Source organism: Nicotiana attenuata, chromosome 3 (assembly GCF_001879085.1).
Source record: "Nicotiana attenuata strain UT chromosome 3, NIATTr2, whole genome shotgun sequence".
NCBI lineage: Eukaryota > Viridiplantae > Streptophyta > Magnoliopsida > Solanales > Solanaceae > Nicotiana > Nicotiana attenuata.
Genome location: NC_031991.1, coordinates 49,235,527 through 49,307,615, shown reverse-complemented (window position 1 = coordinate 49,307,615; position 72,089 = coordinate 49,235,527). Strand labels below are relative to the sequence as shown.

Sequence of the window (72,089 nt, the reverse complement as noted above, 5' to 3'; positions counted from 1 at the left end):
TGTTCTCGAGTCACATGGTCCAATGTCCATTCCTTGAAGCGGTACAGTGTCACTTGAAGTTTGTCTAAGTACCTCTGCATTCGATCGTCTCGGACCTCGAAGCTCCCGTTTACTTGATTTACCACCAAAAGGGAGTCACATTTTGCCTCGATGACTTCTGCTCCAAGGCCCTTGGCTAGTTCGAGACCTGCAATCATAGCCTCATACTCGGACTCATTGTTAGTTAATTTAGAAGTTTTGATAGATTGCCTAATGATACCGCCCGTAGGTGGTTTCAAGACGATACCGAGCCCGGACCCTTTCACATTCGAAGCACCATCTGTGAAAAGGGTCCAGACCCTCGATGACGTACCTATTTTTAGCAAGAGTTCCTTTTCTACTTCGGGTACGAGGGTAGGTGCGAAATCGGCCACGAATTCTGCCAAATTTGAGACTTCATAGCCGTTCGAGGCTGATATTCGATATGATACCCTCCAAGTTCGATGGCCCATTTGGCCAGTCTGCCCGATAATTCGGGGGGAAAAGAAATGATGGCTCCGATCTGAAGACCTCAAGATAGATCGGCCTAAGGCAGCTATCCGTCCGGTCAGTCGTTGTACGGTTTTCACATTGTTCACTACGGTGATTTCCTCGATGGCTTTGATTTTATCGGGGTTGATCTCGATACCCCTGTTTGACACCATGAAGCCCAAGAACTTGCCTGAGCCGACTCCAAAAGCGCATTTCTCGGGGTTGAGCTTCATGTTGTACTTTCTTAGGATATCGAACGTCATCTGCAAATGGGTCAAATGGTCCTCTGCACGCAGGGACTTAACTAGCATGTCATCAATATAAACTTCCATGGATTTGCCTATCTGATGTTCAAACATCTTATTAACTAGGCGTTAATATGTGGCTCCTGCATTTTTTAGCCCGAAGGGCATTACATTATATCAATACGTACCATACTTCGTGTTGTACCCGGAGTAGGCATCGAGAAAAGTAAGGATCTCGTGGCCGGCCGTAGCATCGATCAAACGATCGATGTTGGGCAATGGGAAGGAATCTTTAGGGCATGCTTTGTTCAAATCCTTGTAGTCTACACACATTCTAAGTTTATTCCCCTTTATAGGGACTACCACTACGTTAGCTAGCCATTCAGGATATTTTACTTCCCTAATGGATCCTATCTTTAGAATTTTGATTGCCTCTTCTTTGATGAATGCATGCTTTACCTCGGACTGAGGTCTCCTCTTTTGCTTTACTGATTTGAACCTGGGATCGACACTTAGTCGATGGGTAATTATCTCTGGTGGGATCCCTGTCATATCTAAGTGGGACCAGGCGAAGCAATCGATGTTATTGATAAGAAATTGAATAAGTTTTTTCTTGAGTTTGGGGGTTAACCCTCTGGAAGATGCTTAATCAATACGGCCTGCTCGAGTTCTTCGACCATGGACTTCGTCGCATCCGATTCCTCAGGGGCAATGAAGGCTCGGGGGGTGAGGAAATCTTCTTCTTCGTCCTTGATCACCTGTTCATCAATCACCTGTCCCTTGGGCTCAACCGAGGGTATGGTCTGTAATTGCTATTTGACCTCCTATTTGTCTTTTGACTTTTTGGTGCGGATGGTGTCGATACCGGTGTCAAGTCGTGTACTGCAAACATCTCCTTAGCCGCATGTTGTTCTCCATATACTGTTTTCACACCCTCCTTTGTTAGGAACTTCATGATTTGATGAAGGGTCGATGGTACCGCCCTCATGCTATGGATCCACGGCCTTTCAAGCAAAGTATTATACCTCATGTCACCTTTGATGACATGAAATTTGGTCTCCTGTATGGTTCCGGCCACGCTGACTGGGAGGATGATTTCCCCTTTCGCCGTTTCGCTAGCCATGTTGAAGCCGCTTAAGACTCGAGGTGCTGGTATGATCTGACCGAGCAACCCGAGCTGCTCCACGATCCTTAACCTGATTATATTTGCAGAGCTACCTGGATCCACGAGAACACGTTTAACTTGAACTTTATTTAAAAGGATAGAAATTACCAGAGCATACTTGTGAGGCTGAGATAAGGCATTGATGTCTTCTTCGCTGAAAGTGAGGATGTCCTCGGGCATGTAGTCCCGAGTCCGTTTCTCCCTTGTGATGGACACTTTGGTACGTTTGAATATCGGTCCCTACGGGACGTCGACTCCACCGATGATCATGTGAATGACATGTTGAGGTTCTTCAGGTTCATTCTTCCTGTTTGCATCTCTTTCTCGGAAATGGTTCTTGGCCCAATCGCTGAGAAATTCACGAAGATGCCCCTCGTTGAACAATCGGGCTACCTCTTCTCTGAGCTGCCTGCAATCCTCGGTCTTATGCCCATGAGTACCATGATACTTGCACATCAAGTTGGGGTTCTTCTGAGAAGGATCCGTCTGTATAGTCTTGGGCCATCTAGTATCTCTAAGTTTGCCAATGGCTAAGACGATACCCGAGGCATCGACGTTGAAGTTGTACTCCGATAGTCGGGGTGCTTCTGCTGATCCCGAGTGCCTATCAAACCCTGTTTTGCTCATGAGTCCCGGGGAACTTTGACCTCGATCTGCTTTTCGATCATTCCGAGGTATGTTACGCCTTGGAATGTTCCTTCGATCTTCAAAGTATGGCTGATATCTTTCCTTGTTCGACCTTGACTCCCTGTATGCGTTTCCTGGCTCCTTTGCTAGTAACCTGCTTGGGTAAACTGAGCCCGAGGGGGCTCCCAACTGATCGTCCTCGACCCTAATTTTTGATTGGTACCTGTAATGCACATCCGCCCAAGTCACGGCGGGATACTCGATCAAGTTCTGCTTCAGATGCTTCGAAGCCATCGAACTTCGTTCATTTAGCCCCTGTGTGAAGGCTTGTATAGCCCAGTCATCGGAGACTGGTGGTAACTACATTCGTTCTTACTGGAAGCAGGATACAAACTTCATCAGCAACTCGTTCTCCCTTTGTTTTATTTTGAATACATCAGACTTCCTCCGTTGCGACTTTTATGGCACCAGCATGTGCCTTCACAAATGAGTCTGCCAACATGGCAAACGAATAAATAGAATTCGGGGGTAAGTTATGGTACCAAATCATGGCACCCTTAGACAGAGTTTCCCCAAACTTTTTTAGCAAAACGGACTCAATCTCATCGTTTTCCAAATCATTTCCTTTGATGCCACAAGTATATGTGGTGATGTGCTCGTTGGGATCAACGGTCCTGTTGTATTTTGGGATGTCTGGCATCCGAAACTTCTTCGAGATGGGCTTCGGAGCCGCACTTTGGGGGAATGATTTTTGCACGAACTTCTTTGAGTCTAGTCCTTTCAAAATCGGAGGTGCTTCCGGTATTTGGTCGACCCTCGAGTTGTATGTTTTCACCTTTTTGTCGTTGTCCTCAATCCTTTTTTCTCCTAACTCGATCCTCTTCGTGAGTTCCTTGAGAATTTTCATGATGGTGGAGTCTGTTCCTGAGCCGTCGTTGCTTGATCTTTCCGGGGTTGGCTCAACACGATGAGCGGTTTCTGGTCCAGCCACGCTCGAAGTCTTTTGCTGACTTTGCAACTGAACGACAGCAACTTGTTGCGCTTGCAACATCTCAAAAATCACTTGTAGACTAACTTCTCTTTCTCCTTGAGCTTGTGTCCTTTGAGCGTCAGGTTGATCCCCTCCGCGCACACTTCCTTCGACATCAGTGTCCAAATCGACGTTCACGGCAATGTGTGAACCAACATCGACGGGGTTTGGCGCTGGTGCTACACCAGGGTTTAGCGGTGGCACACCGGTCCCTACAGCTGTGGCATTGTTTTCTCCATGAGATCTGAGATCGTCGTTTCCATGCACGGGTGCGTTTGCTGAGCTAGACATATCTTATCCTGAAATCAAAGGATCTTTGACAAGAAAAAGTGTGAAAAATATCGTGTGTTATCAGAAAACTAGCACTAAAATAATCACTATTATCTTTAGCCCCACGGTGGGCGCCAAACTGTTTACCTCGAAAATCGTGAGCAACAATTAAAGATTATTTGTGGTTTTAAAGATATGTGATTTATTATAATACTAGTGAATATACAAGTTATATTAAGTTAAAGTAGGAAAAATTGACGAACCAAACCAGTGCCAATAGAGTTACGGGGTCCTCAAGCTCGATTATCTCGGGGGCCTCGAGGTGAGTTAAGGGCAAAATAAAATATAAACAGTAAAGTAAAGACAATAAAGCTAAAGAACAATTGTGGAGCACGGTAAACGAGAAAAATAGAGTAGAATATTCTATTGCAGTGAGTCAGATGATATTTACAAAGATTGGGGCCCCTTTATATAGGAGGGGAAAACCCTCATATAGTACATTTCCAATTATGACAAAGAATTCTATTGGTACAGCTGTATAACAACCTAGTACGGACTTGTACCATTTCGTACAAATCTTATCCTATAACTTATACCCTGACCCACGTGTCCTTGAGAAATTCCCGCTCTTTCTTGAGTGTCATCAAAATTATACTGCCCTCGAGGTAGATCATGATGGGTCTTCGATTTGCTCCCTCGAGGTGTGCATTTTCCAGTCAGACCTGGTCTTTACTTCGTGCTACCCCGAACTTGAGCCCGGGGTTCCATTCAGACCTCGAAATTGAGCTCTCCGATTTTGGCCGTATACAATATTCAACATAAAAAAGGTTGCTTTAGAATATTTGGGAAAAGATAGAATTTAGTCTTTTATTTATAACGATGAACGGGACTACACTGATATGTTGTTATTTCAAGCGGTGAGCATTATGTTTCTGGTGGAAGTTTATCATTTCACAAGAATTTAATAAAAATACAAAACACGCACCTAAAATAAATCGGACCAACAATTGGGATATTCTAGGGAAGTAGAGTAATAAGTAAACATGGGTATCCCATTAATTGCGGATTTTAACAGTATTAGAAAGTGAATATAATTTCTTCTACCATTGCTGCCAAACAGTTTTCACAGCATTTTCGTGATACCGACTTTTTAGTATGTGGCACACTCCTTAAGAAAGTATAAATTCTTAAAGAAAAAAATGTATTATTAAATTATCTTTAATTAATTGTTACCTTGATACATTAGAATATGTAAATAAGAGTAAATTTTGAAAAAGTAAAATTAATTTCTTTTTGATTATGTAAAAAGATACTTATATTGAACCAAATTAAAAAGACCAAAAAATTACTTACTTTGGACCGAAGGGAATGATATATTTCATTACTTCTTTGACCGGACAATTTATTTGTTTCCTATTTTTAGCGTCCAAATCCTTTGAATCTGAAAAAGAAAAAGTCAGATGTCTCAACGGAAAAAATTAAAAAAAAATAAAAATAATCAAGAAGTCATTGTCCTGCTGAAGTCACAGCGATTGAAGTCGTCATGAATTATTTAACAAAATCTTTTATTCAAAGTCTAACGATTAAAGCAAGTCACAATTAACTGATTAACTCATTAACAGGGATTCAACAAATACATCTGCTGTTTAATACGAGTTTGATTTATGTTATGCTTAATATTTCATCTTCGACGTAGTTTCATTTTCTTAGCTGAGAAGAAAACATGAAAATTCATAAAACCTTAATGTACATAAATTCAAATGAATAAGACGTTATGTTGAATAAATAGTACTGGGGTATACTGTAGACTTTGACCAGCATAAGCAAACATATAATACTAGCCAAAATAAGACTTCTAATATTAAGCGTTTTTACTATAATAATAAGCTATATTCAATTTTATTATAGTGTAAATTTAAAATGGTTAGATGAAAACAAATTTTATTTATTGAAGGTAAATATTTTATTTATAAATCTCTGAAAGCTCTCTGCAGTTCTCACAAATCTTTACCAATTTTTTATTTCCTCTACATAATAAAATAAGTTACTAATACCTCTATGTATAATAGTACGAAACCTATTTCAACTAGAAACAGGAAAGCCTATTCATATATTAATTATGACTACAGATCCTATTTAGACATGAATTAAATAACTTTGCAAATACCAAATTCTAAGTAATTTAGGTATCCTACTACAACTTTGAATTAGTTTTCCAACATTCTCCCGTAATTCAAAGTTGTGTTGTGTGCTAGAACACTTCTCTCCAACTTTTGCTTTTGCTGAAGCACATGTCTCCATCCCTCGTTGATGTACTTTGCCACCAACACCCAATTTTTATTGAAGCGTTTGTCTTCAACTCCCGTTGATGCACTTTGTCATCAACAACCAATTTTGTTGAAATACATGTCTTCAACTCCCGTTGATGCACTTTGTCACCAACAACCAATTTTGTTGAAGCACCTGTCTCCAACTCACGTCGATGCATTTTGTCACCAACACTCAATTTTTTTGATAGACCTATTTTCATCTCTCCCGTTGATGCACTTTGTCACCAACACTCGATTTTGTTGAAGCACCTGTCTCCAACTCACGTTGATGCACTTTGTCACCAACCGTTGATGCACTTTTTCACCAACACTCAATTTTTTTTTTGTTGAAGCACTTGTCTCCAACTCACGTTGATGCACTTTGTCACCAACATCCGATTTTGTTGAAGCACCTGTCTCCAACTACCGTTGATGCACTTTGTCACCAACACACGATTTTTGTTTAAGCACAAAGTCAACTTCCAATTTTTTAAACCTCTCTCCAACTTTTAAAGAAAAGTTTCTTCATCTTGTGCCATATTTGTTTGCACATCTTTAAACTTATTTTTTTTCTTGAATCTGTCATGAAACTTTTCATCGAATAACCTAATTTTGTCGACAACTATCTATAATTTTGCCAGCATATTTTTTGGCCAGGCGGGCGGCACTCATTGGCTAGCGCCGCCCGCCGGCAGCGGAAGCTACTTGATTCTCTCCCAAGATCGTAGAAGCTCTGATACTAATTTGAAGGTAAATATTTTATTTATAAATCTCTGAAAGCTCTCTGCAGTTCTCACAAATCTTCACCAATCTTCAGTTGAATAACCACTAGCAACAAGTTTCGCTAGAATTTATTCAACTAATACATACAAATCACTTACTTAATTAAGTTTAATGTCAGGTCTTTAGTAATTAAGTTACGCTCATGTAAATCATGAAATTATTTAATATTGTAATAAATAATTAATCTTTTTTTAACTTATTAATTCCATTTTTTATGATTCTTATAAGCAAATAATTCCTTATAGTAATGGTCTCGTGAATTAATTAACAATGTTAAACTGCTACTAATGCAAAAAAAATAAAACAAAATCAACGATACTTTCAAAAGGTTGGCTTGCTACCCACGTAACAGGAAATTCTCAACGAACTTCCTATCAAATATCAATTGGAAAACCCATTGAATTTTTCCTGTATCTCCTTACCGGTCTAGATCTTTCTGAAAACTTAAAATCCATGTTCTTTTTCCCGTTTTAAGTGATAAGAGTTGGACAGATAATTAAATTATGGTTTCAGTTCAATTCAGAATGACTGATAGGAGTACATGTGAGGATGATTACTAATACGGTAATACCCGAAATCTCGAAGGGGTATTATCACTTTTAGCTCGTGCCAGAAATTATTTTTATTCCGTAGCGAAAAAAGTGAATAAAAATTTATACTATATAACATTCAGAATGTGTATATATATAAAAAAACGGAAAAGGGCCAAATATACTCATGTACTATCAGAAAAGGTTTAAATATAGAGAAATTTTCATAAAGCACTATCTTTTAGTAGTAATTAGCTATCTATAGATACCATTTGCTATATTACGGATTATAGATACCTTTTCTGTTGTTATAAGATGTATTTGATGTATTTAAGCTATTGTATGCATGAATACAGTAGCAAAAATAGGCGTGAATCAGGGAAGTCCAGCTAATCAGTTGTTGTATTCGAGTGTAGGGCTGCTTATCGGGCGGATTGGACGGTTATTTACTCTTAACGGTTTGGTTTATCGGTTATCGGCTTTTAAATATATTAATCCACTAGCCACCCGATAAGATATCGGGCGGATTGATATCTGTTTAGCTCTTATCGGGCGGTAATCGGGCGGTTTATTGGCCTAGCATACATATTTAAAAAAGCAGAACACTTCAGGGTATTGCTAGTTTCACTTCTCCCATCAGTCACCAAACTCTATTTTATGTTTAACCATGAGTTAACTATAGCTGATAAAAAGGATATTAGGAATATAACGAGATCATTTGAACAGTGAAAAAAGACATTCACAAACCAAGAGTTCCTAAATTTTGGAGTGTAGTCCTCCACAAATGAATCAGAAGTTGAAGATTGTGAAGCAACTGCACAGCCACTGCATAAAAGAATTGCAAGTAAGATAGTGATGACATTTTTAAGGGAGACAACATGGCAGCACCAACCTGAACTGCTGGCAGCAACAATCTGCCATTCAATCTTAGAGGAGTACAGGAAAGTCAAGGGTTTTTGTCATTTTTATATTTAATATATATAAGTATTCTTAACGGGTTAACGAATTATTCGTTTAAAAAATTGAATAATCCACCCCCAAACCGATAAGCCGTTAATAAATAAATTCAATCCGTTCCCCGTCCATAAGCCGTTAACTCGTTACCAGTAAGCCATTAAGCTTCGGTTCGGTTCGGTTTTCGGTTTCGGATCGGTTTTGAACACCCCTATTCGAGTGTATTCAACTATATTCATGGAGTGAAACATGGGATTACAGCTGGACAGATTATTGTATTCGACTGTATTCGACTGTATTCACGGTGTGAAATAGGGGATTACACTGTTTTTAAAACGGAAAGTGAATCCATTAACATAATAGACTCCTAATATAACTCAACAAACTCAATTATAATACACAAATTTTGTATTTTCAGTTATAAAAAAGATTTTCAACCGAAAAATACCCCAAAAACATAGCAATCTACAGTGAAATTATATAATACATCTGAATACATAAATTATATTAATGAAAAAAAACATATGAATACATTCATGGCATATAGCGAGACAGTGAATACAATGAAATACATAGAATACAACGGGATACATTGAAATACAATGAAAAAAAGACAGTGAATACAATGAAATACATGGAATACAACGAGATACATTGACTTACAATGAAAAAAAAGACAATGAATACAATGAAATACATGAAAATACATTGAAATATATTAACAGAAAATCAAGTTGCTCAGCCCCAAACTCCATCGTCTTTGCTCAAGAACAAACCCTAATTTCCGGCGATTCCGCCGTAGCAACGTTTGAAGGTACAACACTGTCCGCCGTTCCGTCGCCGCTGCTCCATCGGCCACCGTATCCAAGGCTTTATATTTTGTGAGTGGTCAGATTGAATTAATTCTCTTTCTTCTCTTTGCTATCTAAGGTTCTTCATAGTTCATGGCATTGGTTGTTTCTCTGTTTGGTTCAGCGACTAATTCCAGGTTCAGCGATTAACTCCCTTTCCCAAATCAGTTAGTTTTGGTTAGGGATTTGCTTTGCTTTTAAATCGCAATTCAATATTCGGTGCAAGATTTGATCGGAATGTGATGTTCGGCCAAAAATGCATATACTTACCCATTGTTATCTCATATTCTAGTACTTTTAATTGTCATTTGAGTGTTAATTATATTACATTATGCTTAATGTTATATTTTAATTGTGTAGGAATAAAGCGGTGTAAAGATTCAGAGATTTGGAGCAAAATTAAAAAAAATACGAAAGGAAAAAAAGAAAAAAATATATAAAAAGTGGGGGACAAAGGGGAGACACCCTTTGGTCTTTCCCCCCCCCCCCCCCCCCCAAGTGGAGACAACCAAGAAAGTTCAAAAGAAGCAAAGGAATGAAGGCAAAAAAAATACGTTCTGTTTCCAGCGCCAGGGCCGGCGCCTAGCGCTGGTCTGGACGCCGGGTGCGGAGATTTTTCCTATTTTGCCCCGGACAATGTTATTTCGACCCTACACGGTTCCAACTCGTATATAAGGAGTCCTAAACCTAATTTGGAGGAGATCTAACACACTTTGGAGGAGGATTCACGTGGGGGAACACACACCACGCTTGGAGGAGGCTTTTAACTAGTTTTTCTTCTCTTCTCTTCCGTGAATCTCATAGTTTATTAGTTCTAGAGTTTTGGGTGCTACATGAACGTTGTGGTTTGAAGTTTAAATTGTTCTTATTATTTTATCATATTGGTTTATTTATTCAATCTTGCGGTTAATTATTTGATTGCTTGATCACCAATTGAATACTATCTACAAATCTAGGATTGAACTCGGGAGAGGGAATTCTAGATTTCATATAAGATTGAGTAGAGCAAGATCTTAACTCTGAGGGGGGGCGGATTTGCGGTTAGGATAGGAATATACCTAATCACCTTGCTTGGTTATTATACGGGAATTATAAATGCGTTCTTGTTAATTCTAATTCCATAGGAATATATGTGTTAGGTTAGCTTGAATAGGCGAGTTGTACTTCGGGAGAAGGCTACGAGCAATATTAACCCTGTCAATCAATAAACTAGATAAATTAATTAGACAATTTACGTAGAAAACTCAACGGGATTGTTAGCTAACCCATAGCTCTAGAATATTCTCTCCCATTGAATTCGTGTCTAAGTTCGCCAATTTGTTTCCTTCGTTTCTTAGTTTACTACTCTAGATTATCTTTAGTTAAATATTCATACTTTGGAATTCACTTGAATAGATTAATTATTTGGTTTAATTTAGTTGATAGTTAATCACAAGTCCCTGTGGGTACGATATCTGGACTTACAATCCTATATTACTTGTCGACCACGTATACTTGCGTGTGCGTTTGGGAGCAACAAGTTTTTGGCGCCGTTGCCGGGGACTTAGAAATTAACTATTCTACTAGATTGGATTTTTACTTCTTGCCTATTCAAGTTTTTATTTTTTTATTTTTAACTTAGTTTAATATTTTATTATCTTTGTTGATATGGCATCTTGGAATGATAATTGGTCGAATATTGGTTATTCTTATTATGGTGATCCTTGTCCATATTGTGGAGGACCACACTTGTGGAAAAAGTGTGAATCTCAATCTTATGGGTGGAATATTTGTAATATGTGTGGTGGTCAAGGTGGCCATTGGGATGGTTGTCCTAATTCTTATTATCCTTCTCAGAACTCTTATTATGATGTTTCTAATAATATTTGTGAGTTTGATAAGGGTAATGAAGTGCAGGATATGAAACATGATGCATATATTAGGGATATTCTGAGGCAAGTAGCAGAGCAACATGATGAACTCAAAAAAGGTATGAAAAGACATAGTGCAACAATCATGAGAATGAAGGCCGAGGTGGAGGAAGTGGCTGAAGAGAGCGAGTTTCCACCAGACGAAAATTTAGAAGAAACAAATATAGTGAGCCAATCTTGGCTAGAGGAACAAGCTCAACTAATAAAATCTCATGAGTAACTTCGTGATGGTCTTTCAAATATGACAAAACAACTGATAGAAGGAAGAACTGATCTTAGACAAGAAATCGACCAATTTGGCAGCTCTATTCGCGACATGGATGCATAATTGAGTGCAAATGTTGATGCGTGTAACGTCCAACAATTTAGTGATGAGTTGTGTGAAGTTGAAAAAGATCTTCTAGGCCAAATTGAGGAGCTAAGACGAGAATACCAATTATTAAACCATGTTCTTGTTGATGATGCTGAGGTTGAGGAAGTATATATTATTGACGATGTCAAAAGTAATACAGTTTTGGAGTTGGGGCATGTTGGTCCTCATTCTAATCATTTTTCTACATTATGTTTGGATGGAGAAATGGGGATGGAGCCTTTAGAGAGTTGTATAGATGAAGAACAAGACCCATATATTCTGAAAATTGCCACACCAAGGAGGCAAAATGACATCCCGCACTTAAGGGCCAAGAAGTGCAAGATGCGATATTTATTGCTTGGTTCTTTTATTTTCACACCACCGCCCCAAGAACGTCACACAAAAATTGATACGAAACTGGGGGCGCAATTCATATTCTCAAAGTGAAAGGAAAAGTGGTGAAAGTGATGGCGTCGTGCCGCGACGTTAAATCAAGCGCTTGTTGGGAGGCAACCCAATTTTATTTTTTTATTTTTTTTACTTTTGCTTATTTTTCTATGGTGTTATTTTTTGTGGTGTTGTTTGTGTTTTGTAGGAGTACGAGTATGGAATCAAAGCCAATAGGCATGTGCAAAAGCGAGCTAGTGGTTGAAACTAAGTGTGAGGTACCCGCACAAGGATCATACCTGGGAGAAGTCTGAGTATCCTGTGAGCTGCTAATTCTCCGGCCTTTGGCCTGCCAGGGAGTCTCTTTTACCCTCTTGTTATTTTCAGTGTGCATTGAGGACATTGCACAATTTTAAGTGTGGGGTGAGGAGATTGTCTGGGTGATTTTTTGTGCTATCTTAGCTTAGTTAGTGTAGTAGTTTTTAAAAAAATGGAAAAGAAAATCAGAAAATTGGGACTTTTCCTGATGATGGATTTTGTGGACAGCTTTCTTGAGGGATTAAAGTCCAATAAATAAATTAAAAAAATTCAAAAATATTTTATTTTTTGTTTCTAGTTAGTTTTAGTCAGATAATAATCCCTCTTGGTTTTTCTTTGTGTATCGGTTCTTTTCCAAGGGATGTAACTTGAACCGGGTAATTTTTATTTTTATTTTTTAGGATTAGATTATTTTTTTTCTTTATTTTAGGAGTAGAAAAAGAGGGAGAAGAAAAACTTTTGTGAGTTGTTTGATACTAGCATATTTAGGCCTAAGCTTGAGTAGTACTTTCCTCTGAGTGCTTGAGTAATGAATGACATAGCAGACTTTCTGACACCTAAGCTCAGTGTTGTGACTCTATATATAACTTATGCTTATTTTGTTGTTCGCTATGATCATGTCTGTCTTAGAGTGGAATTGATCCATCTTGATTGATACTTGTGCCATGTGGGGTGGGGATTTCTTACATATATTCCATGTTTTGCATCTTAGTCTAGAACTTGCCCTGCATGTTATTGAAGCGAAATAAAAGTGTTGCTCTGTTTAGAAGATGATAATAGGATTTCTTTGATATGTCTTGTGAATTTTAGCCTTTTCAGATATTGTACCACTAGTTAGCCCTTTGAGCCTGTAGCCTTTTGTTTGGAAGCCGTATTTTTGCCTTGATCCTCTTATTGAATCCCTAGTTTTGCACCCTGCTTCCTTGAGCACTGTTGCTTAGACTGTGATATTAATTGTCAAATATGAAGAAAGGGATGGTTAAGTGAAAAATGGTGGCCAACGATAGCTGAAAGGTGATGAAAAGCCTTCTTGAAAAGAAGGTGACATGCAAAAGAAAAAAAAAGAGAACGAAAAAAAAATTTGTTTTGAAAAAAAGAAACGTTCTTGATACGAGGGAAATACTTGTGAAACAATAGATGATGAGAGGGCTGAAAAATAAAAGTGAAGAGTTAAAATATAATGGGTGATGAAGTCTAAAAGTGCAAAGTGCTTAGGGAAGTGTAAGTCACTATTATATAATTGTCCTACCCGTCCCTTAGCCAACATTACAACCCATTACAGTCCTATTTGATTTTATTCGAGCATACTTAATTAGTAGAGATGTACATAATGGGCAAGCCAATGGTTCTTTGTGCATACATGTGAATTTCTTTGTGAGTGCGAGAGTTGTTCTTTGATGATAAGTCCTTAAATTATATTCATTCTTTGATTTGAGTGTATGGATTATTTATTCTTGTGAGGGCACTTGTTTCATTATAGATAAGTGATGTTATTAGCTTTATTTGACAGAGTAGGTGAGAGAGCTTAAATTTGATAAGTTAGAGTCCGTCTATGAAGTTAGGAGGTTAGAAGTTTGTTGTTTGTTTGTGACTTGTATGTCTTGCACGATGATGAGGAAGTGTATATTTGATGATTTGAGTTGCTATAGGGCCTAATTGTTAGTATTAACCGAAGTGGTGGTGTTTCAAGGCTTGATTTATTGAGAGTAGTTTTAATGCTTACTCGAGGACGAGCAAGAGTCTAAGTGTGGGGTGTTGATTTTCGGCCAAAAATGCATATATTTTCCCATTATTATCTCATATTCTAGTACTTTTAATTGTCATTTGAGTTTTAATTATATTACATTATGCTTAATATTATATTTTAATTGTGTAGGAATAAAGCGGTGTAAAGATCCAGAGATTTGGAGCAAAATTAAATAAAATACAGAAGGAAAAAAAAAGAAAAAAAAAATTTGTCCCCCCCCCCCCCCAAGTGGAGACAACCAAGAAAGTTCAAAAGAAGCAAAGCAATTGAAGGCAAAAAAATACGTTCTGTTTCCAGCGCCAGGGCCAGCGCCTAGCGCTGGTCTGGATGCCGGGTGCGGAGATTTTTCCTATTTTGCCCGGGACAATGTTATTTCGACCCTACACGGTTCCAACTCGTATATAAAGAGTCCTAAACCTAATTTGGAGGAGATCTAACACACTTTGGAGGAGAATTCACGTGGGGGAACACACACCACGCTTGGAGGAGGCTTTTAACTAGTTTTTCTTCTCTTCTCTTCCATGAATCTCATAGTTTATTACTTCTAGAGTTTTGGGTACTACATGAACGTTGTGGTTTAAAGTTTAAATTGTTCTTATTATTTTATCATATTGGTTTATTTATTCAATCTTACGGTTAATTATTTGATTGCTTGATCACCAATTGAATACTATCTACGAATCTAGGATTGAACTCGGGAGAGGGAATTCTAGATTGCATATAAGATTGAGTAGAGCAAGATCTTAACTCTGGGGGGGGGGGGGCGGATTTGCGGTTAGGATAGGAATATACCTAATCGCCTTGCTTGGTTATTATATGGGAATTATAAATGCATTCTTGTTAATCCTAATTCCATAGGAATATAGGCGTTATGTTAGCTTGAATAGGCGAGTTGTACTTCGGGAGAAGGCTACGAGCAATATTAACCCTGTCAATCAATAAGTTAGATAAATTAATTAGACAATTTACGTAGAAAAGTGATCGCGGCCTACTCCGCACTACTAATTAAGTAGCGAGAGAGGGTCGGAGCAGCTTTTACCCTATTTAGGGTCGGGATCGATATCCACAGAGAGCTAGAATTTGGAATCGAGTATCTATCTAGTGTAGAGTTGCGTATGTGTTCCAAATTGCACTTCTAAACATTTTTTGAGGTTTTGTTTACTTCTACTATTTATCAAACTACAAATGGTAAATGCAACTAAATTATGCAAAGAGTTATAATGCTACGAGTTGTTCAAATAGGTTAAAAGGCACTAGGGTAGTGACTTTTGCCTAGGTGGTCAATTGACGGGTACTTGAGTCTAAGGCACATTTGACATAATTGGGGAGTATGATATAACTGTTGCACGGCTTTATCCACTCTACACCTCTCGGTGGTTCGAGTGATTTTGCCCGAATTGACTTTCTCAAGACCAATTGGGTATGCAAATTTGCACAAGCAACTAGGGTTCAAGTCGGGTATTACTCTCTCGAGGTTTTACCCTTTAATTGGGGCTATCAATCTCTTGAGTACGCCCCAATTTCGGAGACATAGGCTCTCTTTCTCAAGAATAGCTCAAGTCAACTCAACACAAACTAGTGTTTGCAACCACTAATTCAGAAATTAACCATGAAATTTGCCCAAATAACAAACACCCATAGTCAAACTAGCCCTAAAATACAAGATCCATCAATTACCCACACTAGGGTTGAGCCACAACCCTAGCTTATGGGTCTAGCTACTCATAATTAAAGAAGAAAAACAAGAAATAGATGAAGATAAACTCATATTAATTAATTACTAAGATAAACACAAAGATTCAATGATGAAATGTAGATAAAATTGCCCAAAATGGCTACAAACTTCGAACCCACGAGCGCAGCTATGTTCTGATACTATCTGCTTAACCTAAAAATGGAAAAGAAGCTATTTATACTAAGTTGACAATTTCGGACAAAAATACCCTTGCGGGGTTAGTGCAGACCGTACAAAATGGACCGCGGTCCGCACTAGGGCTTTGGACTTGAAAATCTGCTCTCTGAACCTTGGCATCGCGGACCATAGAGAATGGACTGCGGCCGCGGAGGCTTCTAGTGCGGTCCGCATAAAAAGGACCGCGGACCGCATTGGCTTGACATCCTGAAATTGCAGCTCTCTAATTCTCCTCACTGCGGACCGCAGAGAATGGACTGCGGCCGCGTTGATCTCAGTGCGGACCGCACAAAATGGTAGTGCGGTCGCACTGCCTCTTGGCCTGAAAATCTACCTCTTTGAATCTCCCAGTGCAGACCACACAGAATGTAGTGCGGCCGCACTGGCCTTATTTAGCCTGAGCTTTGTCTTGTCTTTGGCGCTTGTGCAATTTTCACTCCTTTTGAGCTAATTATTGACATCTTGTCACTTTGTTGATCAAACCTGCAATCAAGCACAACTTGTGAGCCTTTTGGGACTATTTTGTATGAATTTCTAATCAAAGCATAAACAAGAAGGAGTATAAAATGCGTCAAAATCCCTAGTTATCAACTCCCCTAAACTTAAGCTTTTGCTTGTCCTCAAGCAAACAAAATAAGACCCACCCCTTAAGAGAATGTCCAAGAAAATTTCAGGTGTCCTAAAGTGACCTCAACTAGCCTCAACTGGGACTAACAATTGCCCTCAATACACATGAATCATTAACAACATTTGCTCTTTGAAAACACCATGGATCAAGTGTGACACAAGAGCATCAAGGGTTGACTCAACACATCAAAGAACTCTTTTCTATTACTTTGGTCATTGTGGAACCCAAACTCACACATCCTCAACTTTCCCTAAGCAATCCTCACCTTTAAGATAGTGGCACACAGAACGAGGATAATGGGAATTCACTCATCTCTCTCAAGAAAAAGTCACAAGTCCGGCTCTAGGTACCATATGCTTGCCCCTTATGTGAGTATCCACTAATGTAAGCTTCATTCAACTCAAGATCATATAGGGCTTTTGTGGAGACACTGTGAAGGCTTTTGGTTCAGGGTAGGAAAGGTTTTGGTCTAAGTAGGTTCCATCTTCCCTTAAGCACTTCTTTTGATTCATTTGGAATCCATTCACTTGACTCTTTGAGTCATTTCACTTCTTTCTAAGGGGTTAGAGAGACACACTGTCACTCCTTCTTATGCATTTCAAACCTTTTCTCCTTTTTCAACTTTCCACACCTTTCATTCTTTGCTTTTCTTTGAATCCCTTTTTATTCTTTTTCACATTGAATTTTTTTTAGTCTTTTTGCTTTTCTTTCTTTTTCATTGCTTTCCTTTTCTTCATTTTTGCGCCTTTTTGCCACTTTGTTGCAATCCTGGTCTCTCCCCCCAAACTTATACTTTTGCCATGTGCTAAAGGAAAGATCGGGTGCCAAGAGAGGGTATCTTTTAGAATGAGTATAGGCTTGTATCATGGTTCTTGAAGGAAAAAGGTCTAAGGCTCAAAAGGGTTGACTAGGAATTTTATCATTGGTAGGTTATGGAAGTGTTCAAGCTATCATTTGGACGAAGGAGAGCCTATAATCATGTCTCAAGTCAAAATTCACTTAGGATTTCGCCTCAACAAACATTCAGGGCAAGTTCTAGAGCAATGGCTCGGGACATGGACTTGCAATACGATTACTCACCACACAAGCTATGGGATTGCTAAAGACACAGAGTCGGGGGCCCACAACGACCTTAGATATGATTTGAGCACACAATGGTCCCGAAAAATCACTTGATGATTATTGGTTAACACAAGAGTCTCAAGGTCACTACTTTCACCATCCTAAACACAACAACTTGTTTTTGACCATAAGATCAATAGCAAATGTGCTAGGCCCAAGTGAATCTTTGCTTGAGGCACCCTTAACTACTAACTACAAAAAAAATAAAAAGAAAAATGGACTCAAACCCTTAAGAAGGTTGTCACGCCATCCATCATTGGGAAGAGCCACCCGGTTCACACAACACCCCACCTTTGGAAAGAACGGTGGCATTAAGAAAACCAAAGGCTTATTTCAAACATTGAAAACAAGAAGCTACGAATCTCAAATAAGAAGCTAAGAATGAAAAACTTGCGGAAAGTAGAATGAATATATACAAGAGGGGATTTGAATATACAATAGATGGGATGAATATATACAATGTAACATAACTTTATACACAGACCCAAAGTAAAATAAAAGTGCGATAAATGTACGAAATGTTAAAATTATATTCAACCCAAAGATGAAAAATCAAGAAAGCATAAAAATTTCAAATATATACAGTCATCCAAAATGTAGGGCCTACCCCCTCAAATGAAAGCTGGCATTGTCCCCAATGCCAACTAGTCAAAATAAAGCACCAAAAAGAGAAAGGGAAAAAGGATATAAGAAAACTCCCTATGGCTTGTCCGTGTGCATGGGCTCCTGAGTTTTCCCAGGGTCCTCAATGTGCTCGGGAACCTCAGACTGGTTCCCTGTATCCTGCTGCTCAGCTGCTGGGACCTGGGCCTGGACCTGGACAGGCTTTGGAAGTGCATCCTGTGGCTGACTGGAGGAAGCCTCCAGTGGGTCGGCCAACTGGATGACTGCATCATCCGATCTGGGAATCATCCTTCTCCTCTTGGGAGGCCTCTGTGACTGCTCCGGCTGTGGATGAACTACTGGTGCTGGATCCTGGAGCAATAAGTCTAAAGGCAAGTGATCTGCCTTCAGTCTGTCAACATCCGCTCTTAGCTCCTTCACGGACTCCTTGGAGGCCCGTGTCTTCCTCAGCTTCTTGTACTCCCTCGCAACTCCTTGAGAGCCTTTCCATGTGAATCAACTGCATCAGTAAGCAACTTCTGGTTGTCAAGGATTTTCTTTTGGTTGTCTAGTATCTCCTTGAGAGCATCCTCTATCGACTGGGGAACCTGTGGGGGTGGAGGTGCTGACTGAGCCTCTACCGTAGTGGACAGGATGGACAACTTGGATGAGGCACTCTGCATCCCGTTGTTGATACTCAGAAGTGCCTGGCTCAGCCGGTGGGCAGTAATGGGATGGGCCCGGGAAAATGGGATCTCCGGGTCCGCTGAGGTGGATGGTAGGGGTGTTCAAAATCGATCCAAAACCAAAAACCGAACCGAAGCGAAGCTTAATGGTTTACTGGTAACGGGTTAATGGCTTAACGGACGGGAAACGGATTGAATTTTTTTATTAAGGGCTTATCGGTTTGGGGGTGGATTATTCAATTTTTTTAACGGATAATCTGTTAACCCGTTAAGAATATATATATATATATATAAAATTTATTTTTATTTATATATATTAAATATAAAAATGACAAAAACCCTTGACTTTCCCGTACTCTGTCTGTCTCTAAGATGAATGGCAGATTGTTGCTGCCAGCAGTTCAGGTTGGTGCTGCCATGTTGTCTCCCTTAAAAATGTCATCACTATCTTACTTGCAATTCTTTTATGCAGTGGCTGTGCAGTTGCTTCACAATCTTCAACTTCTGATTCATTTGTGGAGGACTACACTCCAAAATTTAGGAACTCTTGGTTTGTGAATGTCTTTTTTTACTGTTCAAATGATCTCGTTATATTCCTAATATCCTTTTTATCAGCTATAGTTAACTCATGGTTAAACATAAAATAGAGTTTGGTGACTGATGGGAGAAGTGAAACTAGCAATACCCTGAAGTGTTCTGCTTTTTTAAATATGTATGCTAGGCCGATAAACCGCTCGATAACCGTCCGATAAGAGCTAAACCGATACCAATCCGCCCGATATCTTATCGAGTGGCTAGCAGATTAATATATTTAAAAGCCGATAACCGATAAGCCAAACCGTTAAGAGAAAATAACCGCCCAATCTACCCGATAAGCAGCCCTAGTGGATGGACCAGGAGGCATAGCAGTGGAAGTAGAGGCAGGCTTAGCTGGAGTCACTACTACAACTGGCTCTTCAGACTTGCTAGTTGGAGCAGTAACTGTACTCTTGAAACTCTTGCTCTTGGGGTTATCGTCCCCCTGCATGTTGTACCAGGAGAAAGGGGCCTTCGCTTTGATTTTGATGTCGAAGGGCCTCTTTTCCACCTTCAAATCCCGAAACATCGTGAGGAAACTGGGGAATGGATAGTTTCTGTCATGATCCGCACCCACAATTGAGATAATCCTCGATATCACATTCCCCACATTGAGTGGGTACCCCGCCATGATCGAAGCCACCAAATAGCCCGGTGAAGAGGAAGGGTGTTGTCATGTGTCATGGGGTCTAGCCTGCTACATACAAAAGTCTCCCACCCCCGTGCCTCAAAGTTCAAACTCCATCTCAAGATCTTGACTCCAGCAGTCAACTAGTTGGGAGTGGTACCTGGGATTGCCGGGTACTGTGCTAGCCAGGGATGAACCTCCTCACTCATTTCCATCTTTGCCATGTACAGGGACTCATCCTCCTCATCGAAGCCAAGGTAGTCATTTATAGTCTTCATATCAAATAACACCTTCAGGTTTCGCACCTTGGTCACCTTGGTGCCCTTTTTGATGTGGGCAACGTTGGTGTAGAATTCCTTGACCAAGTGCTCATTGGCATCTACACAATCACTCAAAAAGTACTCCCAGCCAATTCTCTCCCTAAACTGTCTCCTCACATTGGGGTTGTGAGGTAGAAAGTCTCTATCTACGAAGCTCCTCTCCGGGATCAACTTCCTCACCGGCCACCATTCCCCGAATTTATGGTACGCCACTAACAAATCTATCTTGCCAAACCTCCGGCTTTCTCGTTCTAGCAATGCCCCCCACCTGTGGTTCACCTCCTTCTCCTAATTCTTCTTCACCCCCTACTTCCTCCTCAGCACCTACTGCACCCTCTTCGGATAATGAAGCTGTGGGAGAGGTGGAGTATTCCCCACTACCTTCACCTGAGCCCTCAGACGACCCAGAAGAAATGTTCACTAATGCTTGGGCAGTGGGAGATGCTGGAGGTGTGTCTCTTAGCCGCAACCTCTCCGGCCAGTCAGGATGTGTGTTGGGACTGAGTCGGAGGAAATCCCCCGGGAAGGTTCGTACTCACTCCCCGATGAGTGAGAAGCAGCTCTATCAGCAGCCTTTATCGCCTTTCTGGTTGCTTTTATTGCCTCCCGAGCTTTGGGAGTCAATTTTATCATTTTCTGTTTCCCTCCCCGGGAGGATTCTCCTCTGCCTGGTTGTTTACCTCTTTGTTTCACCATTATCTGCAAACACGATTCAATTGACTCGTTAGTGTCAGTTGCAGCAATTAAGAACAGAGTTGCAGAATCAGACAAGAATAATTGCAGAAGTGTTGTAGCAGTCACACAGTGCGGACCGCACAAAATGGTGTGCGGCCGCACTGGGGTCACCGCGGACCGCACAAAATCAATCGCAGTCCGCACAGAGGTGGGGTTCAGACTACCCACTCTCTGTATCTAGGCAGTGCGGACCGCACAAAATGTAGTGCGGCCGCAGTGCCTGATGTTCAGCACTCAGAATTTCATCAATGCGGTCCGCACAAAATGATACTGCGGACCGCACAAGGGCACCGCGGACCGCACAAAAACGACCACGGTCCGCACTGAGTGCCCAGTTGTGGCACTAAATTAGGGTTCATGTATTTTGATTTTTGGGTCTAATTTTTCACCTAATTAGTGTCCCTACATGTTTACCCATTGATTTTAACTATCTATGTCTATTTTAATCTAAAAATTAACAACCCTAACGTACTCAATTGAAGAAAAATACAGGAAGCATAGAAAGGGAAGAAAGAAAAACAAAAATTAGAAGAAATTAACAAAAATTGAACAATTAAAAGGCAAGTAATGGTACCAGATGTGAGATGAAATGAAAAGTGACAAGTCCACACAGTTAATTACAAGCAAAGGAATGGATGAACAGTGTTCTAGGGCTCTGAGATGCAAAGGTTTGAAAAGTTTAAAAGGTGGGCCTCAAGGACTATTTATAGAAAAAACCCTGGGGCCCAGTCTCACCAACCAGTGCGGACCGCACAAAATGGACCGCGGTCCGCACTGCACAACTTGATTCAAAGCTTGAGAAGGCAACGCTCTACGATCCGCACAAAANCAAGATGTAGTGTGGCCGCAGTGGCAAACTTCAGAGATTTGTATTTTTACTCTTTCTTTAGTGCGGTCCGCACAGAATGGATTGCGGCCACACTGACAACTTCAGAGACCTGCTCATTTTTTCCACTATGTCCTGCACTGCATCAACACAATCCTGTAACATCTCACAACCAGTTAGCCCAAAAATCAATCCTACACTACAGTGAAAATCAAATAAAAACAAGAAGAAAAACACATGGGTTGCCTCCCAAGAAGCGCCTGATTTAACGTCGCGGCACGACGCAAGTTACCATCACATCATTTGAAATGAAGGAGTGCCACCACGTGGCTGTCATCAATTTTTCCAAGATAATGCTTGACCCTATGCCCATTCACTCTAAAAACTTCCCCACTTTTGTTCTTTAAATCAAGGGCACCAAACGGGGTCACACACACTACTTCAAATGGTCCGCTCCACTTTGACTTTAGCTTTCCCGGAAACAACCGTAACCGAGAGTTGAACAAGAGCACCAAATCACCTACTCTAAACTCCTTGCCACGAGCATATTTGTCATGAAGGTATTTCATCTTGTCCTTGTACAAGGACGAACTGGAGTAGGCATGGAAACGGAATTCATCAAGTTCATTAAGTTGCTCCACCCGAAGATTTGCAGCCACATCCTAATCAAGGTTCAACTTTCTCAAGGCCCACATGACCTTATGCTCTAACTCAACCGGTAAATGGCAAGCTTTCCCGAACACCAACCGATACGGAGACATACCAATCAGAGTGTTGTAAGCAGTCCTATATGCCCATAGAGCATCATCAAGCTTCTTAGACCAATCGGTCCTATTTGCATTGACTGTTTTAGACAGAATATTCTTGATTTCCCTGTTGGACACTTCAACCTGGCCACTTGCTTGGGGATGATAAGGAGTAGACACTTTGTGGTTGACACCATACTTGGCAAGCAAGGTGTCAAAAGCTCTATTGCAAAAATGCGATCCTCCATCACTTATAATTGCACGAGGAGTGCCAAACCTTGTGAAAATGCTCTTCTTTAGAAATGCAACCACACTCCTAGCTTCATTGTTGGGCAAAGGCACAGCCTCGACCCATTTTGAGACATAATCAACCGCTACAAGAATGTAGGTGTTTCCGCACGAGCTTACAAATGGGCCCATGAAATCGATACCCCATACATCAAAGATATCCACTTCTAGAATGGTGTTTAAAGGCATCTCATCTTTCTTCGAAATACCGCCCGCTCTTTGACATTGGTCACACCTTTTCACTAAATCACTTGCATCTTTGTACACAGTTGGCCAATAAAATCCACAACTTAGAACTTTCGAAGCTGTCCTCGCCCCTCCATGATGGCCACCATAGGGGGAGGAATGACAAGCCTCTAGAATGCTAGATTGCTCCTCCTCAGGTACACACCTCCGGATCACTCCGTCGGTGCAAATCTTGAACAAGTATGGCTCGTCCCAATAGAAGTCCAGACTATCCCGTTTGAGCTTCTTCCTTTGGTTAGAAGAGAGCTCACACGGGATGATGCCAATCACAAGGTAATTAGCAATATCCGCAAACCATGGCATATCACTCATTGACACAGAAAGTAGTTGCTCATCGGGAAATGCATCACTGATCTCTAGGCCATCACACGGCCTTCCTTCTTCCTCCAAGCGGGACAAATGATCCGCCACTTGGTTTTCGCTGCCTTTCCGGTCCACAATTTCCAAATCAAACTCTTGGAGTAATAAGACCCATCGCATCAGTCTAGCTTTGGAATCTTTCTTTGTCATCAAATACCTAAGAGCTGCATGATCGGTGTGCACTATGACTTTGGCTCCCATAAGATATGGCCGAAATTTGTCCCTTGCGAACACAATAGCCAACAATTCTTTCTCAGTCACCGTGTAGTTCCTTTGAGCCTCATTCATTGTCTTGCTCGCATAGTACACTGGATGAAATATTTTGTTCACTCTTTGGCCCAAAACTGCCCCAACCGCAACATCACTCGCGTCGCACATGAGCTCTAAAGGCAAGCTCCAATTGGGTGCGGTAATGATCGGGGTGGTGGTCAACTTATGCTTGAGAAGTTGAAAGGCTTGCATACATCCCTCATCAAACACAAACTTTGTATCCTTTTCTAGCAACTTACACAAAGGATTAACTACCTTCGAAAAGTCCTTGATAAATCGCCGGTAGAACCCCGCATGTCCAAGAAAACTTCTAACCCCCTTGACAGAAGTGGGGGGAGGAAGTCTTGAAATCACCTCAATTTTGGCTTTGTCAACCTCAATACCATTCTTTGAAATTTTATGACCCAAAACTATGCCCTCCTCAACCATGAAGTGGCATTTTTCCCAATTTAGCACAAGATTGGTGTCTTCACACCGGGCCAACACTCTATCCAAATTGTTCAAACACTCATCGAATGAATCACCCACAACACTAAAGTCGTTCATGAACACCTCCAAAATATCTTCCACCATATCGGTGAAAATAGCCATCATACACCATTGGAATGTTGCCGGTGCATTGCACAACCCAAAGGGCATCCAAGAGAAAGCAAATGTGCCATATGGACAAGTAAAGGTTGTCTTCTGCTGATCCTCGAGAGCTATCAAAATTTGATTGTACCCTGAATAACCATCCAAGAAACAATAGAAGGCACGCCCAGCAAGATGATCAAGCATCTAGTCCAGGAAGGGCAATGGGAAATGATCCTTGCGGGTCACCTTGTTCAGCTTGCAGTAGTCCATGCACACCCTCCATCCGGTCACTGCCCGGGTTGGAATAAGTTCATTATTAGCATTGGTCACCACGGTCATACCACCCTTCTTCGGCACACATTGCACCGGAGAAGTCCATGAGCTGTCAGAGATAGGATACACCACACCGGCATCTAACCACTTGATCACCTCTTTTCCACAACTTCTTGCATTGCCTCGTTCAACCTCCTTTGATGTTCCTAGGAGGGTTTTGCATCATCTTCCAGAATAATCTTGTGCACACAGAATGCGGGGCTTATTCCCCGAATATCAGCTAGAGTCCATCCAATTGCCTTTTTCCTCTTTTTGAGCACCGCCAATGTGGCGTCTACATGCATGTTAGTAAGACAAGAGGAAAGAAAAACTGGTAAAGTTGAATTAGAGCCCAAGAATTCATACCTGAGGTGTGAAGGTAATGGCTTCAACTCCAACACCGGGGGTTCCTCAATTGAAGGCTTTGTTGGAGGGGTCTTTCTATTTTCAAGATCCAAAGAGAGTTTCCTAGGCTCATAAGTCTAAGAGCCCATTCCATGTAAAGCATTCACGCACTCCACTCGGCCCGCATCATCATTGACATCAAGATTCAATAATACGGCCTCCAAAGGGTCCTCAACATTGATCATTGCACTAGTATCATCAATTATCACAGCCGTGACAAGATCCACAAATGAGCATACTTCTGTACAATTGGGCTGCTTCATTGAGTTGCACACATGAAAGACGACCTTTTCATTACCCACCCTGAAAGTGAGTTCCCCTGCTTCCACATCCACTAGAGCCTTCCCCGTAGCAAGGAAAGGTCTCCTTAATATGATCGTGGCCTTATAATCTACCTCACAATCCAAGATCACAAAATCAGCTGGCAAGATAAATTTGTCCACCCGGACGAGCACATCATTGACAATACCCAATGGTCGCTTCATTGATCTGTCTGCCATTTGCAATCGCATGGAAGTTGGCCTCGGTGGCCCAATACCCAAAGTCTTGAAAACTGAGTAGGGCATTAAGTTGATGCTTGCCCCAAGATCACATAAAGCTTTAGCAAAGTCTGCACTCCCTATAATGCAGGGGATAGTGAAAGCACCAGGATCCTCTAACTTTGGAGCCATTGAATGTACTATAGCACTAACTTGGTGGGTCATCTTAATAGTTTCACACTCCATGGATCTTTTCTTTGTCACCAAATCTTTCATGAATTTAGCATAGCCAGGCATCTGCTCTAAAGCTTCTACCAAAGGAACATTAATAGATAAGCTCTTCATCATGTCAATGAACTTTTTGAATTGATGCTTATTTTTCTGCTTGGCTAGCCTCTGAGGATAAGGGGGAGGTGGTCTAGGCAAGGGTGCCTTGGCTTTTGGCACAACCGGCTCCAGCATGTCAATTACGTGTTCCCTAGATGGATTCACGTCATTTTGCGTTTCCACCTCGGCATCTTGAATATCGATCCTCACTTCTTCATTCACATTTTCATCAACCACATTCTCAACCACCAAAGGAACTTCATCTTCTTGCAACTCAACTTCATCACCCAAAACTTGCTTTTGTTTGGAGGCATTCACATCACCGCCTCGTCCACTCCTAGTGGTCACCGCCATAACATGATTGTTCCCACCCTTTGGGTTCACTACCGTATCACTTGGTAGAGCACCCTTAGGGCGTGTATTTAAAGATTGAGAGATTTGGCCTAGTTGCACCTCCAAATTTCTAATGGAAGTATTGTGAGAAGCCAATTGAGCATCTGAATCCGCATTCTTCTTCATCATTTGTTCGAACATCATTTCAATTCTACCCATTTCATTGTTGGATGAACTAGGACCCTGGGATGGAAAAGGTGGTGGGTTGCTCGATTGTTGGTACATTGGGGGCCTTTGAAAGCCTTGCCCCTGATTTCCTTGGTTATTGTTCCATCCACCTTGGTTATTGTTGTTTCCACCCCAATTGTTGTTGTTGCCCCAGTTTCCCTGATTGTTCCGGTTGTTATTTTGATTTCCCCAATTATTGTTCCCTTGTTGTTGATTGTTCAAGTTATTGTTGCTTTGTTGTTGGTTACCCCAATTGCCCTGGGATCGCCATTATTGTTGTTGGTTGGAAGAATTGCATCTTTGGCCTTGGTAATTATTCACATATTGCACCTCTTCGTTCTTCTCACGACCCCAGTTCGCCCTCCGTGAACATGTCGTGATGGCACCTAGTCCCTATAACTAGGTAAGCCTAACAATGCGGAAATAACAACCTAACTTGCGGAATAATTAATTAGAACTGAACATATCAAAATAATAACTGCATATAAGGCCGCTCGGCCTATACAACTCAAAAGAAATGCGGAAGTCTACAACTCAATCCCAAAACCTTGAAACTCATGGGAACCACAGGCTAACAGAAACATAGTACGCTGCTCTAACTCCAGAATATCTAAACAACTGAGAGAAAAGGGATAAACTAGATACTAAAGCTGGAACAGAATAGAGACTCCTGGTCTGCGGACGCGACAGATATACCTCGAAGTCTCCGCGTATCTCCTCGCCTCAAGGATAGTGCGCCTGAGTAGAGTACCTGGATCTGCACATGAAAAACATGCGCAGGAAGGGCATGAGTACACCACAGCGGTACTCAGTAAATGCCAAGCCTAACCTCGGTTGGGTAGTGACGAGGAAGGTCAGGGCCCTACTGAGGTTAAACAATATAATATAAATCAACAGTATGAAAATAGGCAGTAACAGTGAGTACAGCAGTGGAATAAGACAGACTAAACAAGGCAATAACAAATACACAAAGAACGGAGCAAACACAGAATAAGTACAGCTCAATACCAATGGTAACAATGAGGATCTCCCAGGATACCGTCCGTAGTCCAGCTATCAATGTGCAGGGGGATCTATCGGGAATCTAACCCGCAGTCCCAAAGTAAATGTGCAGGGGGATCTATCGGGAATCGAACCCGCAGTCCCAAAGTAAACAAACAAGGGAGGGGGGGGGGAGCTACCGGAATCCCACATCCGTAGTCCCAATGTAAATGCGCAACCACAACCAGAAGATATTCAGAAATAAAGTACAAAAAATAAACATCAAGTAGTACTAGCCTAGCATGCTTCACGTAGTACAGTCAAGGCAATTTAAACAATTAGGCAAGTTAAATCAACTAAACATGCTTTTCTAATCTAACACAGGTTATAACTGCAAGTAAAACAAGGCAAATATGAAGGAAACTCAGTCTCAATATCTTAAGTAAAAACCGAATTTTTTCAAAAATTAGCTCAAGTACGCGCTCGTCACCTCACGTACAAGGCACTCAAATATCAAGTCAAATCCTAAGGGGAAAGGTCCCCCACACAAGGTTAGACAAGCCACTTACCTCGAACCGGCTCAATATCATAAGAAAACGCGCCTTTGCCACGAGTATCCGACTCCAAATGGCCTAAATCTATTCAATTCAATTACACATCGTAAATAATATTGCAAACAACTGATTCCACTATTAAATTTAAAGCTAGGGCGCGAAAATAGGTAAAATGACCAAAATGCCCCTCCAGTCAACATCTCGGAATTGAATAATTTTCATGTTTTCAGAACCCTCCTACTCTCACGAGTCCAACCATATAAAAATCTCCCAAATCGGAGGTCAAATGCCCCCTCAAAACCCAATAGTTTGGTCTATGAACTTTCACCCAATTTTCATTCAAAATCCGAAATTTAAAGATGAAATCGTGATTAGATTAGTGGGTATTAAGAATAAAAGAGTAGAGAATCGTTACCCAATCGTTGCTCTTGAAAACCCCTTGAAATTTCTCCCAAATCCGAGCTCTCTAGCTTGAGTTTTGTTAAAAATGGCTAAAACCCTCGTTTGAAATGTTTATAACTGTTCAGGAGTTTAAAGCAACGCGAACGCAGAGGGTTACTCGCGTTCGCGAAGAAGAAATTATTAGCTGGCCAAAAGTGCCTTTCGCGATCGCGAAGGGAGGAATGCGAACGCGAAGGCCTGGGGTCTCAACCTATGCGAATGCGATGCAAGGGAACGCGAACGCATTGAAGGAAAAATGGAAGGGCCAGAAATTGCCCTATGCGAACGCGAAGTTGCACATGCGAACGCGATGGGGAAGGTGCTGAAGCTATGCGAACGCGGTGGCGGGTACGCGAACGCGTATAAGGAAATTGACCCCCTCCAGGATTACACTACGCGAACGCGGTGGAGGGGCCGCGAACGCGATGAAGGGATAGGCTACTACTACGCGAACGCGATGGTTTCTTCGCGAACGCGAAGAAGAAATCTGGACCTGCGGGCCGATCGGGTGTCTTCATTCAAGCGACGGTACAGAAGAAGAACGAAACGAAATTTTTCAAACACTAAAATGCCTCGTTGGGCATCCGAAACACACCCGAGGCCCCCGGGACCTTAACCAAACCTACGGACATATTCCATAACATCATTCAAACTTGTTCCAATCCTTAAACCACCTAAAGCAACGCCGGAAACACGAATTAATCAAAGATTCAAGCCTAAGAACTTCAAATTCTAACAAAACACACTTTCGATCAGAAACCTAACCAAACCTCGCCCGAATGACCTGAAATTTTGCACACACATCCTAAATGACATGACGGAGATACTGCAACTTTCGGAATTCAAATCCGACCCTCGGATCAAAAACTCACTATCGGACCAGAAACTTCAAAAATTCAAACTTCGGCATTTCAAGCCTAAATGAGCTACGAACCTCCAAAATACATTCCGAACACGCTCCCAACCCCGAAATCACCTAACGGGGCTAACGGAACCATCGGATTTCCATTCCGAGGTCGTCTTCTCACTGTTCCGATTACGGACCATTTTTCAACTCTTAAGCTCTCATTTAGGGACTAAGTGTCCCAAAACACTCCGAATCCTAACACCGAACGTCCCGGCAAACCAAAATAGCAGAAATGAACTTAGGGGAAGTAGTTAAGGGGGGATCGGGGCGTAAATTCCAAAAACGACCGGCCGGGTCGTTACATCCTCCTACACTTAAACATTCGTTCGTCCTCGAACGAGCATAGAGAACATACCTGAAGTAGTGAAAAGATGAGGGTACTGGCTGCGCATATCCTGCTCGGTCTCCCAAGTCGCCTCCTCGACCGGCTGACCCCGCCACTGAACCTTCACTGAAGCAATGTTCTTTGACCTCAACTTTCTGATCTGTCTGTCCAATGTAGCCACTGGCTCCTCAACATAGGATAGGTCCTTGTCCAACTGCACTGAACTGAAATCCAACACGTGAGACGGATCGCCGTGATACCTCCGGAGCATCGAAACATGAAATACCGAGTGAACTCCGGCCAAACTGGGAGGCAAGGCAAGCTCATAGGCAACCTCCCCAACTCGCCGCAAGATCTTAAAAGGGCCAATAAACCTCGGACTCAACTTTCCTTTCTTCCCAAACCCCATGACGCCTTTCATAGGCGAAACCCGAAGCAGAACCCGCTCACCAACCATATATGAAACATCACGAACCTTCCTGTCCGCGTAACTCTTCTGTCTGGACTGGGCTGTACGGAGTCTATCCTGAATCATCTTAACCTTCTCCAATGCATCCTGAACCAACTCTGTGCCCAATAGCCTGGCCTCACCCGGCTCGAACCAGCGCACCGGAGATCTACACCTCCTACCATATAAAGCCTCATACGGCGCCATCTGAATGCTAGACTGATAACTATTGTTGTAAGCAAACTCCGCCAGTGGCAAGAAATGATCCCAAGACCCTCCAAACTCAATCACACACGCATGGAGCATATCCTCAAGAATCTGAATAGTGCGCTCGGACTGTCCGTCCGTCTGGGGGTGAAATGCTGTGCTCAACTCCACCCGAGAGCCTAACTCCTGCTGCACGCCTCTTTAGAACCGCGATGTGAACTGGGTACCTCTGTCCGAAATGATAGAAACTGGAATACCATGCAGACGGACAATCTCCCGGATATAAATCTCCGCCAACCACTCCGATGAATAAGTGGTACACACAGGGATGAAATGAGCGGACTTGGTCAACCGATCCACAATGACCCAAATGGCATCAAACTTCTTCAAGGTCCGTGGGAGTCCCGACACGAAATCCATGGTGATGCGCTCCCACTTCCACTCCGGAATCTCTATCTGCTGAAGCAACCCACCCGGGCGCTGGTGCTCATACTTCACCTGCTGGCAGTTGAGGCATCTAGACACATAACCAACTATATCCTTCTTCATCCGCCTCCACCAGTAGTGCTGCCTCAAGTCCAGATACATCTTCGCGGCACCCGAATGGATAGAATACCGCGAACTATGGGCCTCTGCTAGAATCAACTCTCGAATACCATCAACATTGGGCACACAAATTTGGCCCTGCATCCTCAATACCCCGTCATCTCCAATGGTCACATCTCTGGCATCTCCACGCTGAACCTTGTCCTGAAGGACAAGCAATTGAGGGTCATCATACTGCCTCTCCCTGATACGATCAAATAAGGAGGACCGGGAAACCACACAAGCTAGAACCCGACTGGGCTCTGAAAGGTCCAATCTCACGAACTGGCTGGCTAAGGCCTGAACATCCATCGCCATAGGCCTCTCTGAAGCTGGTAAATATGCCAAACTCCCCAAACTCTCCGCCCGGCGACTCAAGGCATCCGCCACCACATTGGCCTTGCCCGGGTGATACAGGATAGTGATGTCATAATCCTTCAGCAGCTCTAACCACCTCCTCTGACGCATATTAAGATCCTTTTGCTTGAGTATATGCTGCAAACTCCGATGATCGGTATAGATCTCCCAAGGCACGCCGTGCAAATAATGACGCCAGATCTTCAAGGCATGAACAATAGCAGCTAACTCGAGGTCATGGACAGGGTAATTCTTCGCATGTATCTTCAACTGATGGTAACCTGAGTGCAAGTCAATCTTAGAAAACACCTGTGCGCCCTGAAGCTGGTCAAACAGATCATCAATGCGAGGCAAAGGATAACGGTTCTTCACTATAACCTTATTCAGCTGGTGGTAATCAATACACATGCGCATAGAACCATCCTTCTTCTCCTTCAACTCAGGAGGAGACATACGATACGGAGGAATGGAAATGGCCTGAGTGCCCGGCAACAGATCAATGCCAAAATCAATGTCTCTATCGGGCGGCATGCCCGGAAGATCAGCTGGAAACACATCGGGATAATCCCGTACCACTGGAACTGAATCAACAGAAAGGGTGTCAACACTAACATTTCTCACATAAGCTAAATACGCGGCACACCCCTTCTCAACCATACGCTGAGCTTTAAGGAAAGAGATAACTCTACTGGGAGTGTGATCCAAATTACCACTCCACTCAATACATGGAATACCGGGCATAGCCAGCGTCACGGTCTTGGCGTGACAATCAAGAATAGCAAAATGGGGCGACAACAGTCCATGCCCAAAAATAATGTCAAAATCCACCATACCGAGTAACAATAAGTCCGCTCTGGTCTCAAAACCACGAATAGTAACCAAACATGACCGATAAACGCGGTCCACAACAAGAGAATCCTCCACAGGAGTAGAAACATAAACAGGGGAAACTCAAGGAAATTCCGACGTACACCCAAATGCGGAGCAAAATAAGAAGACACATAAGAATAAGCGGAGCCTAGGTCGAATAGAATCGGTACACCTCTATAACAAACCATGACAATACCTGTGATGACAGAATCGGAGGCAACAACCTCGGTACGGGTAGGTGGGGTAGCAACTGGAGCTGTGATCATGGCCTGAGAACTCTGAGGAGCACGCTGTGGCTGAGCAGTCTGTGAAGATGCACCCCTACCAAGTCTGGGGCAGTCCCTAACCATGTTGTGTGTATCACCACACTCGAAACAAGCCCTGGGAGGACGCGGCGGCTGTGACTGACTAGGGCTAGGTCTGCTGGACTGACCTCTGGAAACACCTCACGCAGGTGGCGCGCTAGAAACTGGAGGTGCATAGTAAGGCCCCTGAGGTATAGGCGGAGCTGGAGCACTGCCGGCTACTGGAAGAGCTGAATGAACAGGGCGACCCGCATAACCTCTATCATAACGACCTGCTGATGGGGTACGGGCACCAGAGTAATGGCCAGACTCTCGAGACCTCTTGGCCTCCCTCTCCTCTCTGTCCCTAGCATGCATACCCTCAATCCTCCTAGCAATGCTCACCACCTGCCGATAATGAATATCAATCTCCAACCGCGAGCCATGCTAGACCTGATGCTGGAAATAAGCCCCTCAATAAACTGGCGAACCCTCTCGCGAACAGTAGAAACCAAGGCTGGTGCATGTCTAGCCAAGCTGGTGAAACGGACAGCATACTCTAAGACGGTCATAGTACCCTGGCGCAAATGCTCAAACTCTGCGCGCCATGCGTCCCTGAGGCTCTGAGGAACATACTCTCTCAGGAACATATCTGAAAACTGAGTCCAAGTTAGGGAAGCTGTCTCACCTGGACTATCTAACTCGTAAGCACGCCACCACTAATAGGCGGCTCCTCGAAGCTGGAAAGTAGTGAAGGAAACCCCGCTCGATCCTGATATGCCCATAGTGCGGAGAATACGGTAGCACTCCTCCAAAAATCCCAAGGCATCCTCTAATGCTAACCCACTGAATACAGGAGGATCATATTTCTTGAACCTCTCAAGTCTCCGCTGCTCGTCCTCTGAAGCAGCTGACCCATCCTCGGGCTGAACTGGCGCTGCAGGCGGTGCGGGAATAATCTCGGGAGCCTGCTCAACCTGCACTCGCTGCTCAGGAGTGCGGACGGCGGGAGTCTGTGCTCCTCCCCCGGCCTGGGATGTGGCTGCAGCAAGGGGAAGCAACCCTGCCTGAGCCAAGGTGGTGTACATACTCATGAACTGAGCCAAAGTCTCCTGGAGAGCTGGAGTAGTAGTGGCAGTAGTAGGTGTGCCAGGTGCCTGGGCTCCGGCTGGATCTGCTGGTGGTACCTCGGCAGCAGCTCGCGCAGGTGCCCATGTTGCACCACGTGCGCGTCCTCGGCCTCTCCCCCGGCACCGGCCTCTGACGGCTGCAGTAGGGGGCGCGGGTGCCTGATCATCTCGAGTAGCACGTGTCCTCACCATCTGTGAGAGAATAGAAGTCGGAAGTTTAGAGTTGATGTTCAAAAAATATCGCACTACAAGGAATTCCAATGAAAAGAAGATTTTTCCTAAACAGTTACATAGCCTCTCATAGATAAGTACAGACATCTCCGTACCGATCAGCGAGACTCTAATAAACCGGCCTGTGTTTCGTGACTCCTATGAACTTAGAGCTCTGATACCAACTTGTCACGACCCCAGTTCGCCCTCCGTGAACATGTCGTGATGGCACCTAGTCCCTATAACTAGGTAAGCCTAACAATGCGGAAATAACAACCTAACTTGCGGAATAATTAATTAGAACTGAACATATCAAAATAATAACTGCATATAAGGCCGCTCGGCCTATACAACTCAAAAGAAATGCGGAAGTCTACAACTCAATCCCAAAACCCGGAAACTCACGGGAACCACAGGCTAACAGAAACATAGTACGCTGCTCTAACTCCAGAATATCTAAACAACTGAGAGAAAAGGGATAAACTAGATAATAAAGCTGGAACAGAATAGAGACTCCTGGTCTGCGGACGCGACAGATATACCTTGAAGTCTCCGCGTATCTCCTCGCCTCAAGGATAGTGCGCCTGAGTAGAGGTACCTGGATCTGCACATGAAAAACATGAGCAGGAAGGGCATGAGTACACCACAGCGGTACTCAGTAAGTGCCAAGCCTAACCTCGGTTGGGTAGTGACGAGGAAGGTCAGGGCCCTACTGAGGTTAAACAATATAATATAAATCAACAGTATGAAAATAGGCAGTAACAGTGAGTACAGCAGTGGAATAAGACAGACTAAACAAGGCAATAACAAATACACAAAGAACGGAGCAAACACAGAATAAGTACAGCTCAATACCAATGGTAACAATGAGGATCTCCCAGGATACCGTCTCGTAGTCCAGCTATCAATGTGCAGGGGGATCTATCGGGAATCTAACCCGCAGTCCCAAAGTAAATGTGCAGGGGGATCTATCGGGAATCTAACCCGCAGTTCCAAAGTAAATGTGCAGGGAGATCTATCGGGAATCGAACCCGCAGCCCCAAAGTAAACAAACAAGGGGGGAGCTACCGGAATCCCGCATCCGTAGTCCCAATGTAAATGCGCAACCACAACCAGAAGATATTCAGAAATGAAGTACAAAAGACAAACATCAGGTAGTACTAGCCTAGCATGCTTCACGTAGTACAGTCAAGGCAACTTAAACAATTAGGCAAGTTAAATCAACTAAACATGCTTTTCTAATCTAACACAGGTTATAACTGCAACTAAAACAAGGCAAATATGAAGGAAACTCAGTCTCAATATCTTAAGTAAAAACCGAATTTTTTCAAAAATTAGCTCAAGTACGCGCTCGTCACCTCACGTACAAGGCACTCAAATGTCAAGTCAAATCCTAAGGGGAAAGGTCCCCCACACAAGGTTAGACAAGCCACTTACCTCGAACCGGCTCAATATCACTAGAAACCGCGCCTTTGCCATGAGTATCCAACTCCAAATGGACCAAATCTATTCAATTCAATTACACATCGTAAATAATATTGCAAACAACTGATTCCACTATTAAATTTAAAGCTAGGGCGCGAAAATAGGTAAAATGACCAAAATGCCCCTCCATTCAACGTCTCGGAATCGAATAATTTTCATGTTTTCAGAACCCCCCTACTCTCACGAGTCCAACCATATAAAAATCTCCCAAATCGGAGGTCAAATGCCCCCTCAAAACCCAATAGTTTGGTCTATGAACTTTCACCCAATTTTCATTCAAAATCCGAAATTTAAAGATGAAATCGTGATTAGATTAGTGGGTATTAAGAATAAAAGAGTAGAGAATCGTTACCCAATCGTTGCTCTTGAAAACCCCTCGAAATTTCTCCCAAATCCGAGCTCTCTAGCTTGAGTTTTGTTAAAAATGGCTAAAACCCTCGTTTGAAATGTTTATAACTGTTCAGGAGTTTAAAGCAACGCGAACGCAGAGGGTTACTCGCGTTCGCGAAGAAGAAATTATTAGCTGGCCAAAAATGCCCTTCGCGATCGCGAAGGGAGGAATGCGAACGCGAAGGCCTGGGGTCTCAACCTATGCGAATGCGATGCAAGGGAACGCGAACGCATTGAAGGAAAAATGGAAGGGCCAGAAATTGCCCNGATGGGGAAGGTGCTGAAGCTATGCGAACGCGGTGGCGGGTACGCGAACGCGTATAAGGAAATTGGCCCCCTCCAGGATTACACTACGCGAACGCGGTGGAGGGGCCGCGAACGCGATGAAGGGATAGGCTACTACTACGCGAACGCGATGGTTTCTTCGCGAACGCGAAGAAGAAATCTGGACCTGCAACTGCTGAGAGTTTTCTGCAATTTTTCAAACACTAAAATGCCCCGTTGGGCATCCGAAACACACCCGAGGCCCCCGGGACCTTAACCAAACCTACGGACATATTCCATAACATCATTCAAACTTGTTCCTATTCTTAAACCACCTAAAGCAACGCCGGAAACACGAATTAATCAAAGATTCAAGCCTAAGAACTTCAAATTCTAACAAAACACACTTTCGATCAGAAACCTAACCAAACCTCGCCCGAATGACCTGAAATTTTGCACACACATCCCAAATGACATGACGGAGCTACTGCAACTTCCGGAATTCAAATCCGACCCTCGGATCAAAAACTCACTATCGGACCGGAAACTTCAAAAATTCAAACTTCGGCATTTCAAGCCTAAATGAGCTACGAACCTCCAAAATACATTCAGAACATGCTCCCAACCCCGAAATCACCTAACGGAGCTAACGGAACCATCGGATTTCCATTCCGAGGTCATCTTCACACTGTTCCGATTACGGACCATTTTTCAACCCTTAAGCTCTCATTTAAGGACTAAGTGTCCCAAAACACTCCGAATCCTAACACCGAACGTCCCGGCAGACCAAAATAGCAGAAATGAACTTAGGGGAAGCAGTTAAGGGGGGATCGGGGCGTAAATTCCAAAAACGACCGGCCGGGTCGTTACAGTTCTGCCCATCATAACAATCATCTTGGAATCCACCACAATCATTGTCAAATTGATCCGAATTCCCTTGGTTCTGTTGACCTCTCTGTCTTCTATTGTTCACAAGCATGTTAACACCCTCCATGTCATTTAATTGGCGAGGATTCTGAACTTATTGTAACTGTGCCTTTGCTAGTTGGTTCATTGTTGTTGTAAGCTCTGCTATAGCCTGACCATGGTCATGTAGTTCTTTATGCAAATGAGTGACCGTGGGGTCACCCTGCGGCACATTGGCTCTACTCTGCCAAGCGGAGGATGTGTCAGCCATTTCATCCAGAATAGCACAAGTTTCATCATAAGGCAACTTCATGAAATTCCCCCCCCCCCCAGCCAATTGATTCACTATGCACTGATTCGTTGTATTGATGCCCCGATAGAAGGTATGTTGTATCATTGCCTCTGTCATATCATTGTTGGGGCATTCTTTCACCATAGTTCTGTATCGCTCCCAAATCTCGTGCAATGGTTCAGTAGGCTCTTGCTTGAAGGCTAAGATCTCATCCCGTAGTGCTGCCATGTGTCCCGGTGAGAAAAATTTGGCAATGAACTTATCTGCCAACTCATCCCAAGTTGTGATGGAATGGTTGGGAAGTCGCTCAAGCCAATCCAATGCTTTCCCCCTAAGTGAGAATGGGAAAAGCCTCAATCGAAGTGCATCCTCGGACACATTGGTTTGCTTGCTCCCCCAACAGGTATCCACGAACCCCTTGAGATATTTGTACGCATTTTGAGTGGGAGCACCTGTGAAATACCCACGCTGCTCCAATAATATCAGCATCACGTTGCTTATTTAAAAATTGCCCGCCCGGATCCGGGGCGGAACAATAGCACTCGCATAGCCTTGGTTGGGAAGAACTCTAGGAGCCACTCTTGGAGGTGGCGGAGGAGGGTCTGGGACGTTCTCATTTGCATTGGCCTGGCGGCCTCTACGTTGTCCTTGAGGTACAAGAGGCACCTCATCCTCTCCAATGTCATCTACCTCCTCCCCCGCATTCACATTTCCAAGAGGGTCATTAGCATTTAATGCCATTTTGTACCTGATGTATTGACACAAACAAATTAGTATTAAAGAAGGAAAGAAGAACAAAACACAAATCTATCTAGATAGATAGCCAAAACCGTTAGCTCCCTGGCAACGGCGCCAAAAAGTGATCGCGGCCTATTCCGCACTACTAATTAAGTAGCGACAGAGGGTCGGAGCAGCTTTTACCCGATTTAGGATCGGAATCGATATCCACAGAGAGCTAGAATTTGGAATCGAGTATCTATCTAGTGTAGAGTTGCGTATGTGTTCCAAATTGCACTTCTAAACATTTTTTGAGGTTTTGTTTACTTCTACTATTTATCAAACTACAAATGATAAATGCAACTAAATTATGCTAAGAGTTATAATGCTACGAGTTGTTCAAATAGGTTAAAAGGCACTAGGGTAGCGACTTCCGCCTAGGTGGTCAATTGATGGGTACTTGAGTAGAAGGCACGTTTGACATAATTGGGGAGTATGATATAACCTTTGCACGACTTTACCCACTCTACACCTCTCGGTGGTTCGAGTGATTTTGCCCGAATTGACTTTCTCAAGATCAATTGGGTATGCAAATTTGCACAAGCAACTAGGGTTCAAGTCGGTATTACTCTCTCGAGGTTTTACCCTCTAATTGGGGCTATCAATCTCTTGAGTACGCCCCAATTCCTTGTTGGACCAATTTCGAAGACTTAGGCTCTCTTTCTTAAGATGATCTCAAGTCAACTCAACACAAACTATTGTTTGCAACTACTAATTCAGAAATTAACCATGAAATTGGCCCAAATAACAAACACCCATAGTCAAATTAGCCCTAAAATACAAGACCCATCAATTACCCACACTAGGGTTGAGCCACAACCCTAGCTTATGGGTCTAGATACTCATAATTAAAGAAGAAAAATAAAAAATAGATGAATATAAACTCATATTAATTAATTACTAAGATAAACACAAAGATTCAATGATGAAATGTAGATAAAATTGCCCAAAATGGCTACAAACTTCGAACCCACGAGCGCAGCTATGTGCTGATACTATCTGCTTAACCTAAAAATGGAAAAGAAGCTATTTATACTAAGCTGACAATTTTGGACAAAAATACCCCTGCGGGGTTAGTGCGGACCGCACAAAATGGACCGCGGTCCGCACTAGGGCTTTGGACTTGAAAATCTGCTCTCTGAACCTTGGCATCACGGACTGTAGAGAATGGACTGCGGCCGCGGAGGCTTCTAGTGCGGTCCGCATAAAAAGGACCGCGGACCGCATTGGCTTGACATCCTGAAATTGATCTCAGTGCGGACCGCACAAAATGGTAGTGCGGCCGCACTGCCTCTTGGCCTGAAAATCCACCTTTCTGAATCTCCCAGTGCGGACCGCACAGAATGTAGTGCGGCCGCACTGGCCTTATTTAGCCTGAGCTTTGTCTTGTCTTTGGCGCTTGTGCAAGTTTCACTCCTTTTGAGCTGATTATTGACATCTTGTCACTTTGTTGATCAAACCTGCAATCAAGCACAACTTGTGAGCCTTTTGGGACTATTTCGTATGAATTTCTAATCAAAGCATAAGCAAGAAGGAGTATAAAATGCGTCAAAATTCCTAGTTATCACCACTCAACGGGATTGTTAGCTAACCCATAGCTCTAGAATATTCTCTCCCATTGAATTCGTGTCTAAGTTCGCCAATTTGTTTCCTTTGTTTCTTAGTTTACTACTCTAGATTATCTTTAGTTAAATATTCATACTTTGGAATTCACTTGAATAGATTAATTATTTGGTTTAATTTAGTTGATAGTTAATCACAAGTCCCCGTGGGTACGATATCTGGACTTACAATCCTATATTACTTGTCGACCACGTATACTTGCGTGTGCGTTTGGGAGCAACAGAATGAAAAGAAAATAGTGTGGGTGAGAGGAATTTTGAGATTGAGCATCGTGTTTTCAGGGAATGGGGGAAGAGAATGGGATGTACCAAAGTAGAGAGAGAAAGAAAATAGTGTAACTGAATAGCGTCTTTTGTGGCTTAGGGCTAGGAGGTAACCAATATTAAATATTTTGTTATAAACCTTAAAAGGTATCTATAGAATATAATTTTTTTAAATGGTATTCATTTAAAATAAATAAGGTGTTAACCTTTGCTATAGGAGGTAAAAATTTCATTAAATGTACCCCTCAACGAAGGGTATATTTAAATATTTTCTTATAGTATAGGGGTATATTTGACCCTTTACCCTATAAAAATATATATTTTTTTGCTATTATTTTTAGAGCGATTATACAAGGCCAAATACATATACAGCCATTTAACTTGGCACCATCTTTCATTTTGGCACTTTATCTCTACCATGTTCCATTTTGGCCCTCCAACTCTATTTTATATGTTTCATTTTGGCCCTCTAACTCTATTTTTTATGTTCCACTTTAACACAAAAGCTAAAACCAGTGCAAAAAATATAGCGCGTGTTTATACACAAATCTGAGGTGTAACAAGTATCCAATTAAATGTTGTCACCTGGTTTTTCTCCATGTCATACGGGTCAATACTAGAATACCCGAACCCGACCGTATTTTTTCATCCACTGTTGCCCCATCTTCATTCTCTATGTTCCAACGCTTTCATCTGCCGATTTCATACATGCCGACCATATTTTTTGTGGGTTTATTTCATCTAAACGGGCCAGGTATGAAATCGGCAGATGAAAGCTTTGGAACTTAGAGAATGAAGAAGCGGCAGTAGATGAAAAAATACGGTCGGGTTCGGGTATTTTGGTATTGACCCATTTGACATGGATGAAAATACAAGGTAGCAACATTTAATTGGATATTTATTCCACCTCAGATTTGTGTATACACACGCGCTATATTTTTTGTACTGGTTTCAACTTTTGTGTTAAAGTGGAACATAAGAGATAGAGTTGGGGGCCAAAATGGAACATATAAAATAGGGTTGGAGGGCCAAAATGGAATAAGATAGAGATAGAGTGCTAAAATGAAAAATGATACCAAGTTGAACGGGTTGTATATGTATTGGCGATTATACAATGTCATTTTCTAAATCCCGAATATGTGACTAATGACCCTACATGATATGTACAAAACCCCAAAGTGCCCTCCACGTCATAATAGCAAATGACTATGTTGTCCCTCCCTGCGAACAAAAGTAATTGTACTACATAATTATCACAAAATCCTAAGATCGACGTGAAGATCACGATATATTTTGGTTTGACGTGAATGGTTGGTTCACTATGGGGGATTGTATTGCGGCGATCAATGTGTTCTTTCTTCCAAATAGAAAATAAGAAACTGCTATCGTCCAAAAATATAATAATAGTAATAACTGTGATCAAGATTTTGACAAGCAACGCAGAGGAATAATATACTAATTAATAGACTATTTTGTCTTTTAATTCATTTAGTGTTCCATGAAACCATGCCAAAATTTTAGATACCAGGCTAAAATCTCCGTGCACTTCATTTTATTTGACAGTTTTAGAATTAACAAAGAGCTTTAAAATATTAATTTAATAAGTGACTTTTTAGCCTTTGACATACCCCTTAAAAAAATATGAACTAGTAGAGAAAAAAAAGATGTATTCACTAAATTACCCATCATTGACACATTGACATACGTAAATAAGGGCAAAATTTGAAAAAATAAAATTAAGTCCTTCTTGGTTATGTAAAAGGACACTTATTTTGAATCAAAATCAAAAAATCAAAAAGTCACTTATTGTAGACCTTAGAAAGATCACATGCTTAGAGTTTAAAAGGGTAAACATAGATAAAATAAATATAAAATCTTAAAGTAATAATTTTATTAATGAACTGAAAAGGACAAATTCCGAGATCGTTATACTGTGACATTGCTTAAAAGTATTCACTTATTAGTTGCTTTCTAAAAACTTATTGTTAAAAAATTTCTCCGCAAACAACAAGGAGAAGTTCTCAACACCCTAATCCATTTTTGACCTTTCAACTTTCTGTTCTACTGGATTAAGATTCCGTGGCATGTCTCGTCAATAACAAAAAAACAAGGGGCAAATATTGAAAACACAAAATTACCTGGAAAAGACGCGCCTTCATTTTTTTTTGTCTTAGATATAAAGTGAATCAACTAACTTCTTTTCTCTCCCAAAACTGCTGAAACTTTGGTTAAAACCAATGGAACTGGAGAGGGGATTTCCATTGCTAAAACAGCAGTACAAAGCTTTACTAAAGAAGAATTTTATAGTGGCATGGAGGAACAAGAGAGCTACATTCCTTCAGTTATTCTCATCCCTCTTCTTGATCTTCCTTCTTTTTATAATCCAAAAAGCTATAGAAGCTCGTTTCTCTTCTTCCTCCTCCTACGAGAACGTGCGGGACCCACAAGCGTTAGTGTCGCCGCCTATCCCGCCGTGTGAGCAAAAGAACTTCATCCGTCTCCCCTGCTATGATTTTGTGTGGAGTGGTTCTCAGAGTCCTAAAATCGGGCAGATTGCGAGCAGAATTATGGCCAATAATCCTGGCCGGTCTATTCCTACCTCTAAGGTATATATTACTCCTACTTGACTTGCTATTTTCCGAATCTACCTTTACATTTTGATGTTGAACTGACATATGTTTTGCAAAATAGTTGTAATTTGGGAATGACCGAGTTTAAGTTTAAGTTTAAGTTCGAGTTTTTGTTTCTCTGTTTCTTTTTATTATCGTGTGAATCTTATATTAGTTGTTACTAATAGCCGTGTATAAATTGGAGTTGGATACAATGTGTTGTTAGAGCTGTTGAACTTATTCAAAAAAACACTTACACTCTGTTTGGATCATTGTTCCCTATCGTTTTATAATGTATTGTATTGTACTGTATTGTATCGTATCACTTTATATATACAATGTTTGGATAGATTGTATTGTTTGTTATTGATAAATAATATTTTGCTATTTGGTTTGACTGTATCGTACTGTAACTGATAAGTTCACTAAAATGCCCTCAATTATTTAAATATTAAATTATCAAAAATTATGCATAAAAATAATTTTAAAAAAACAAAACAGAAGAGGGCAAAACACCTTAAAAAAGCAGAATAAAGGAGCGAGATAGAAGAAGGCAAAATAAAGGAGCACAACTAATTAGAATTGAGTTAAGCAAATTAGGAGAAAAAATAAAACAGAAGGCGACAAAACACCTTTAACGTTGGCGGTAGAAGTTCTGAAAACAAACAAAGTAGGTTATAGGTTGGAGATTTGGAGTTAAAATAGAAAAAAAGGTAAAGGGTAAAATAGAAATGTGGAGTAATAAGTTAGGGCATAATTGGAAAGAAAAATAGGAAACAATCCCACCACACCAAATCGGCTGTTTCAAAAAAAGGGGGACTTTTCATTGTTCCGGAACAATGGATTTAACAATACAATACAACCAATTTTAATGAAACAATCAAAACAAACATTGTTTTGGGATAACAATACAATACGATACAATGGGGAACAACCATCCAAACAAGCTGTTAAATCACCGCAATGGAGAAACTACCTTTTTCAATTTTTTTTTTGATAATCGTGGTGTAATTCCACAGGATACTGTCACCTCCCACCAACAACAGGTACCAGGTAACTCTGTCCACCTAGGCTTAGACAGATCGAAACAAATCACCTAGCGTTTTTTGTCTCCGATGGGATTTGATCCTGAAACCTCATTGTTCTTACCCACCTCATTGAAAACCTTTTCACAAAATTTTGCTTGCCTAAAATTTTTTTGCTTGCCAATGAGAACTTTTACAATTATCCTGTATGGTTGCTACTTATTGTCTACTTTTTCTAATCTGATTTTCTTTGTTACTAAGTATAACACATATACCTTCTGCGGTTTGTGTCTTCCTTGTGCTGTTTCCTTGTCTGATTTATATGCTTATTACTTTATTTGAAAATTCTTGTGAGGGAAAAATTCCTGATAATCATCAGCCCAAATGAAGTTACTTTTGTCATCTTGTAACTTAAAATTTCCGTTAATATGAGATAGTACAGTTTGCTTGCTAGCAATAAATCCTCTTTCCCCTATTCATACTTTCAGAAAATAAATTTACAGATATTTCATGCTTGCCCTAAATGCTGCTGTTCTCTCCATGTAATAAGTCTGCCACACCATGGAAATAACAAGTTAACTTGTTCTTTATATATGTTTTTTTCATGTTAATTCGTCATGTGGTAGCGGATGATTTGGCATTGACTAAATATATCAAGTAGGGAGACATGATCTTACCGCCTATATGAGAAGTGGATCTTTCCATTTCCTTACCTGACACATGGTCCGCATGAATAATATTGGATGCAAATGGGATTCCCCTTGAAAAGAGTGGACATTCCCAGTCTTTTACATGTGCTTAAAAAAAATATTGCGTAAGCTAAAATAAAGGAAGACAAGAGGACTCCTGTCCTTTACAAGTTCATAAGGTTAAAAAATGCAGCTGAAACTTCCTTATCAAATTTGAAGTTGTTTGCTTTATCTGGCCTAAGTCTGAAGTTACCCATCTGTATCTTGTCCAACTTGAACGGTTGCTAACTTCTGTTGGCAGATCTTCTATCTCGAAAAACATGGTTGAATCTGGTAATGCAGTCAACCATTTTGCCAAATCATCCGCCTCACAATTTGCCTCCCTAAAATGAACCATTTTATGTTTCCTTGCCCAAGAATCTGTCAAGTGTTCACTATCAGCTTTCTCTATCGTCATGGAGGTGGTGCGACTCCTTTCAACATATAAGCAACAAGTATAAAATCTAGTTTAAGAATTGCATTGATAAATCCTGAATTTATGCACCATTTTTGACTCCATAAAAGATAGATCTTGCTGTCCTCTTTCGAGTGTGCCAATCACCATTTTAACTCCATAAAGATAGATCTTGCTGTCCTCCTTTGGGTATGCCAATGTCCTGTTTACCACTTTATGTCATGAATGGTTCCTTTAATTTGGTTCATTCTTTAGTTTAGTATGTCAAATCGATGTCTTTGTTGGAACATTGACTTATCATACTATGCCTTCTTTTCTGCAGGTTCTGTCATTTAGAACACGAGATGAAGTGGATGAATGGCTTTTCAAGAACCCTCTGCGTTGTCCTGGAGCTCTGCACTTTGTTGAAAGGAATGCTAGCATAATCAGTTATGGCATACAAACAAACTCCACTCCAGTTGTCAAACGAGGAGTCTTTGAAGATCCAACTTTTAAGTTCCAAATCCCACTTCAACTGGCAGCAGAACGTGAAATTGCAAGATCTCTGATTGGAGGTATATAAGTATGACATTTACTACTGGCTATGATCCGCTAAATGGATTGTGATGGTTTAAATCAAGTTCTCATTTTCCTAAGCTCACCATTGTCCTATGGTTATGTACATTTTCAGATTCAAACTTCAGTTGGGTTGTCAGTTTCAAAGAATTTGCACATCCTGCTTTTGAAGTTTTCTCTGCCTTGGGTGCTGTTGGACCTACCTTTTTCTTGGCTGTTGCTATGTTTGGCTTTGTCTTCCAAATCAATGTTTTGATCATTGAAAAGGAACTCAAACTTCGGCAGGTATCACCTCTCTTGCATTTTTGTAAGAGACAATATCATTCTTCTATTTCATGGAAGATATTTCTTTTTCTAAATGTCACATTTTGTCTTACAGGCAATGACTATGATGGGTCTCTATGATACTGCCTATTGGTTGTCATGGTTCACATGGGAGGGATTCATCACACTTATCTCCTCTCTTCTCATAGTTCTCTTTGGGATGATGTTTCAATTTGAGTTTTTCTTGAACAACAGCTTCGCCGTCGTGTTTCTCCTTTTTTTCCTTTTCCAGCTTAATATGGTTCGGCTCCACCATTCAATTTAACACTTTCACCAAATACAATCTGCATTCAATTGCAACTTCTAATGAGGCTAACTACTTTAATATTCAACTCCACTGATATAGAATTTCTGCACCTGTTGCCAGATTGGTTTTGCATTCATGCTGTCTGCTTTTATCAGCAAGTCATCCTCAACAACAACTGTGGGTTTCTTCACATTTATTGTCGGTTTCATGACTCAGGCAAGTGCTTATCTTTGAACTGATGACCATCCATTACTGACTCAGTGGGATAATGTATTTCTCATCTTCCATTTATTTTTTTCAGCTTGTAACAGCATTTGGATTTCCCTACAGCAAAAAATATTCCAAATCTTATAGGATCATTTGGTCATTGTTCCCACCAGATCTTCTTGCTCAAGGTCTTCAATTACTTGCTGATGCAACTGCCACTCCTGAAGATCCTGGTGTCAGCTGGAGTGGTAGGACAAAATGTGCTTTTAATGATTCAGAGTGTGTAATAACTATGGTAAGACACCTACTATGACACTAGGCTTTCTCTTTTAATTTCCAGTTTTCTTGATGTTGGGTAGGAGGTGCAGTATTTAGAGAGTGAGGTATTTGTTTGCTCGTAAATGATTTCAGTAGCTACTTCGTGTTCACTTCTCATCACTGCTACAGCTCCGTGAGTTTGAATGAGTGGAGCGAATGAGTTATGGAGGGAGGGAGGAGAGACTCTGGGTCTTTGTTAATTCTTTCTTAGTGCAATACTGCTTTCAATCGCGTACAGTCGTCTCGCATCTTACATAGGCCCATTATCTGTTGTTTCTGTTAACAGAATGAGATTTACATATGGCTCGTGTCAACATTCTTTCTGTGGTTTGTTCTTGCTATATACTTGGACAACATAATTCCAAATATTTCTGGTGTGAGGAAATCAATGTTCTACTTCTTGAATCCTAGCTACTGGACAGGCAAAGGTGGAAATAAGGTGAAAGGTAAAGCAACATTTCATTAATACCTTTATAACGATCGTGCTGTGAAAAAACTTTAAGGCTGTTGTTTTTGTGTTCAGAGGGGGGTATTTGTAGCTGCACAGGTTCAGCACCACCCCTGGATAGTGTTATACCAGATGATGAAGATGTTCTTGAAGAAGAAAACATTGTTAAACGCCAAGCTACGCAAGGTGAAGTTGATTCTGATATTGCAGTTCAACTACATGGCCTTGTAAAGATATTTCCTGGAACAACAAAGATGGGCTGCTGTAAGTGCCAAAGGAAATCTCCTTATCATGCCCTAAAGGTATTTTATCTATTGGTCAATGAGAAGATAACAGTAGCTGCTTTCCCTGTGCAAACGTAAGTCAACAGTAGAAAAACGAACAAGACAGTTTCTGTGTTCAGATAGGAGTCGAGCATTGAATCTAGCTCGTTGACACTAACCTCAAAATTTGGTTTTTAATTCTCTTGCAACTTCTCTGATTTCCTCGGCAATTTATTCAAATCAACATTCCTGTGAAGTCTGCATTCAGTACGCATTTTATATGTTGTGTAAGAGTTGCCTATGGGAAATGAGAAGTCCGCATTTCAGAAGGAAATTTTTTTTTTTTAGAAGAAACTAGCATCTGTATTTAATAATACTCCGGAGATCCTACACCTTTACCCTAGCTGCATCTGCAGCTCATTTTTTGGAGTCAATATTGCAGGGCTTATGGGTGAATCTTGCAAAGGATCAGCTATTTTGTCTTCTTGGGCCCAATGGAGCTGGAAAAACTACTGCTATTAATTGTTTGACTGGGATTACACCTGTTACCACAGGAGATGGTAATATTGTTTTCAATTTCACAAAAAGAAATTCTATATTCATTGCAAATTGCTTGTGTGTAACAAGGAGTTGCTTTTAACAGCACTAGTATATGGTCAGTCCATAAGAAGCTCTACAGGCATGTCAAACATTCGAAGGATGATAGGGGTTTGTCCCCAGGTGACTATTATTATCTTTATGTTTCTATCTTCAAATCTTTCATGGATCTAACTAATACTCTATCCTAGCAATATGTGTTTGCTTAAAATAAATCCATTCATTTTTGTCATTTTATAGTTTGATATTCTTTGGGATGCATTGTCCGGTCAAGAACACCTGCATCTTTTTGCCAGCATTAAAGGTCTATCCCCTGCTTTAGTAAAAGAGGTGAGAGCATATAAACCTAGTCTTTGTCTAGCCTTTTGTACCTATCTAAAGATATGATGAACAGGCTAAACCACCGACTAATTGAGCCGATTATAAATCCTGCTTAACCAATATTCCGATCAAATCACAGGTCGTAGAGAAGTCACTAGCCGAGGTAAAACTCACAGACGCAGCCAGAATGAGAGCTGGTAGTTACAGTGGAGGAATGAAACGACGCCTCAGTGTTGCTATAGCACTTATTGGTGAACCAAAATTGCTCATTTTGGATGAACCGGTAGGTTTTGGTAAATATGTCTTCTCCTGATGTTTATCAGAATTATGCTAAAAAGAAATTTATCATGACATTCTCTTCTCTAAAACATGAAAACCCTCATAGACTACCGGTATGGATCCAATAACCAGAAGACATGTCTGGGACATAATTGAGGATGCAAAAAAAGGGCGTGCTATTATACTGACCACTCATTCAATGGAAGAAGCTGACATCTTAAGTGATCGCGTTGGTATCATGGCAAAGGGTAGACTTCGTTGCATTGGAACTTCAATAAGATTGAAATCAAGGTTTGGAACTGGTTTCATTGCTAATGTAAGCTTTTCTGGTGGGACAAATGGGACTCCTGAAAGAGGAGATACTTTGAGTACATCTCAACCTGAAGCTGTGAAACAATTCTTTAAAAGTGTATGTCAAAGATGCCTTTACTTTTTCCCGTTCTTTTCTGAAACTGTTAAATGAACTGGTTTCGATTTGCAAATTATGTCCACAGCGCTTGGATGTGGTGCCTAAAGAGGAAAACAAGTCCTTCCTAACCTTTATTATTCCCCATGACAAGGAGAAGCTGTTGACGGTAATATCTTTAAAGCAACTATGAAATTAGATTAGTTTAACATCATTTAATGGTCTTGCAACTTTATTGTGGAATGAAAAGTAGACTAGTTTTGCAATGTTAGCTCATTTGTTGATCATTGACTTTTACTCTCAACCAGGACTTCTTTGCTGAGCTTCAAGATAGAGAGAAGGAATTTGGCATTACAGATATCCAGCTTGGTCTTACAACTCTTGAAGAAGTTTTTCTAAACATTGCTAGACAGGCAGAACTGGAAGATGTTGCTGAAGGAAGCTTCGCGACTCTTACTTTGAATTCCGGGCTCTCACTTCAAGTAAGTTGATTATCATATTCTTCGTTCCATAATTTTCATGATAAAATTGCATCCATAATTCTAATCACTGTGAAATGAGTAACTCTAGTTTTTCATTTGTGAATGTGGCTATTCAGATACCTATAGGAGCAAGATTTGTGAAAGTACCAGGAACAGAATGTGCTGAGAATCCTATAGGTACTATGGTAGAAGTGTACTGGGAACAAGATGATTCTGGTTCACTCTGTGTTTCTGGTCACTCACAAGACATGCCAATACCAGCTCATGTTCAACTAATAGATCCTCCAGCAGCCACTTCTGGTAGAGGCTTTTTACGAAGACGAAAACAAATTCATGGAATTGTGATTGATCCTGCACAGATTACGGGTGCAAGTTCATAATAACTGTAGACTTAATAGCCACAGTAAGTTAAAAGGTTTTACATAACTATTTTTGTGTATAGGTGATTTGATGTAAAACTTGGAGTATCTGTTTATCATCAGAACATTTTTTTTTTTTGTATGTTGTAGCGTCGTTTCTGGTTAACACTAATTTATCTGTATATTACAATCCCAAAGATAAATGCAGAAAGAGTTTTCATACAAACAGTAACTAATTAATCTCTTGATATTGGGACAAATAACATGTAATGATGTAAACCGTTTGGAGTTTATCACAATAATTATATTTCCTTGGGAAGAATTTCTTGCTTTTCCCATTCATCAATACAGAATGAGCTATTAGTGCTGTACATCAATTAGAAGCACAATGATTATTTAGATGCGGTTCGAAATTTTGTAACCTTTTTGCATTATACGAAGCAATAACTGTCAATTATCTTTTTAATTTGACTGGGCTGCTATTTAAGTTAATTTCTCAAATAACTTCCTTTGACATGGTGAATATGGTTCTCCTCTATACTAAGTGAAAAACATCTTTCTATTTTCAAAAATCTTGAAAATAGCCCAAATCGGAAAGGTTACTTTTAATTAGTTATTCTGGTTCGATCGTTATTCTTCCAATTTGTTTTTGTCCTCTTTTGAGTGGTTACCTTGGATTAGTACAACAGAGAAATAAGAGCCAAGCACTTAGAATGACCTCTGTGTGTGTGTATTAAAAGTTGCTTATTTTTCCGTTAAAACCAAATTACAAATGTTCGAATCATTTTGATGTTGAAGAAAAGCGAAAATATTACGTCTAATTGAGAGAAAAGAAATTACATCTACCTAAAAAAACATTCAAATTATCCTTGAAAATTTTGTATTAAAATAAAACTCTTAAACTCTCCAAATAAAAAAGAAATACTGACATATAAGTAGGATAGAAGATTTATAATTATTATTAATTACTCTAACCAACCTTAAACAAATCATGACGATTAAAAAAAAAAGAAAAGAACGCTTGAATACCAAGTTAGTGGGAATGATATCAAACAAATGAAACAGAAATGTTATTTGTTTCGTTGGAGCAGGGTCCTATGAGAAATTGAGAGTGAAAAAGAAAGACATAGAATGTGACGTAATACGACGAATAAAGAGGAAACATTTGATTTTGCTCAAGATTTGAAATACAAATTTTCATTTACATTAATGTCCTTTTGCTGCTTCTCCTTTTATACGGAAAGCGCTTTCTTTTCGTTTTCCTTCTCTTTTTTTACATTGATGGAGAAATATGGGAAAATCTAAGTTTTAGTGCTTAATCCTGACTTGTAATATAAGTACGATTGCTAACTCAGGCATTAACGGTAAGTGAGAGTATTCAAAATTTGAAAGCTGCATGATATGAGCGTGTTCATTGGGCCCACTAGACGGGCCCAACCCGAAGAGCCGTTTCCACAGTATTCTGAAATTTGATTTTGAAGCAGTTGTAACATTTCCCGCCCAACGCCACTGCGCTTATCTCTTGTGAGTATATATAGTCAAGCCCTAAATTCACAACTCTATTCTATCATTTCCTCCGTTTATTTCGCTGATCATTCATTCAGTTCTCTCCGGAAAACCTAAAATTCTCAATGGAAGTTACCGGCAAAGATCAATCCACTGTTTCTGGTATCACTCTTCACTTTTTAATTTCATTTATTTATGATTTATGATTGTGTGTATACATTCGCGCCTCTGTATGTATATATGTGACTGACTGCTAGGGTTTTTTCTTCTTCTTTTTTGCAGCGAATTCAAAGAGATCATCATCATCATCATCGAAGCTTCTTCGATATCCACTGCGATCGGGCGCTAAAGCCAAGGAGGAGAAACCACCTTTGACTGATTCTTCCAACTCTTCGGCTCCTAGAAGGTCTGTCTCTATCTTTACTGCTGTTTCTTTCTAATTCACCGCTTTTTTGTGTGTATAATGAATTTACTGAGAGACTTTCAACAGAGGCTAGTTGCATGAGTACTCGTATGTTTGTTTGTTTGAGTGAAGAATTTCTGAATTTCGATGTCGGTTATTTTCTGGCCCTTTTCAAACCTAGAAATGATAAACTACCTTAGTCGAGGCGTCATGAAATACCTATTACTATTTGTTTTGGTAATTGGAAGAACAAAAATAATTGCTGAATTTGCATATATTATTCGCTGCTATGTTTATGAAGATCAATCATATATGCGCTGGCATGTTTCATTAATTGGCCTATACCTTATCCTGCGACGAGTTTCCATCTTTGATTGTATTCCTTCAAAAGTCCTTTTTCATGCTACTGCAGTCTGCAGCGCATACTAGACATTCATGATTCATAGCATTTAAAACTGTTTCTTTGAATTGCATGACAATATCTGGTACGGAATCGAGTAACTCCTCCTACCAAATTTAGTTAATAAACAAAAACAGAGATGTTACCCAGTCTCAGAAATTAAGGTTTGATAGATTTCTGTTTTTCAGCCTTATTCTTTGTCGTGATAAATGTGGTCTTGGAGAAGGAATAACCTAACCTAAGTAAAGTATCAGAGAATGGTTGTTTTTCCCCTTAGAAAAAAAAATACAAACAATTTAAACTAATGACTTGTACACAAGCGCAGAAACTTCTTAGTATGTTTACTGTTCCAAATCATTTTATTCTTACTTCATTTGTAGTAGCCAAATATTCGTTTCCTCTGATGTCCATGCTTAATTTTCTTCACCTCTTCAGGGGAAAACCTGCATCAAGCGTTAGTAAGAGTGTTAGTGTCCTTGATCTCTCAGGCAAGGAAAAATCTGCTGCTAAACCTCCAAGAAGGCTGTCTATTCAGTCTAAGCCAAGTGCCAGCCCTGCCTCCTCAAGAGCAGTAGGCATTATCACTCCTATTTCTGAGGCTAGAGCAAAGAGATCCGCAATCAACCAGGGGAAAACTAATACACCGCTTTCAGCAGTTTCAAAATCATCTAATGGAAAGGAAGGAAATCGTCTTTCCTCTGCACTCTATTGGCTATCCCAGATTAAGCTCTCTGAATCTGCTGCTAAGCATTCCATTTCTCTTGGTTTTTTCAAACTTGCTTTGGAAGCTGGCTGTGAGGTAAGATATATATTTCTCCCAATTGGTTACCAGCAGTTTACAGCTACGTTCACCTTTTTTCTATTGCAATGGTCTTAGAAAAGTTCAACACTGCCTGTAGTTGGTAAATTAGGAATAGACTACTTTTGTCTTACTTTTTTCCTGACTATTATTTCAGCCTCTTCAACGCTTGAGGGACGAGCTGAAATCCTATGTGCAACGCCATAGCCTTGTAGATCTCGGGGAGCCAGTGAAGCAACTGTTTGAAGGCTATAATATTTCGCAAGATTTTGAGCAGTTGCAAGTATCTGAGACTTGTTCCCATGCGCCTGAAGATGGGACACGTTCTTCTGATGATGAAGTGCATAGCTCTTCATCTGTTGCTGGCACTGAGAAACTGGAACAGGAAGACTTGAACAAAGATGCTATTGAAACTTGCCAAGTGACAGAACCAACTAAGGAGACTTCATCAAGGAAAGAGATTGCAACTAAGACCCGTAGATCTGTCAATAAGACTGCTGCAACTCCGAAATCTACAACAGAAGTTTCTGGTCATGCCACTAAAAAGAAATTTGAAAAACCTATTAAGCAAGAACCAACTAAGGATAAGGTGAAAAGACAGGGAAAGAAATCTGCTCAAGTAGAAGGTAAATGTCTATTTGTACCTTTCTTAGTCAAAAGGTCTTGCTGTTTGTGTTAACGAGATTCATTAACTTTCTTTTTGTCATAGGTCCTGCTAATGCATGCACTCCAGAGAGAGTCCTCCCAGAAGACAAAGAGAATATGGTACGAAGAGAAAATTAGGTGTTAACTTCCCTTCTGATGTCATTCTATTATTGAGTTTCAGAAACTTAAAGCCTTGTCTCAGTGGGGTTAAGTTTCTCTCTGTTTTTAGTGAACTATCGTATTTCTTTGCCTTATTAGATCAAATAATGACCTTTACGCACCTTCCCCCTCCTATAATAAGCATGGCTTTTTGAGTAAGGACTAACTTTTATTTTCTTTTTCTTTATTGCATTATATGCCTTTTGTACTACATAGTTAACTTTAGTGTCGCTTATTGCAGGATGCTTCACAGTCAGAAGAGATCAACACTGCAGAAGTTTAGAAAGATGTGTGAAATGAAAGAATGTTGAATATACTTCTATTATGGTTGTTTGGATTGGTGTTTATAAGCAGGAAGCTTTCCTTGTATAGATCATAGAAGGGTCGTCAATTTGGGGTTTGCATGCGAAATAGTCATGTTTGGTTTGTTTGGTCTTAGTTTGACCCTAGACTTTAGGGCATTAGATATCTGTTTATGTTTGCATTTGGTTTTACAATATTATACTGGAAATGTTTTCATGCTTCAGTTCTTTGCAGTGAAATATTATATGAATTCTGAAAACCATCTTTGTCGTTATAGCAACTAGATTATTTTAAGCAATTACTAACGGAGTTCCTAATCTAGAGGAGCTTGTTGACGCAAACTAGATTATGAACTCCGGTATTGGATTTGCTTAGAATGACATCTTTTTTAGTATATGAATTCTTTTAAAACATTTTTATTGTACTAATGATTTAGGTTAATTCAAGAAATCCACCTTATGCGCGTCTTTATTTTGGTTATGAATGAGCTAATTAATTGCATACAGAATGAAGTTGTCTATAATATTTCCTCCATTTACTTTACGTTTGTGTTTCGCTGAGCACAAAATTGAAAAAAAGAAAAAAGTAAATTTTGACGCATATGTTGAATATAAATAACATGCCAAACGTATTTTACAGTGATGGTGAACTTTTCTGTGTCCTTCCGTACAGCTTCGTTCATATTCCTTATTTGTCCGTACAACTTCGTTAATATCACCATCAGAAGACAATTATTCTTTTATAGACAATTTTATATAAAAAAAATACAATATTAATTGTAGATTTACCAAATATAAAACTTAGATCGTGGTTTTCGAGGGAGAAATTTAAAAATAACCAATTTACAAGTGGTCGTTCAAAAATAGTCCAGTTTCAAAAGTAATCAAAATTTAGCCACTTTTCATGTAAAGATAAATCTGAGCCAAAACACTGTTCAAAACCCGAAAAATACGCCAGTATGTTATGCTGGAGTTCAAGTATATTCCAGCATAGGTATACTTGAACTCCAGCATATTATACTGGAGTTCCAGGATAAGTATTCTGGAACTCCAACATAATATGATGGAGTTCCAGCATAAGTACACTAGAACTCCAGCATAATATACTGGAGTTCCAGCAAAGTATACCGGTCCAGTATAATATGTTGGAAGTTCATACACAAGTGCTTGAATCTCCAGTATATTATGCTGGAACTTTCCGTGTGTTGAAGTTCCAGCATAATATGCTGGAAGTTCATACACAGGTGCACCGAACTCCAGTATATTATGCTGGACCGATCTCTGTTGCAGCAAAATAGTGACTATTTTTCATTGACTTGGTAAACACTGGCTATTTTTAAATGACCAGTCCAAAAACTTGCTAGACCGTGCTATTTTTACAGTTTTCAGTCGCTGTTATAATGTCTACAATTCTATGCGTTATCAACCCTTTCACCAATATTTGTTGAATGGCTGAAATTTAACACCCGACTGGAACCATGTAATAATCCAGGCTTTGGTATTGCTAGACCTACTCAAAACTATGTAAACCCAGCTTTAATAGTTTCGTTACTAGACTTACCCTAAATGCTGATGTCAATAGATGATCAGTAAAAAGAAATTGTTGGTATGTTACAGCCACCTGCTAATTAAATAACTAAAACGAAGTGGATAGCCTTTGATCCAAAAGCTCGGGAAATGCCCGTTGCTTATTCTTCGCTTGAATATATGAACACACATTGCTGGTCTATTCAGGTCGGCATAGCTTACAAGTAAAATCCAAAGTTTGAGGGGAAAATGAAAGTATCTGAAAACCATCTTTGTTGGAAAAACAACTAACACATTCTAAGCAAATACAATACCGGAGTTCATAATTTACAGGAGCTTATCGATGCAAACGCAGCAAACAACAATTGAGGGAGTAGCATCAAGCAACTATACTAGGACCAGAATGAATGTGTTACATAGACGAGCCCTCAAAGCTCCTGATTGAGGTTGCAATCATCTCTCTTCCATGGTATCAGTCAGCAGTCCAGCTCTGCTCCACAACTTCTCTAACTCTTCGGTTGTAATCCCGCTTATTCTCACTGAACAACCGAGCAGCTTCCGAGTTTGCAGGAGAATTAGGGTTTGGATCACACAGCAATGACTGCAAGAATAAGAAAACTTATAATCATTTATGCAAACCAGAAACCTTAAGTTCTCTTCTGAAGGTGTAAGGTGGTGCGCTTCTGTATGTAAATTTCAAGTGGTAGAGAGCAACTACCACCATACCTCTCCCAACTCACCACCTTAAGGAACATCATTTTCACCTCCTCCCTACTTAACAAATTATATCTTTTGTTTTGTTTTACCACAAAATCCATCAGGGGCCAACCCTTAGGACCAACCGAAGCGTTCGGAACGCAGGGATCATGGGTCTGCCCCTGTAGCCTTCTCCGCTTAAATATCACCTAAGTCACAAGTCCCTCAACCTTCGCCACTTGAACTAGCCCTAGGGCTACTTAACAAATTATTACTTCTACAGGCAAGGGAAAAGAAATAGAGGAATGGCATAAGCTCGTTACATGTAAAATCAAAGTTCCCTTCTACGATAACATCACATTCTCACACATACTGGAGTAACCGTACATAATCCAGCCACTCAACCACCACAACCTACCTCAACCCCCAACATCTATCTACTATCTAGTCACTCGATTTTATAATTTTCTCATCTTACTGAGTCAAGCATATGCGACATTGGAAAATGGAAATGTGTCACAGCATCCATCAGTCAGAAGAAAGATCACGGAGTTTAGCAACTAAAATTCAATTTCCACCACACCCTTCCCTTTTCTTCATCTAAGTATCTGGCAACTCCTAAACCTGGATTCTGTAGGATATGGGTCTATCCTGTTTCCTAATATTAGTTTGCAAAAGTTGAGATTGTGTTGTATTGGAAGTAATTGATTCCATAGAAGCGTAAATCCTGATCTTATTTGTAGCTACCACTGCTTCTACTATTTGTTCTACCGTGTGGCATTCTCAAGATGCCGCGAATAAGATTACTTGATAAAAGAAAATAAATTCTTGCTAAATGAACACTGGAACACTCAATAGCTCATTGATACTGGAAGACCCAAAGAGGGTTCAATATGTCTAACTACTATCGAAGAAATCAAAGAATTGATCTAAGAAACAACATCCATGACGAGATCTCCTACCTCACTCCTCAATCAGAACACCCAAGAGTAAATGCCTGTCTAGGAACTAAACAAATAGACTTGTTCTCAAAACTCACAGCAAAAAATTCCGAAGAAGAAAGCTAAGTAGGCATTTGGATATTATTTGGTTTAAGTTGAAAAAGAGTATTTGGATGTTGAAGTTATGTTCAGACAGAAATTTCACTTCGGAAAAAAAAAAAAACATTATTCACTTGAAAATGCTCCTCAAACAAGTTTTTCAACTTCAAATCCCCTAATTCAACGTTGAAGTTGAGATACTGCCGAACCGTAAAAAATAATACTGATTTGCAAATAATAATTCCAGTTGAAGTTGAAATAATGTATGTCCAAACGGGGCTAGTTGATAACTAACCAGCCATTTATCCAAATAATAAGTCATGCTTATACTTGCGGGCTATTTGAAAAATTTATGTACTGTTTGGACAAATAGACTTTCCGTCAAATATTAAACATATAGAGGGAATAGCTACGAAAGGATCAGTTAGGTCAACTTTGTTGTGTTGACCAAAGAAAGTATTTCAAAACGTTTCTCGGAGTGCTATGCTATTAAAGAATTGTTAAAATTTAAAAAAGAAATTTGAAAACATCCTCTAGATATATATATATATATAAAAGGCAGCCTGAGCCCGGTGCACAAAGCATCCCGTGTACATCCTCTAGATAAAAGGCCTGAAATTTGGCTTTGGCTAAAAAGTCCTTTCTTTGGACAGCTTTACAAGCCTATTTCCATTGTCTAGAGTGTCAAAGAGAACCTTTCTGGACACTCTGAATCGTACTAATTTTATGGAGAATTGCTTGACTCACCGAGTCATAAAATCTTCCGGAAACAATGAAATCTTTGGAATCACTTTTTATAATTCCTCAAGACTTGCTTTCTCGTTTAAAATTAATGAATTCACATGGAAAATACCCAAGCGAGAAATGCAAAAGTAGCTCCAAATTGTGTAATGCAGCTATCTTAAGAAAAAGCCAACCTTACCAGAATTCAAAACTGTAGCTACTGCTTACAGTATCTACTTATCACAATTTAACTATTGTTATAAGGATCTAATAATAGTTACCTGAATGGATGTAAGTATAGCTGCAACGTCATATATTGGACTCCACTGGTTTTGCAGTATATCCAAACATATACTTCCATCTGCATAAACTGAAAACAAAGGAAAGCATATTCCATATTAGAATTCATTTACCAATTCTCTGATGAATAGAAAATGAAAACTTCAACTCCAACTTACTATTTGGATGAAACATGCGAGAAACAAATCGCACTGTTGGTGGCTTGTTGGGATAATCCTCGGAGAATTGAAGCGTCAATTTAAACGTACCTGATGTTATCAGATAGTATTGTGATAGATCACGTAGCAAATTCATGTCAGGGAAAGAAGATTTCAACACATAATTCATTCAGGAAAAGGTTTAGAATGCGTCTTTTCTTCTGTGGAGCAAATAACAAACACGCCAGAAGGGATAGCACAAAATTCGAATTGCTTCAAATGTGTAATGCATTTCTTGGTCGGTCCAGACAAATGTAACCACGTGAAACGCCCACTAGAGGATATTTTTTGGTTCAACAACAGGCAAATAAGATCATTTGTCACAAGATTAGGCAAGAATAAGACAAGATACATATTTCTAAAAGTTAAGCACGTAGATGAGCCCAGCTGTGCTGCACAAATAGTTAAATCACCTACACCAGAGTTTGACCAAATGCAGAGAACCTATTGCAGCATAGCATAGAAGATCAAGGTTGCAGCACTTCCTCACTCACTAACTTGCTTTTGGCATTAAGCAATAGAATGATGACAGATAATAAGGTGGAAAATCAGAGAAATGGCATGACAAGAAAGCTCAGATCGGGAAATCAAAGAAATAAATTCTTGCCATCAGAGCACTTGAGAATATGATCTTAAAAAACTAGTGCACGAGGTACAGCCATTGCTGACTGATTTAAATAAAACTTACAACTGCACTTGTTTTTCTCTTCCTCTTTTCCTTCAAATTCTTATTTTTATTATTGCGTGTGGGGTGGACAGAGGGCATGAAAATTCATAAATGACAAATCAGATGACAGAAAAAATACAGACTTAGAAAATCAAAACACCATACTATGCATAGACTACCACACATAAAATTAGACAAAACCATGAGCAAGCTAACAGCATATATCAAACTACTGTGTTCAGACATTCTTTTAGGCCAGTGTAATGCAAGGAAAGTACAACTCACCTCCATCCCAAGGAGTATCATCAGGACTGCATTTCACACCCAGAAAAACAATTAAAAAACAGAAATTAGTTTATTATATCTGGAAAAACAACCATGCCAAATAGATGTACCAATAGACTATGTATAACTAAATTTAAAACACATATCTCATGAACTTTAATACAAGACTGACCCAAATATAACGGCGTTCCAAAGCATGATGTTGTTGTCTTGAGGAGCACCACTTATACCAGCAGGAGGATCCTGTTGTAACCTCTTGAAATCCCTCATCAGTCTCTTCCTTGATGGAGTTGACATTTTAGCTACCTGTACATTCGCATCGTTCGATTAACAGAACAAAATAGCACTTAATATGAGCATCACTTAAAGTAAGACACCAAGCAAAACTAATAACAGTAATGAGTTTTCCCTGCTTGCTTAACTTATTGATCCTATATTACCCAGCTCAAGTTGTCAACATTGAGCTCAAAATCCAGCATATTAGATTGGGATAGCTGAAACTAAGATGCTGAAGTGTTGGGCTCTTAGCTAAAACGGACTAATTATGACAATATTCACTGATTATCAACCCCCCAAAAAAGAGGGCAAAAAGTAACAAAAACTAGTTTTTGAGCCAAGTTTTAATCCTTATCTTGTGATGCAGCTGGTTATAATGATTACGAGCAAAAAAAAAAAGTGAAATTCAAATGCTTAACAAACTGTAGGTCCTTTCCTCACATTCTTAAGATCCGATCATAAATTCGAAAAAAGAAAACAAAAAAGAAACACATATCTGTTTCTCATACGCTAAATAAGAAGGAAATCAAATTAAACACTTGCCTAACAGGGAAAAGACAAGGCGTGAGCTAGGGTTTGCTTCGGCGATGGAGTCCTGCTTTGCTGACTCTGTAGTTAGCGAATCGAAGAGAGAAGAATGATATTATTGAGGGATGAGAATCAAAGAAAAGGAAAATGGACGGTAAGATGTAGGTGGGGGTGGTGAGGTTGATAATTGGTCCCTCCAATTGGTCCACTGGGAATCACAATTTGCATTTTCATTTGCTTTGCCATCTCCCACTTGACGACAACCACCCACCCCGACCTCCCCCTACCCCGTCACAACGCACCCTTACCTTACGCGTTAGTCTTTATCCTTTATTGGTCATGGAAAATTCCAGAAGGCATCTACTTTCACGTCATTAACAATATACTACTGCCAAAATAGAAATAGTACTAGTTTAATTTGGGAAAGTTTATTTGCACCGCAGGTCCGTATTGGATAGCAACATGCACGCTTTAGTACTTTATTTGTATTTGTTTGTAGTATGTGTTATGGTGCTCTCTAGCAATGTTCGTCGGTCGGTACGGTACGGTATTTGATCATTTCGGTTCGGTATTTTCGGTATTCGATTTCTTAAAATGCTATACCAATATCATACCTAATCAAATTCGGTGGTTCGCCTTTTCTCCTTCCGATTTCGATTTATTCGGTTCGGTAATCTCGGTTTATTCGGCTTGAATATTAACTAGTATATAGAGCCATAGACTATAATACTTGTTTGAGCAAATAATTACTAAACCAATCAAGAATAAAAGGGTGAATCTCAGTTGAACTTAATAAATCCTAGACCAAGTAAAATAAAACTTTTGTATAACGAATTGGGTTTAGGAACATTAAATAGCGAATTTAAAATGCTATGATTGACAAGATATGTAATATCATAAATGTATAATAAATGCGAGAATGACAAGGGTTATAGTGTAAAGGAATCGTCAACCAATGATAGTGTGATTGGGTGTTTCCTTTCTCTAACGACGTGGAAAGGTAAGTAGTCAATCTGAGTTATGGGATCTTGAGATTTATGGATAAAGATTGAACAACATGTGCTTGAATAAAGTGAATAAGACAACTCTTTCGTATATTCTTCTCTCAACTTTACAATATGTCTCAGTTCTCCAAAAAGGGCAAATCCCCATTTGTTCCCCATCTCTTCCTATTTATAAGAGACATTTCCCAAAAAACCCTAAAAAGTACAACATAAAGAATATCCAAAGGAATATTCTTCCTGTCTATTTCTCAGTTTAAGTTACCGTTACTATCTCAGCTGCCTGCTTCTAGTCGTCGACCTTCATTTGGACGGCCGTCAGTCTCTGTATCGTGGTCAACCCCGTCCTATGTCTTGCTTATCTGTTACCGTGGTTACCAAATTTGGACCTATACAGTTAGTCCCTCCGTTTGTCGAGGTTGTAGCCCCGCACGTCCTCGGTAAGCGGACATCATTCGTTTCGGTTGTGGGAGAATTTGGCTATTAGATTACGCCGGGTTGACTAAGATCGAGAGAACGACACAACCTGCAGAACCCTGATTGGTGTGATTATCAAAATGTGACGTCACTACCACGCGCGTCATCATTACGCATCTTCCCGAGACAACGTCTGTGTGCTTGTCGCTTTGGTTTTAGCGCCACTGACAGTCCTGATCACGCCCAACTATGCCTTATAAAAAGGACTAAGCGGTCGCTACAAATATAATCCGATTTACAAGTCCGGAGTCGAATCCCACAGAGAACTAAGGTTTAGCTACAGCTGTTCACTATCACCAAGAAGACAAGCTTGAACAATTCCTAACTTATAGATATTAAGATTCTTGTGTTTAACTAATTAACTAACAAATTAAAATAGTACATTAACAACTAACGACACTAAGGGTCAGAGAAAAGATTAAGGAGGTCTAGAGTTATGATTTCCCCTATTGTCGGAATCCTTCCCGCTATGTCTTCTATAATTTCGCCTAAGTATTCTCTACCGATCATGAGCACTCTTATTACCGTAAATCTCTCCCGAGTAATTACGACAATTTACTAGACGCACTCTCCCGAGCTACGCTAGCTGGCTTTTAATACAGCTCACTTCAGATCGCACCCAAGGCTTCATTATCCCTAATCCCACCTTTAAACCCTCGGTTATTGATCCCTCATATACTCTGGGAGTGGTGTTGTTCAACAATTACCTAAATATGCACTCTCTCCCGAGTTATGCATACTAAATAGGCACAGCTAATTGAGAGCTCTTCAATCAACCAGAATATAAACGTAGTTGAACAAATAGAGAAAAGGTATGGCTCAATTATATAAAAACATAACAAGAATTTATCCTACAAAAGGTTCTATCAAAACTCTAGATAACAAATTAGCTATTCATAATAGTATGTAAAACTACAATACTAAAAGTCATAACCAACAATGAAAAATAGGAAGAGGAAGGAAAAACTCGTAGAAGAATTCTCCGCCTTGCTCCCAATGTGTTCTTGCCTCCTTAGGTCGAATCTATGTTCCAAAATATGTCCCCCTCCTTCTTCAAAATAGGTTTAGGACCCCTTTTATACAAGTTGGAATAGTGTAGGGCCGAAATAAACTTGTTCCGGGCGAAATAGGACTTCTTTTTGACGCCTGGAGGGGCGCGGCCGCGGTCAAAACACGGTAGGACCGCGGCCAGATAAGCTCTCTGATTTCTGTCGCGGTCAGTTCCGCGGTCGCGGTTTAGACCGCGTTTTTCACCCTGTTCCGTTTGGAATTTGGAAAAACGTAAAATATGAAAGTTGTAGCCCTTTAAATTATCTTTCCAACCATATATTGTGGAGCCCAAATGGAGTTCTGAGAAAAAAGTTATGTCTATTTTACTAGACAGTGCGCAATATGCCTCCTCAAGTCTTCTTTCGTACTTAATTATCAAATTTGACCCCCGAACACGATCCCGGCTTAATTCCTTGAGCTTTTACTCAGACTTCAAAGCTTCAAATCACTTAAAATCATTCCATGACATCTATATAGCTCGGAATCACACCTACAAGGCATAAAACACACAATTAGTGCAAAACACTAGCGATTAAAGCGCAAACTCAATTAAAGTGCAGTAAATTCGAGTGTAATAAGCGACTAAAATATGCAATTATAGCCTATCATCAAGTCCTCTGCTTCGATTCTCACGCCACCCATCCCTATAAATAGGTGAGGGTTTCCTTTTTTTCAAAAATTTTCACCATCTCCTTCCTCGTGTGTACATTATTCTCCTTTGATCATCTTTCTCAGTTCTTAGCTCCATTTCTGCGATTCTACTTACCATTTTCCTGTTTAGTCATCGTCTCTCCTTCAGGTTTACTAGCACACCCTCTGTTATCGAGATGTCTCGAACCTTTCATGCACATGATGAAGTTTCCGATGCCACTCCGTTGTCAGTGGCCCCTCCTTCCGGTGGCGAGGATATCGCGGCTGAGGAGGGTGATAGTTTCCCTATCGTAGAGGAGATACTCCCCAGAAACCCTTTGTCCAGGAACGATTTCCATAAGGAACCTGCACCTTCTCCCGTTCCGGTGATTTCTGAAACCGGGCCATCTCAGATAGATGAACTCCGGTCTACATACCATATTCCTCCTCACGCTGAGATGGTTCCAGCTGGGGGGGACATCGTAGAGGTCCACAGACCTGGATATTGTGCTTTTTATGTGTATCCTTTCGTTATTGGTCACACCCTCCCTCTTCTTCCGTTGGCGGAGGAGTTCTGTCGGTTTTACGAAGTCTGCCCGGCACAGCTGTCTCCGTACTTATATAAAATCTTTTTGATGCTGACGAAGTATGCAGAGTTGGCTGGGTGTGAGGTTGACATCCGCCACCTTTTACATTTATTTTCCCCGAGCTTTCATAGAGGTACCATGATACATTTGCGACATCATGGGACCAGGGGGTTGGTGGTTGGAACGGATGACAGGGCGAGCCGAATGTTTTGGCACAAGTATTTTTTTCATCAAAACGGAGCACTTGGTGTCGGACCCTGATGGATTTCCTGTGCAGTGGAATCATAGGTGTCGTTGAAGTATGCTTGTTATCTACTTTCGTTCTTTCTATTTTTTATTCATTCGTGATTTTTTCGTGCAGCTGAGAGGCGTGCACCTTTTTCTGTCGTCGGCATTGAGGATTGGGTAGCTCGCGTGCTACCTTATATGGTGGGGATTCGAGATTGGGCCGCTTTCTTCAAACATTTTGGACCGAAGGTTCCGTCTGGTAAGTATTACTTTTTCTCCGACCTTCGTCTGTTTGCTATCATTTATTGATACGATCCCTTTGTGGTGACAGGCTGACGGATTTCCAAAAAGAAGGCTCCAGTCCCGGCATTTTGCCAGGCCATTGCATCAGCGGGGATGCAATTTACTAAAGCCGAGTCCGTCCGTGGAGGTCATACTCAGATTTTGACAACAAGGGACCCTTCTTGGGATGTCGTTGTACGGGACGAGATCTCTTCCCGTCCTACCTACCACCTCGTAGATGAGTCTTCCAACGGAGATGAATCGCCGTCGAGAAAGAGGAGGAGGGTGGAGCTTGGGAAGGTTATCGCCACTGGCGTTGAAAAGAGGAAAATCATTGCTTCAGGAGTGGCGTCTTCGCCTAGGTCAGGAACAGGGGCCGTTTCCATGGCGGACGCCATTTTGGCGGGTAGGTCACCTAGGGCCGAAGAGACATGCCAAGACGGGAGATCTGTACGATCTGCTGAAGGTGGCATGTCGCCTGCTGCCGGAGGGGGTGGAGCGGTGCTTGCTGAGGATGATGGTTCAGGTTCGGACATCGATCCTGAAGATGTGCGGGCCTTCTTGGAGAGAAATAGCCGTGTGGAAGTGAGGACGGAGGGTCCTAACCGATACGTAATCATTCCCGTGGATTACTATCTTTTGGCGAACTCCGAGCAGGTAGTGTCGGCATTTTCCCTTTTATGTGCTGCTTCCAAGAACACGTCGCTTCAAGCGATGAGTGACGCCTATCGCGGAGTATTTCCAGCATGGCTTTGCGGGTAAGTGTTTTCACTCTCCCTTTTTTTGGATATGTTTTGTATGCATAATCTACTTAAGTCTACTTTCTTTCTACTGCATGTCAGACTCTCATCATGGAGATTGAGCACGATCGGAGGGATGAACAGAGGATGACCGTCTTTGGGAAGGTAGCCTCTAAGTACAAAGAGTACCGCACCAAGCACCGTGCATTGGCCGATGTCTTCACTCAAGATAGCAATTTTCAGCTGTTTCGCGATGGGCTTAAGCAGAAAGAGGAAGAGTTGGCGCAGAAGTCGAATTGTTAAGTGATTGAGAATAAAATGTTGCTTTATTTCACTCATTGGAGAATATCTTGGTGGAGAGTACAAAATGTTGCTTTATTTCATTCACTGGAGAATATTATACATGTTCGTTTCATACATATATTGGAGAAGTTTCCATGTATCTAGTCCCTTCATCGTTCTTCCTGGAGAGACAATCGGCAGGCGGGGCGATGAATTATACTTTAAACTTCGAAGTCCCCTTTATCGCCTCGTTAAAAACCTACCCGACAAAACCCAATTGAGACAAAACCCGGGCGAGGGAAAAAGAGTATGATTTTGGGGGGCGTCCTTTTTCAGAAGTTGAAGTATTTGAGGTGAGCGACGTTCCAATTGTTTGGTAGTAGTTTTCCTTCCATTGTTTCTAGTTGGAATGCTCCTTTGCTTGCTGCTGCAGTAATTTTGTATGGCCCGTCCCAGTTGGTTCCTATTCTGCCTTCCTTTGGATCTTTGCTTGCCATTGTTTTGACTTTGAGAACATAGTCTCCGACTTTGAGTGGTTGTACTTTGACCTTTTTGTTGTAGTACCTTTCTGCTTGTTGTTTTTGGGCTACCATTCTTACGTAAGCCATGTCTCTTCGTTCTTCTACCTCGTCGAGGTCTTGTCTTTTGTTCTCGTCGTTGTTCCGTCCACTTTCATTGGAGTACCTTAGGCTGGGCTCTCTGACCTCAACAGGTATCATGGCGTCAGTCTCGTAGACTAATGAATATGGCATTTCGCCTGTGCTTGTTTTTGGCGTAGTGCGGTAGGCCCATACTACCTCTGGTAGCAACTCCGGCCATAACCCTTTAGCGTCCTCGAGCTTTTTCTTTAAAATGTTCAGTATTGTCTTGTTGGAGGTTTTGGCCTGATCGTTGCCTGCGGGATGGTATAGCATGGAGAGTATTCTCTTGATGTGCCATTTTTCGAAGAACGCGATGGTCTTTCTCTCGGTGAATTGGGGCCCATTGTCACATCTGATTTCTTTAGGGATGCCGAAACGACATATGATATTCTTCCATATGAATGCGATGACTTCCTGTTCGCGTATTTGGGTGAACGCACCTGCTTCCACATATTTGGAAAAGTAGTCAGTTAAAACTAAAAGGAAACGTATCTTACCTTGCCTTGTTGGGAGGGGTCCGACGATGTCCATTCCCCATTTGATGAACGGCCACGGCGAAGTAACAGGGTGGAGATGTTTGCCCGCTTGATGTATCATATGTGCATATTTTTGGCATTGTTCGCATCTTTTGACATAATCTGCGGTTTCCTTTTTCATGGTGGGCTAGTAGTATCCTACCCGGATAAGGCATCTGACGAGGGCTCTGTTGCCTGTATGAGTACCGCAATGACCTTCGTGTACTTCTTCGAGCATGCGCCTCGTCTAATTCGGCCCTAGGCATTTAGCCAAGGGGCCTCCGAACGTTCTCTTATATAGGTCGTGATTTAAGACGCTGTACCTGGCCGCCTGCATCCGAAGCTTTTTGGCTTCTTTTTTGTCTTGAGGGAGTACTACCTCCTGTAAATATGTTATGATGCGGTTGCGCCAGTCCCAAGTCAAATTTATGGAATGTACCTCAAGTTGGTCTATTGATGAGTGGAGGAGGGTGACCACATTCCCCTTGGTGATATTTTTGGTTGCTGCTGCCAGTTTGGCGAGGCCATCTGCTTCGATTTTTCGTGCCCGAGGTATCTGGTCGAGTCGACATTCATCGAATTCTGGCAGTAATTTATGAATTTCCGCTTGATATTTCTGTAGCCTCTACTCCTTGATTTGAAAAGTTCCTATAACTTGGTTGACGACGAGTTGTGAGTCGCATTTGAGGACGACTCGTCGTGCTCCGTATTGGAGGGCTAGCTTTAATCCTACAATTACGGCCTCATACTCGGCCTCATTGTTAGTCATTTCGGGGCACCGTATGGATTGGCGAATAACTTTTCCTGTTGGGACTTCAAGTATGAGTCCCAGTCTAGATCCCGACGCATTAGATGTGCCGTTGGTGTAAAGAACCCAGAGGTCAGGTTGCCCAGGAGAGGTACGAAATGTTTCCCGCTCGACCTCGGACAATATTTTGACACTAAAGTCGGCGAGTACCTGCAATTTTATCGCTATTCGCGGCTTATATGTTATATCGTGCTTGCTCAATTCTATGGCCCACTTGGCCAATCTTCCCGACAATTCAGGTTTATGCAGGATACTCCGAAGGGGGAAAGTCGTTACTACTGATATGGGGTGGCATTGAAAGTATGGTCTAGGCTTTCGTGAAGCTATGACCAGTGCCAGAGCTAGCTTCTCGATGTGGGGATACCTCGTTTCGGTATCGACCAGGGTTTTGCTAACATAATAGATCGGAGATTGCGTACCTTTGTTTTCGTGGACCAGTACTGCGCTTACCGCGACTTCTGAAACGGCCAGGTAGACTAGGAGGCGCTTGCCAGGTTCTGCTTTAGCGAGTAGTGGGGGCGAGGACAAGTACGTCTTTAGCTCTCTCAAGGCCTCGATGCATTCTGAATTCCACTGGAGCCCGTTGTCTTTTTTCAGCACATTGAAAAACTTGTGGCATCTATCGGATGACCGTGAGATGAATCTCGACAGGGCGGCTATCCGCCAGTTAGCTTTTGCACCTGTTTTTTGCTGGTTAATACTTCAGGTATTCCTTCGATGTCCTTGATCTGGTCTGGGTTGACTTCGATGCCTCTTTGTGATACCAAGAAACCGAGAAATCTGCCCGAGGTTACGCCGAAGGCGCATTTTTCGGGATTCAGTTTCATGTCATATCGTCTTAGTTTGTTGAAGGCCTCTGTAAGGTGGTCGATGTGATCTTATTTCCCTTTGATTTGACCAACATGTCGTCGACGTAAACTTCCATTGTTTTGCCGAGTTGATCTTTGAACATCTTGGTGACCAACCTTTGGTACGTTGCCCCCGCATTCTTCATCCCGAACGGCATGAATTTGTAGCAGTACGTTCCCTGATGGGTGATGAAAGTAGTTTTCTCCTGATCCTCCTCCTCCATGAGGATTTGGTTATAACCCGAGTAGGCGTCCAAAAAGCTTAGGAACTCGTGTCCTGCTGTTGCGTCGATGAGCTGGTCGATATGCGGCAATGGAAAGGAGTCTTTTGGGCATGCCATGAAGTCTACCCACATCCGCCATTTCCTGTTTTTCCTTTTTACCATGACCACGTTGGCGACCCAATGGGGGTATTTTGATTCTCGGATGGAACCGTTGGCGAGGAGCTTATCCACTTCGTCACTTATGGCTCGTTGATTGCGGCATTGAATTTCCTTCTTATTTGCCGTACTGGTGGATAGAGCGGGTCGACATTCAACTTGTGTGTAGCGATGTCTTTTGGGATGCCCGACATATCTGAGTGGGAGAAGGCAAACAAGTCGGCATTGTCAATTAAGAATTTATGGAATTTACTTGGTTTTGAGAGATTGTGCCCGATGTAAGCCTTTTTTTGTGTTGTCGCTGTTGTTTAGTTGGACGGGATCGAGATCTTCTATTGTCGACTCAGCGGCTTCCACGATGTCGGGATCCTTGATAACGTCTGTCTGTGCGTCGGATTTGGTTCCCGACATCGCTAATTGCCATGCCTCCGCGTTTGTTCCCTTTAGTTGTTGGGTGTGTGTGCAATCTTGGGCGATACGATAGCATTCTTAAGCAGTGCGTCGTTCGCCTCGGATGCTGAATATTCCCCATGGAGTAGGGAACTTGATTACTTGATATAGGCTTGACGGGATGGCCCTCATGGCGTGTATCTGTGGCCGTCCTATGATGCCGTTGTAGGCTGTATCTTGGTCCATGATATGAAAAGTTGTTTCTAGGGTGACTCCTCTGGCCAAACGGGTAGCGTTATTTCTCTAGAAGTTCGCTCAACTGCATTATTAAAACCCGTTAGTGTTATGCAACGCGGTATTATCTTGTCCTCGAGTCTCATATGTACGAGGACTCGAGGATGGATAATACACGTGCCGCTTCCGTCGTCTACCATTATTCTTTTCACATCAGTAAATACGTAAAGTAATAACAAGAGCATCAAAATGAGGGAAAGTCAAACCGTCGGTATCTGAGTTATTGAAGATGATACTGTCTTCGAGGTCATCGTACCGTTCGTGGGTGATCGACTGCTTGAGTTTGTGTGTAGTGGTAAATTTTACATGGTTGATCGCCGCCTCGTCGCCTCTGCTGACGATCATTTGGATAGCACGAGAAGGGGAGGGCGGCTTTGGAGGCCCCTGGTGCTGTTCACGTCCGCGACCGAAGTTGGCTCGTCCCCGGCCGCTCATTAGTTCTCTCAGGTGCCCTTGGTTCAGTAATCTTACTACCTCTTGCCGCAGACCTATGCAGTCCTCGATTTTGTGACTCCGCTCTTGAAATTCATAGAGGGCGTTCGACTTCCGAGTATTCGGGTCAGACTTTATCTTTTGCAGCCATTTCACCTTTGTGCCGAGCTTCTCTAGTGCATACACTATTTCTGAAGGGGGGACACAAAAATTGTGAGCAGATAAGAGCGGAGGCATACCTCTTTTGTTTCGCTGAGTCCCTGTGTGCGGCCTGGGAGGCCCTTCCGTGTGCCGAGGAGGTGGTGGGACGGCTGTTCGGATGTAGGGATGATGTCTTACTCGGCCGAGACGGGGACCCAACTGATCCCTTTGACCGCTGTTACGACGATCTTTCCTCGATTCTGCTTGAACTGACATCAGCCATTGTGTCGGACCGTTAAGATCGTCCTCGTCGGCTCTCACCTCGGCGCAATAGGCATTATGGTTTTCTTCCCAAGTGGTGTGAGGGTATTTCATGAGCCTGCTTAATAGTTTTCTGGTTGCTCTCAACCCGTTCCTGCTCAACCCGTTCTGGAAGGCCGCTACCGCCATCCCTTCTGATACATTTGGTAGGCTCATTCTCACCCTGTTAAACCGGGCGAGGAAGTCCCTGAGTACCTCGCCAGGCGATTGCCTAACGGCGAATATGTCATTCACCCTGGCTTCCACCTTTTTATCCCCTGCATGAGCGATGACAAACTTGTCGGCTGTTTCCTCGAACGTTGCTATTGACCGTGCCGGCAGTTGTGAGTACCAGGTTAGGACTCCCCCTGTTAGGGTTTCGCCGAACTTTTTCAATAGCACCGATGGAACTTGCTCCTTCGAAAGATTGTTGCCCTTCACCGCTGTGGCGTAATGGACGATATGATCTTCTGGGTCTGTAGTGCCATCGTATATCTTCAGGTACGGTGGCAGTTTGAAGGTTTTGGGAATGGCATGGGGAGCTGCTTCCTCGCTGTACGGTTGTTCGACGAATCGACCAACGTCTCGTTTCGGTAGCAACTTTGGGGCGCCTGGTATCTTATCGATCCTTTCTTGATGCTCCTTCATCTGGTCACGGAGTGCCTTGTTTTCGTTTTCCATATCTTCCATTTTCTTTAAAATGGCTGCGAGTGCATGATTACTTGCATCAGCAGTGGTGTAAGTGTTACCTGTTTGGGGGATGGGCTGTTCGCCAGTGGTTGTTGTGATATCTACTTGTGCGGTGTTTCTGTTCTCCCTCTGGACGGGTTTGTTGAGTATGTTGTTTAGAGTACTTGTCAGCCACTCTTCCAGTAGTTTTTTCACTGCCGGTGGTGCTTCCTCAGTTATTGACGTGGAGGCTCCCCTTTCGCGTGAAGCTGTTACGCTTTCGTGAGGGGGAGGTGAGGCGCTCCGCCTGGGCGTAGCATTTGGTGTCGCGTTCTCGTTGTCTTCCCTGCCATCTTCGTTGATGGTGTTCAAGATGTTGGTAGTGACACCTGCTATCGCTTTCAACCTCGCATCTCCTTCTCCTGCCATTGTTAGTTTGTGCAAACGAGGAATAGATGTCTTTTTTTTTTGTGATCTAGAAAGAACTATAGTTTCAACTAAAAACTCCCCACAAACGGCGCCAAATTTTTTGAGCAAATAATTACTAAACCAATCAAGAATAAATTAATAGGGTGAATCTCAGTTGAACTTAATAAATCCTAGACCAAGTAAAACAAAACTTTTGTATAACGAATTGGGTTTAGGAACATTAAATAGCGAATTTAATATGCTATGATTGGCAAGATATGTAATATCATAAATGTATAATAAATGCGAGAACGGCAAGGGTTATAGTGTAAAGGAATCGTCACCCAGTGATAGTGTGATTGGGTGTTTCCTTTCTCTGACGACGTGGAAAGGTAAGTAGTCAATCTGAGTTATGGGATCTTGAGATTTATGGATAAAGATTGAACAACATGTGCTTGAATAAAGTGAATAAGACAATTCTTTCGTATATTCTTCTCTCAACTTTACAATATGTCTCGGTTCTCCAAAAAGGGCAGATCCCCATTTGTTCCCCATCTCTTCCTATTTATAAGGGACATTCCCCAAAAAACTCTAAAAAGTACAACATAAAGAATATCCAAAGAAATAGTCTTCCTGTCTATTTCTGAGTTTAAGTTACCGTTACTATCCTATCTCAGCTGCCTGCTTCTAGTTGTCGGCCTTCATTTGGACGGCCGTCAGTCTCTGTGTCGTGGTCAACCCCGTCCTATGTCTTGCTTATCCGTTACCGTGGTTACCAAATTTGGACCTATACAATACTCTTAACTAAAGTACTCAATGAAACATTATAAACTCACTGACTGTTGACAAAATCTTTGTCCAAACCATCAAGTATCAACTAAGAGAAAAAAAGGTACATAAAGGAATACATTTAATCATTGGAAATATCATATTACTTGCTTAGAGTTAATTGTTGAAATTAGAGAATACAATAAGGACTAATCCAACATATCCAACAATAATATAAGAGTAACGGAGTAAGAAACACCCCAAAACCGTTTGAAATATTACGTTAAACTAC

General features: G+C 41.2%; 3 protein-coding genes across 4 annotated transcripts; 2 read left to right on the top strand and 1 right to left on the bottom strand.

Annotated features, from left to right (window-relative positions):
* Positions 42,079-49,705, top strand: LOC109223713 (ABC transporter A family member 2-like). Its single transcript, XM_019388124.1, has 16 exons — positions 42,079-42,496; positions 44,990-45,221; positions 45,338-45,507; positions 45,602-45,787; positions 45,914-46,009; positions 46,095-46,295; positions 46,605-46,764; positions 46,842-47,068; positions 47,472-47,589; positions 47,673-47,749; positions 47,867-47,956; positions 48,087-48,230; positions 48,333-48,635; positions 48,721-48,801; positions 48,941-49,114; positions 49,231-49,705. The coding sequence occupies exons 1-16, from the start codon at positions 42,128-42,130 to the stop codon at positions 49,492-49,494; spliced, it is 2,892 nt and encodes a 963-aa protein (XP_019243669.1). The 5' UTR covers positions 42,079-42,127; the 3' UTR covers positions 49,495-49,705.
* LOC109223712 lies at positions 50,993-53,982 on the top strand. Of its 2 annotated transcripts, none has more exons than XM_019388123.1 (6): positions 50,993-51,141; positions 51,262-51,385; positions 52,218-52,581; positions 52,739-53,207; positions 53,291-53,364; positions 53,627-53,982. In XM_019388123.1, exons 1-5 carry the CDS (start codon positions 51,105-51,107, stop codon positions 53,362-53,364), a joined length of 1,068 nt encoding a protein of 355 aa, XP_019243668.1. In that variant the 5' UTR covers positions 50,993-51,104; the 3' UTR covers positions 53,627-53,982. The 2 variants fall into 2 exon arrangements, with proteins under 2 accessions (XP_019243668.1, XP_019243666.1); XM_019388121.1 differs by having other exon boundaries at positions 50,996-51,141; positions 53,291-53,346.
* On the bottom strand, positions 55,344-60,152 carry LOC109223711 (ubiquitin-conjugating enzyme E2 2-like). Its single transcript, XM_019388120.1, has 6 exons — positions 59,942-60,152; positions 59,295-59,428; positions 59,123-59,148; positions 58,132-58,221; positions 57,955-58,043; positions 55,344-55,815 (listed from the first exon to the last, which is right to left on the bottom strand). The coding sequence occupies exons 2-6, from the start codon at positions 59,417-59,419 to the stop codon at positions 55,687-55,689; spliced, it is 459 nt and encodes a 152-aa protein (XP_019243665.1). The 5' UTR covers positions 59,420-59,428; positions 59,942-60,152; the 3' UTR covers positions 55,344-55,686.

Bases quoted from the DNA above. Each gene is read 5' to 3' on its own strand.
- LOC109223713 (XM_019388124.1), top strand. From the start codon at position 42,128: ATGGAACTGGAGAGGGGATTTCCATTGCTAAAACAGCAGTACAAAGCT. The intron at 45,222-45,337 runs GTATATAAGTAT...GTACATTTTCAG, and splicing joins TGCAAGATCTCTGATTGGAG to ATTCAAACTTCAGTTGGGTT. The intron at 48,636-48,720 runs GTATGTCAAAGA...TTATGTCCACAG, and splicing joins TGAAACAATTCTTTAAAAGT to CGCTTGGATGTGGTGCCTAA.
- LOC109223712 (XM_019388121.1), top strand. From the start codon at position 51,105: ATGGAAGTTACCGGCAAAGATCAATCCACTGTTTCTG. The intron at 52,582-52,738 runs GTAAGATATATA...CTATTATTTCAG, and splicing joins CTTTGGAAGCTGGCTGTGAG to CCTCTTCAACGCTTGAGGGA. The intron at 53,347-53,626 runs GTACGAAGAGAA...CGCTTATTGCAG, and splicing joins CAGAAGACAAAGAGAATATG to GATGCTTCACAGTCAGAAGA.
- LOC109223711 (XM_019388120.1), bottom strand. From the start codon at position 59,419: ATGTCAACTCCATCAAGGAAGAGACTGATGAGGGATTTCAAGAGGTTA. The intron at 58,044-58,131 runs GTAAGTTGGAGT...CTTTGTTTTCAG, and splicing joins TCGCATGTTTCATCCAAATA to TTTATGCAGATGGAAGTATA. The intron at 55,816-57,954 runs GTAACTATTATT...TTATTCTTGCAG, and splicing joins CTATACTTACATCCATTCAG to TCATTGCTGTGTGATCCAAA.